Source organism: Coenobita brevimanus, chromosome 8, assembly GCF_032717465.1.
Source record: "Coenobita brevimanus isolate Jiangsu-jjx chromosome 8, ASM3271746v2, whole genome shotgun sequence".
NCBI classification, from domain to species: Eukaryota; Metazoa; Arthropoda; class Malacostraca; order Decapoda; family Coenobitidae; genus Coenobita; species Coenobita brevimanus.
In genome coordinates this window covers 42,858,590-42,930,678 of record NC_136961.1, presented here as the reverse complement: position 1 = coordinate 42,930,678, position 72,089 = coordinate 42,858,590, and the positions used below count along the sequence as shown (strand labels likewise).

Here is a 72,089-nt window from a genome sequence, read left to right as displayed (position 1 = left end):
AGTGTTGGGTACAGGAGGAAGAGAGATGTTGTGGCACTTCATGTAGTGTTGCAAGTTGTCATTGACTTTAGTGATTAGGTAGTGACTACATTTATGTACAATTTGAAAAGTTTGAAATAATTATGTAAACAAAATGCTAAATAGAACTAAAAAAAAAAAAATGACCACAGCCATTGGCAGGGTGGGGCCAATGGACTGCTTTATGAATTGATAATCATATACTTTTCGTAATGCAGTTCCAAACAGCCCATTTGGATTTTTTTTTTTTTTATTAATAATAGTGATTGTGAGAACTCTAGTGCAGTAAAAATCCTGTAATCCGAATGGCAGGGGACTGAGGATCATTCATTCTTGTTTTTTTTTTTTTTTTTTTTATTACAATTGGGAGGGACTGCTTAAAACCATAGAAAACATCATCATCATCATCATCCAGACCTCCTTTCCCACCCTAGGGCAGGGTGAGGTAGCAACGTTCGGAGAACCAAAGTTTGCCCAGTACAGTGGGCCACACTTCCATTCATTCATCAGTCAAGCCCTCAGAATCCTGGCTCCATCAGATAGGCCAAAAGAAAGTTTCACCATGTTCTGTAGCTTGACATATACCTATCTGATAGAGCCAATCCAAATGCTGTCACATTAAAAGGGGTGCCAAATCCCAGGTTATGTGCTTCCCTGCACAAAATTCATCTAGCCAGCTCAGTCTCTTGTCAGTCCCTTAGCCTCACCAACTTCCATACCTCTCTTCCTCACACACTCATCAGCCATATCCCTCCACCTTCTTCTTGGCTTACCATGCCTCCTTCCTCCTTCAGATTCGCTCAGATATACATTTTTCACCACTTTATTGTTATCCATTCTCTCCTTATGACCAAACCATCTTGGTGCACTCTTAAATTCTGGTGTCCAAAGACTTCCTCACTCCACATTTTTCACATCACATTATTCCATATCTTATCCACTCTTATCATATACATTCCTGAGCAGTCCCATCTCCACTGCTCTTACTCTTGACTTTTCATTTGCATGCCACACCATAGTCTCACATCCGTGTGTTAAATTCAGTACTAACACTCCATATAAACCTCGCGCAGCTGCAACACTTAAGAATTGATTGTTAAACACCTGATACGGGTTATTGTTTTACTCACTGGAAATGCATAAAAGTATAGCTGAATAGTTAAAGGCAGGTACATGAAAGTCAAGCTAGATAATTCCTTAGATAAAGCCCAGAGAAATTATAAAAATTGTGCCAAAAAGTTTAGGAGTATTGGGATATTCGGATTATTGGTGGTCGGATTAAAGAACTTTTACCGTACTTCCATTGTAGCTTGAATGGCTATAGTGCTTTTATTTTCCTTGGACAAAGTGGAGTCAGACTGGATGGTCAATTTAACTAGTAACCAAAGAGACTTATTCTTTTCTCACCACCCTGGTCTGGAATGGTTTTGTGAAGAGGTAAAGTGAGGCTGTTGGGAAGAGTCAGCCTCATAAGTCTGTGGGGAGGTCTTGTTTGGGTGTGTTCGTTATTTAGGATGTTTGCATCTTCCTGTTTTTCTTGACAGAGTCCCTAGGTTATCCTGTATCTGTGTGTTTAGACTTGCAGGATCTTTTGCATTGAGAGTACCAGTTTGTTGCATTGGGGATGGTCTGGAGTTGGGAAAGCCGTGAAGTAGATGGTGTGAAGTGCTCATGTAAAGAAATTTTTTTTAGCAGAGAGAACTGTGAGATGAAGTCAGGATTACAGGGGCTAAATGGTCAGTGAGTGAATGTCTGGCACTTTTCAGTGGACATGGCTTTCATAAATCAATGGCATGACATGAAGGTCTCTCTTCAACACCACCGTTGCATATTCACAGCCCACGTATATCCAAAATACTGAACTGCTTCTACAGGCCCATCATACACTCTGATTTTGTGTTAATGCACCACTTCAGTATATCCTGTATACCCATGGGATTAAAATATATTTAAACATTCATTGGAGAATTTTTGGCACGTTTTCCACAGAATTACAAACTGAATATATAATACTGATTATCTTTTGTGTATAATGCAAACAAAATGTAATTCCTTTTTTAATTCTAAGTATTCCCTTACATTGCAGTTAGGTGGAAATTCCTTAAGTAAGGGCTAGGTTCCGGCATGAAGGATTTTTTCTCAAGTATTTAAGGATCATATTGAAGGCTTCAAGTATCAGGATATTGATGCTAAGTGGAAACACAGTTAAAATATGTAATTTTTAGATTCATACAGACATTAGTGTTAGTTGAATTAACCTTGAATCACAGCACGCTTTGCGCTTTGAGATTCATGAAATTTAATTTGTGAAAACTCTGTATTTTGACTTACAGATTGATAGAGAAACTGTGCTTAGTGTAATTTTCATAAATGAAGAATTACTTATATGGGTTTCACCGTGAGTTTTTATTTTTAACTCTAAGAAGCAGTTTCTGCAGATGAAGTTTATTGCTACCTCTTGTAGGCATTATACTACAAACGAAGTGTGTTGTGTCTATTATTGCTTCATATGTCTATAGTTACAGTACGTTTTGCATTAGGCCGCTTCCCTCCCTCCCTCCCTCCTCCTCCTCCCAACCCTCCTCCACCACCATACCACCCATGCAACCTTCCTACCACATTCACCTCAACCACTCGACTTTCATGTCATCTCTGACCTTGCTGTTCCTCTCCCTTCTTTGCCGTGGCCTGCACTTCCATGCATATGGCTACTGTGCTCGTTTCTTCCTCTCTCATCCTGCTCTTTCCAATCTTTCCCCTGTGTTCCCTGCATCTCTTTTCATCTATGTGCCTTTCCTTGCTTCTTCCTGCCTCTCCCTTCCTTTGCATTTTCCTGCCCTTCCTGTCCCTCTCTGCATCTCCCTGTGCTTCCCATACTCCCTAATCCCTTTCCTTCCTCACCATGCATGTCCCTTACTCCCCATTTGTTACTCCTCTCCCCCTTCCCTACTCATCTTCCTCCTCCCCCTCACCTATCCATCTTTTCCCTGCTCAACACAACTTACCTACCTCCATAACCCTCTCCCTTCCCTTTCTCCTACCTTGCCCATTCTTCCCACCCATTTATTACCCTCTGCCATACCCTTCCACCTGCATCCCTCTCATCGATCTCTCTCCTGCCTCCCCTCGACCATTGCCATACCAACTTTCACCTCCATCATCATTCTACCTGCCTCACCCCTCCTGTATGATCATGCAGACCTGCCTCCCACTTTACCACTTCCATACATACCTCCCCCTCCCCTTCACCACCACACTACCAAACCTACCCTCCCCCCCCCCCACCACCTATAACTACCATTCTACCTCCCCTCTTCTGTGACCATATCCCTAACGTCCCCCTGCACCACCAACCAAGGTGCCTTCCCCTGCACCACCAGCCAATGTGCCTCCCCCCACCATCACCACCAACAACAATCTACCTGTGCTTTCACTTAGCCACCGTCAACCAGTATACTGTATATATAACCAATAATTGCAATATATAACCAGTCTTCATACGCTCATGTAAACAAATTATATAGATTAGATTATCTGTGAATGCAATAATTTGTGTAGCTTAAGTTGCATCTGTAGTTTCATAACTCATCCGTCCATCATCTAGTCCTACGTTGCCCCATGAGAAGCGTAGGAGCCCGGGGCTAGGCAAGTTGGTCCTGACATTTAAGATGAGAGTGACCAGCCTCACTCATCCCCGAGTGGCATTACGTGGGGATGAATGAGGCTGGTTCCTCTTATTTTAAATGTCAGGACTAACGCCTAGCTAGCCCCGGGCTCCTACGCTTCGCATGGGGCAACATAGGATTGGGTGATGGGTGGATGGATGAATGATATTATGAAACTGCAGATGCAACTTAAGTTTCCAATTTCTTAAAAATAGGTTTAAAACTTTGGTGAATATTGTACATAAAATCTTAATGTGCCTACTTCCCCCATGTCTTGTGTGTGATTAAATTTAATAAAGTAATTTTTTTTTAGGGTCGTGTTTGATGAACCTTTAAAGGGGACCCCCGCTGCAATTTTGTCAAATTTCCAAGGTGGGATGCACACAGATGTGTGATTTTAGGCAGGGCGAAAATCCATATTTATAAAGATTTTTAGGGTAGATATTTATAAAGATTCTTAAGAATCTTTATTAATATGACTTAGGTCAAATTTATAAATTAACTTAAGTCATACTTATAAAAGATCTTTATAAGTATGATTTAAGTTATTTTATAAATTTGACTTGTCATATTTATAAAGATTCTTAAGAATCTTTATAAATATGTGCCCTAAAAATCTTTATAAATATGGATTTTCGCCCTGCCTAAAATCACACATCCGTGTGCATCCCACCTTGGAAATTTGACAAAATTGCAGCGGGGGTCCCCTTTAAAGGTTCATCAAACACGATCCTAAAAAAAATTACTTTATTAAATTTATTCACACACAAGACATGGGGGAAGTAGGCACATTAAGATTTTGTGCAATATTCACAAAAGTTTTAAACCTGTTTTTAAGAAATTGGAAACTTAAGTTGCATCTGTAGTTTCATAATATCATTCATCCATCCACCCATCACCCAATCCTATGTTGCCCCATGCGAAGCGTAGGAGCCCGGGGCTAGCTAGGCGTTAGTCCTGACATTTAAAATAAGAGGACCAGCCTCATTCATCCCCACGTAATGCCACTCGGGGATGAGTGAGGCTGGTCACTCTCATCTTAAATGTCAGGACCAACTTGCCTAGCCCCGGGCTCCTACGCTTCTCATGGGGCAACGTAGGACTAGATGATGGACGGATGAGTTATGAAACTACAGATGCAACTTAAGCTACACAAATTATTGCATTCACAGATAATCTAACCTATATAATTTGTTTACATGAGTGTATGAAGATGGTTATATAATTTGGCACACAAAAATACTAAAATTTTATTGATCAGCCTTCTTAACCTTTTCAAAGGATATAGGTGAGGGAAGGGGATGTATAGGTGGGGAGGCTCAAAAGTGAGGGGAGGGGACATTTGGGTATAGGATGGGGGTTACTAGGTGGGGGGAGAGGACGTATAGGTGGGGAAGGGGGGTTATAGGAAGGGGATAGGCAGGAGGGGTGAAGGTTATTATAGATTAGACGGGGGAAGGGCGTGGTGATAAGGGAAGAGAAGGGAGGGATGGTTAGGGAGGAGGGAGAGACGGGAGGGGGGATGAGGGTGTATGTGGGAAAGAATGGGTAAAGGTTAGGTGAGAGGGGAGGGTGTGGGTGTTGATGAGGGATAAGGGATGATGTCCGAGGTGTGAGATGGGGGTTTAGGGTGTGGGACAGAGGGTCAGGGATAAGAGGCTGAGGATGAGAGTGGGGAGTAAGGATAAGGGTGGGGAGTAAGGGGGTGAGGATGAGGGTGTTGGATAATGGGGGTGAGGGTGTTGGAAAACTGGTAAGAGGGAAGGGGTGATGTAGGGGATGAATGGGTTGTGGGACAGAGGGTAAGATGTGGGGGAGGAATTGGATAAAAGTGTATGATGAGTGGCAGGCGGGAAAGTGTGGGATAGACGGTGATAGTGGGATGGGGGTAAGGGTTTAACATAGGATGAGGGAGATGGGGGTAAGGGTTTAACATAGGATGAGGGAGATGGGTGTGAGATAGGGGGTGAGGGTGTGACACAGGATGTGGGTTAGGGCAGTGGTTTCCAACCTTTTCAAATTCTCGCCCCCCCCACTGAATGACACGTTCCCTTCCTCAAATACTGTATTTTACTGGCATAGTTAGCACATGTCAATGAATATCATACATTCTTAACCTTTGAAACTGTTTAAATATTCAGATAAACAGATTTCTTATTCATATCCGAAATATTTTCTCCATATTTATAAAACACTGAATTCCATCATAATTCATAGTTTTCAAACATAATTACCCTCTTTATCAAGCCTTCGTGTCCCCCCAGGCAGTCCTTCGTGCCCCCCTAGGGGGGCGCGCCCCACAGGTTGGAAACCGCTGGGTTAGGGGAGGAGAGTGTGGGATAGGGGTGAGGGTGTGGAATGGGGCAAAGGCAGGGGAATGGGCCTAGGTGTGGGATAGGGGATGAGGATGCGGGTGTGGTACAGAGGATGAGGGTGCGGGTGTGGGATAGGGGATGAGGGTGTGGATGTGGGATAGGGGATAAGGGTGTGGGATAGGGGATGAGGGTGTGGGTGTAGGATAGGGGATGAGGGTGTGGGATAGTGGGTGAAGGTGAGAGTGTGGGTATAGGATAGTGGGTGAGGGTGTGGGATAGTCGTTGAGGGTGTGCGACAGGGGATGAGGGTGTAGGACAGGGGTTGAGGGTGTTGAGTATTGGGTGAGAGTGTGGAGTAGTGGGCCTGGGTGTGGAGTAGTGGGTGAGGGTGTGGAGTGGTGGGTGAGGGTGTGGAGTGGTGGGTGAGGGTGTGGAGTGGTGGGTGAGGGTGTGGAGTAGTGGGTGAGGATGTTGAGTAGTGGGCATGGGTGTGGAGTAGTAGGCATGGGTGTGTAGTGGGTGAGGGAGTGGAATAGTGGGTGAGGGTGCAAGATAGGGGATGGGGATGAGACAGCAGGGTGAGGGTACAATGGGGGACAAGTGAAGGAGTGAGTATGGAATGAGGTCTGGAATTTGGGTATGGATGTGAGACTGGGGGTGAGGATGAGGGTGTGGGATTGGGGTGAGGATGAGGGTGTGGGATTGGGAAGAGGATGAGGGGTGTGGGTGAGGATGAGAGTGGGGGATGTGGAATAGGAAAGAGGATGAGGGTGTGGGTGAGGATGAAGGTGGAGGGTGGGTGAGGATGAAGGTGGAGGGTGGGTGAGGATGAAGGTGGAGGGTGTGGGTGAGGATGAAGGTGGAGGGTGTGGGTGAGGATGAGGGTGTGGGGTTTGGGTATAGAATAGTGACTGAGGTTAACGTTCTGGGATAGTGTTGGTGGGTGGGACAGTGGTGGGAGTGTGGGTGAGAGTGAGGGATTTGGGACGAGGTGAGGGGTTTGCGATGAGGTAAGGGGCTTGGGATGAGGATGAGGGTGAGGGACAGGGGGTTAAGGGTTTTGGATACAGGATGAGAGTGAAAGTGTGGGACAGTGGGTGAGGGTATGGGTGGTGAATAGGCGGTAGGGTGAGGTGAGGGTATGGGTGTGAGATAGGGGGTGAGGGGGAGGAGGTAAAAGGAGGGGGAATGAGGATGTGGTGGAGGGGGGAGGAGGAGAAGGACAAAGATGAGGTGACAGATACAGATGGGAGAGACAAATGAGGAGGGAGGGGGAGGGAAAAAGGAGGAAGGAAGGAGACAAGAATGTGGGAGGAAGAGGAGAGTTATGGGAAAAGAAAGTTTGAGAAATAGGGAGGGAAGCAACTGGAAGGGAGAGTGAGTATGGGGGAAGAGGGAGGAGGTAAGAGGAAGACGAAAAAAAAGAAAAAGGAGGGAGGATGTGTGGGTGGAGGAAGGAGGAAGAGAAGGATGGAGGAAGGAGGAAGAGAAGGATGGAGGAAGAGAAGGATGGGGGAAGGAGAAGGAAGGGGGAAGGAAGAGGAAGGGTCAAGGAAGAGGAAGGGTCAAGGAGGAGGAAGGGTCAAGGAGGAGGAAGAATGAGGACAAGGAAGAAGCAGGGAGGATATATGAGGGAATGGGAGTTGGGAAGCTAAGGAATTATTAAGGAGGAAGGATGATATGGTAGGGAGAGGAAATAAAGGATGTGGGATGCAGGTTAAGTGGAGGTAAGGGGAGGTGGGGAGTAGTTAGGTAAATAATAACTCATTTGCAAAGTAGTAATTCAGAGATAACAACAAACTTTGTGTACAGTCTGTCCAAAATGTATCTCAAACATTTCCGTCAGTACATTTTGAAACAATAAAAATTTATTATCAAGTAACTTTACATATATGTTTATAGCTGCTTTTTGGTACATCATAAATAATTAATTTTATATAACATGCAAAAATCCATTCAGAAATATTTGCCTTGATTTGTAAAAATGTGCACTGCAAACAATAATGTTTGTGAAATCATTAAACAATCTGTTGGATGATACTTTTTGGAAAGAGTGTATTGTAATGCATAATGTCAGGTAGTAATATTACTCCACATCTCTAATTACAAACTCTTACCTAATGTTCTGAGGGATTTGTTTGCCTGTAAAAATTGCAATACTGTACTGGGTTTTGAAAGACAATGCTTACTGTGTCATTATCATAAATGACCTGCATTGATGCAAATGTATAATAAAAAGCTAATATTTTTAACAAATCTTAACATGAAGAACTAGATTAAGTAAATGTGTTTTGCCATCATGGAAAGTGTGAACCACGAGGTGATTTAGACCAGTGTGGTACCCATACTCCCCCTCCCATCTACAAATTCACATAATTATATCCTTTCCACCACCCATTTCCATCCATTCTCCCCATATGACCACACCAACTCAGCACACCCTCTTCAACCATATGAACACGCTTCCTTACCGGTACTGCTTTATAGAATCACAGTATTTCTCTCTCCTAGGCATTCAATGAACTCTGCACATATTCCTCTACAGAAGATAGGAAGGGTGTGAGCATGACAGGAAAGGGGGAGGGGGAGGCAGGAAAGCAAGGGGAGCTTGAGTCAAGAAAGTATAAAGGGTTAAGAGAGGTAGCAGGAGGTGAGGCAGGTAGCATGGAGGAAGTAAGGATGGTTGCACAGGTGAGACATGTAGCAGGAAGTAGGTGAGGCAGGTGGTGGGGAAGAGGTGAGGGTGGGAATAGGGGAGGCAAGAATAAAGGTAGGGGGTGAGGCAGGTACACAGGAGGGGTGAGATGAGTAAGGAGAGGAGAAAGAATCAAAAGGAGGAACTGAGGAAGGCAAGGAAGGAAGATATTAAGCAGGAAGGGGTTGAGACAGAAAAAGTGAGGAGGAAGGCATCTGGGAAGGGAGATGCAAGGTATGAAGGAGAGGAGGAAGAAAGGCAGATAGACAGGAAGGGGGTACAGCAGCCAAAAAAGTTTGCAAGGAGGAAGTGGGGCAGGAAGGATGGCATGCATGGAGGGAATGGAGGCAGTCAAGGATGGGAAGGATGGTAAGGACAAAACATTAGGATCATACGAACACCAACAAAATAATACTAATCATCATCATCTCTGTCTCCCACCAAACAACAGCTTGATGAAGAGTCTAGAAAGTAAGGAAACAGAACACATGACTGAGGGTGCACTGATGAACAATATGCCCAGTGAAATGGCCCAATCATTCAAGCACCATTCATACCCCTGCACTCCTGAAAACACGGACCTAGTCAAGTGCACTTTTCTTTTTTCACAGATGTGTTTTATATTACCTGAGATGATAAATCCATTGCCTGTCATTAAAAAAAAAAAAAAAAAAAAAAAAAAAAGGAGGGGGTGGGGAGGATGTCCAAACCCGACACTCCCTCCCATACATAATTCATCTAACAATGTCTAACCCCTGTCAGTTCCCTGGAATCACCTTCTGTAACTTACTTTATTATACACAGAGTGACCACAAACATCCACATTCTTGGTATATCATGCCTCCCCATTTTTTTTAATTCATGCTGAGTTTTGTATGGTTCATCACAGTCATACAAATTTATTATTATTATTATTATTATGATTTTATATATATATAAAGAAAAAAGTTCCAGCTGGGTAGCCAGACATACAGCATCAGAAAAACTTTCGTTCTTTGTCAAGATGGCTTCCATGAAGGTGTTATTCATCCTGCATATCATGAACTGCATTCTTCTTAGTTCTAAAAGAATAGTTTTAAGAGTACTGCTGCTGAGACACTGATCCTAAATTGAGATATTACTCTGCATATTTACGCTTAGTGGTTGATTTCCTTAGCAAAACTCTTGCCTTAATCTGGTACTACAGACAATGGTGGATAGTCAAGCTGGTACTACAGACAGTTATAATCTAATTAACCACTGACAGCATCCCAAAGCATTACGGGATACAGTACTTAGGAATCTCAACAATACGACTTTGCTTTGCCTGCTCCAAGCTGCCACTGGATGCTGACAATAACATACCGGTACTCATTACCAGCTCACACCTCTTGACTCCTCATTTTCAATTGCTCTCCATAAACTGCATACTGAGAGAAAGACAGGCTGACTGTAGATAATGAGCACACTATTACCTTTAAATAGAAGTAATGCAAATAAAGCTCAAAATACAGAAGACACTCAATTTAAAGTACCTTGATAAACTAGATATCAGATTTAACAGATACTATGAAGCCACCAAACTTCTGTCGGCTATAATGAAAAATGGTTGTTAAATTAGGTGCAATGGGTCACATTACATGTGTTCCTTTCCCTTTTTACTCCAACAAGAATGTGAAATAAACTGCAACAGAGTGCAACTATGGGTCAAGTTAATATAACAAGGGTACAGCTTTCCTTTTTTATACAGCACTAACATATGCTACTGTACTCATTTGTATTCAAACATGTGCTTGAAACCCCACCTTGGGGGGGGGGGAACAATCAGATATAATGAATTTTTGGCTTTTTCCCCCAATTACTCTTATAAGAAGGGTCTATGTTTAAAAGCAAGTGAAATGGGTAATCTGTTCACAAAATTTGCCTTCTGATGTTGAACTCAAAACTTTGCCACAGGATAACATGAATCATCCTTTTTACATCACTGGCTGAACTCATTTATAAATATTCAGTGGTTGCTTTTAATGTACAAATATCAATATGACATCATTTCTGCTAAGATACAGCACTGTACAATTCCTATTTGATGAATATTTAAAATGTCCATAGTGGCAGCCTCCAGACTTATGGCAGGATCAGGGCAGGATGGATTGTACGACAGCAACATGGCGTCATTTCCGTTTTGTTTGAAATTGTATGAAGACTTAATGACTCTGGCTGCAGATTTCAAACCAGCTTTGAGTGTTACACTTCAGATGGTATCATATAAAATTGTTTGAAATAATGATCTTGTATGAAATTGTCTGAAATTAAGATTTGGTATGAAACTGTATGACCATGATGTGACAATACAAAACACGGCATCAGTCACATACAGTATACCCCTTTCACCACCCTGTTTATATACTGTGCTGTACATTCTCTCCACATAACCGTACCATCCACGCGCACACACCATTCAGGCTTACTGACTACAGACTTCCTTACTTCAAACCTTTCACGGATCAAATTATAATTTCCTTACTTCATACCTTTCACAAATCAAATTACAGTCATACCCCACTATACAATCCATCGCTATAATATACCCTACCTTAGCGATGTAAAAAAAAAAAAAATTAACACCTCTCCCTGCTTATCGATGGCCAGTCCCCAGTTATCCAGTGGGATATTTTTAACCAATTTTGATATTTTAGACTTAAATTTTGTGTTTAGGTTGATTTATAAACTTTTTTTTTTGACATATTAATGTGTTTTAGTTAGGCGGGGCGAACACTCACAGTTTGACTTTTTTCCAGACATTTTTGATGATTTTCAGATTTTATTTTAGGGTTTGCCTGAGTTTTTAAGCTTAGTTTTTAAGCTTAGTTTAGCTTGCTTTAAAGCTATTTTGGGGTTTAAGTGTTCTAGAAACTTGTTTTAGGACTCATTTGGGTGGGTTTTGGACTTGTTTGGAGGGGAGATCCCAAGGCTCCCAAACACATCCCTATACATTCTATGTTGTAACGTTCTCGTTTCATGACACCCCGGCTCAACGATGGGTTTTCCTAAAAGCATCTCATTGTTATAATATGGACAGCCTGTATTTCTTATCCTATCCATTCTAGAAACTCCACACACGTATTTGTCTCTAACCCCACTTCCACCTCTCTTGCTTCCAACCTTTTGTTCTCATGCCCAACTACACAATAATAATAATAATAATAATAATAATAATAACAGATCATCATCATCATCATCTAGACTTTTTTCCCAGTTAATGATGGGCTGAGCTATGGTTCAGAAACAGGTACCGTATAAAAGCGTGAACAATGTCCAGTATAATAATAATAATGATAATATTAATAATAAATAATAATAATAATAATACAAGTAATAATAATAATGAGGGGAGGAAGTGGACAACTTGAAAGGGCAATCAGAAAAAATTAATATAAGGGGTAGCTAAACCTCAGAACACTAAGTACTGTAGTTTACAGATTTCCCTTATTTTTTCACGGCCGTACAGTCAACCAAAAAAGTATCGCACACTAGGAATCAATTATTATGAAAATGAGTGAGTTTTGCACACACACGAGTCTATTAATATATTGCCTAAAAATATATACCGTACCATCCAATAAGTGACGATTTATGTGTGCTTGTCGTAATACTTAGCAAGAATATTTGCATTTACAATTACATGGTGCCCCATATATCACAACACTTTGTCCATGTTTGAGAATGATATGTGTAATAAGAGGGCCGATACTTTTACTGATTGACTGTACTTACAAGCATACAGTATGAAAATGACACAGAAGTGATGCAGTCCTTTGTCTGGTAGATCAGGTGTTTACTCCATAATTTCCTTTCTTCTCCTCTGCTGACTTCAGCCCACAACCCCAAGCTCGTCATCTGCATTTGAAGCTTGCTTGACACAAGTGATGATGTCCTTTGTCTGGCAGATTAGGTGTTTACTCCATAATTTCCATCCTTCCTTCTTTTTCTCCTCTACTGACTTCAGCCTGCAACTCCAAGCCCGTCATCTACATTTGAAATTTATTTGACACAAGTGATGATGTCCTTTGTCTAGTTGATTAGGTGTTTACTCCATAATTTCCTCCTTCCTTCCTTCTTCTCCTCTACTGACTTCAGCCCGCAACTCCAAGCCCGCCATCTACATTTGAAGTTTACTTAGCCTGTTGGAGAGGGCAGGAAGTGGTGAAAACTTACAAGAACAATTGTTTGAACTTACGTGAAAATTATAAAATACCAAACAGACCTTAAAAGCTTCTATATTCAGCATCTAAACCACACTACCAAGTTTTGTTCCACCTAATGTGGCTGTATCCAGGCATCAGATGTCTGGCAATACATATGGCCATGTTCATGGATGCACAGGAAGCTTTGTAATGCTTTGTAGGGCTTGAAAATATTCCAAAACTCTTCATAAATGCACCTTATTATAAACAAAATCCAGACTTTAACACACAAACCCCTTTAGTCTGATGACAATTTACATTTCAATCTTGCTATTACCTGATTATTTTACTCTGCTCAGGTCAGACCTCTGGCAGTGATGAGCCTAGTGGAGGCTATATCTAACTCCTCCAGCTTTGAAAGTAACCTAAAGCACAATAAAACTGTCTGGCAGCAAAAAAAAAAAAAAAAAAAAAAAAAAAAAAAAGTACAAAACATCACCAGATTGAAAAGTTTAAGCCTACATAACAGCAGCTGGCAGTCTAGTGTGCTCCCAAGTTTGAAGTGTCACCCTACTACCCTTCAAAGAGCCAGCTAAGGCTGGTATTTTAAGTGACATGGGAGGCTTTGTGGCACCTTCAACTTAGTGAATTGTGCAATTTAAATCTTAACATTATTGTGTGTTATTTATATCATTTTAATACTGACGTGTTGCAAGTGACGGGTACCTTCATTTTCATGTGATGGCACTGATATGATCATGTGGTTCCTGTGCCTGGTTATAAAAACATCCCTCAATACCCTCCTTATTATCCAAAAAGGAGGAAGGCTGACTGCAGGAAAAAGGTAATTTCTACCTCAGTTCACTGAGAGGAGCATGTCGAGCTACATGGAGAGACTGACAAATGAGGAAGTGAAGGAGCACTGTTGTGTGGATGTGATAGAAAATGTTAGGAGAAATACATTGAGGTGGTTTGGCCATGTGGAGAGGATGGAGAGTGAAAGACTGATGAGGACAGTGTATGTAAGGTGGAAGGGGGGGAGAGGGAGGGGGAGACCGAGAATGAGATGGAGGGATGGGGTGAAGAGGTATATGAGAGGGGGATGTAAGCTGGGAGGAGGGCATCAAAATGACAGTACATGGAAGCAATCTGTTTGTGGCCACCCCTTATAGGATTAGGGCATCTGGCTATAGACAGATAGATATGGACAGATAATTCACTGTGTTCATATTCAGTTAATCTTGGGGTTGCAACCTAAGGTGCTATTGCTGCTGCTGCCACTACTACAACTATTATTGCTACAGTGACCCCTCCAATTATGCAGGTTCCATTTGCAATTTTCACCATTTACATGGAGAGATAAACCCTACAATGATTCCTGTCATGCAGAAGGTGACAGAAAAGATTCTGGACTCTGCAGGATAATCCAAGAAATAAGTCTCCAAAAAACACAGTCTGTTGGTTACCAGTGGTTGAAAGTCCCACATGGTGACGTGTCAGCATGACCGCCAAGCATGGCTGCTACGCAGGCACACTCTGCGTCCTCTTCCCTCTCTACTCCTCTGTAGAGGGGGAGAGAGATCCTTCAACCTCAGAAACACCCCTCCCTGACACCCATGCACTGCTCGATTCCATGTCATAATAATTGATCACCACTTATTTACCACTTTGTGCACACTTTTTTAAATAACCATTTTTTTTTTTTTTTTTAATGTCCAGTGATGTTTGTAGAGGTTGTACATTTACAACAATAAATATTAGGTATAGAAGGAGGAAGTGTAAAAATTTTTCAAGGCCAAAAGAGGGACTTGGGAAATTTTTTTATTTTTATCTACCGTATTTATAGTCATAAGCAATAATCCCTTAAGGGGTGGCCATTTGTCTTTGAGTTTGTTGTTTTACAGGAAGGGGTATTAACCCTCCACCAACCGGCTTGCTGACATGTAGGGAACACATAAGAGTAAATGGTTTCCTGGCTTAGAGGAAGCCATTAGGCTTGTCACTCAATGTAAAGCCACCTGAAAAGGAAAGAGGAGTAATGAAAAGTGACAGGAAAGATGGGAGAAATAGGAAGAGAGGAGGGCAGACCCAGAAAAAGAATGATTAAGGTGAAGGAAGAAGTGGGCAGTACTACATCAAGTTAGTGGACGATGGTGCCACCACCTACCACCATTTCATTATACCAATTAGCCTTATAACATGGGTTTCTATGGTTCCCATTTGGGTGATTTGATTTCTGCGGAAAAATTCACTAATCCATTAGCCGCATAACTGGAGGGGTCACTTTACTACTGTGTCCGACCAACTCTCTTCCAGCTACTTCCTTTCTTTCTTGTCACTTTTTATTACTGCACTCCTCTTTCCACTTAAGGTGGTTCTGCACCAAATGACAAGCCTGAAGTTTTCCTGCAACCCATTTACAACATTGCGTGATGACCATATAACCAGATAATGGGGAGATGTGGAGCCTGCTATAATGGCCCTACTAACTGGATGGAGAGACACATACGTGGTATCCATCCAGGAACTAGATCTCCATACTTTTCCTGCACTGCACTGTCAACCACAAGGGAAAATCAGTTCACTGCATGTGAAAACCATACAGGGGCAGCTGCTTGCCTACAGTTGATAAGTCTGCTCAGCCAGACAGACCAGAGTTGATTAACAGCAACTACTACGACTACTACCATCACCTTTAAATCAAAATCATACAAGAAGACACTAGGTGTAATGTGCAGAATACATCACTAAGAAAGAGACATTATGAAATCTCCAAAGCCACTCAGAATACAACCCTAAGCCTCAACCCCACCAATCCTGCTTCATATCTACTCATAAACCTTTTACCCTGCACAGTCAAGCTGATGTGAAAATGCTATGCCATTCTGAGTGTTCTGGGTGTGACTCGAAAGAGATTTTGTGCGGTTCACAAGGAGGCCATTGCATCCCCCTCACTGAAGAGTTTCTTGCATTACGTAGTTGCACTTGTCATTTGTGGATGATTATGACCAGCCAGTCATTAAGGTAATAAGCAGTTCTATCTCTTACTGGATGAGTTTGTCTTCGACAATTATTGTCAGTTTCACGAAGATTCTGTAGGTGACGGTGAGGCCAAATGACATTACAGTGAACTGGTACTTGTCACTCCCCACTGCAGACTCCATGTACTTCTGAGAGCCTGACTGTGGACTGAAGAAGCACCCTTCAGGTGTACCTCTGTGCAGAACTGCATGAGGATATCTCAAATTCCGAGTAGCTACTTGATGGATACCAAGGGGGTGGCGGCAGGCTCAAGCACTTCCTGGCAGACACTATTATGTCTCTTTAAAACAGAATCAACAGATAGTAGGGGGACATCCAGGGATCACACACTGAATGACTTGTGTTTTGATGCAGTCCTGGAGGAGTGGTGCTGGTGGCTGCGAATTAAGGCATGATTGACAGGGTGGGATGCTATACTTCCTCCACATCATGCCACATTTTAGCAGTATGAACACCCATTTGTCTCTCTAGTGGTGATGTCACCCCAGAAGCCATTCCAGTTGCTTGTCACACAGAGGCTAACTTTCCTTCTTTGTAGCTGGGGTTGACTTTGCAACATCTGGCGTACCACGAGGACACAGCCTCATTTTAACTTAATCATTTAGATGTGTAGAGATTCTTTTTGGCTGGATGTAACAGTCTGTTGGTGGTCAGAACATAACACTCCAAAATGCAAGCAAGGATTATAAGGATGGCTTTTAAGTCTGTAGCCCCACTGGGATTCCCTCAACTTATCAATGGCTCCCTAAAATAAAAGAGTGAAGTTAAATGCGGCAGATGAATGATCAAACATAGGCTATTACTGAGCAGACAACACTGCAAAACAGATGGAGTGTTTTTACATGTGAAGCTTGGTATGATGTTGGCAATTCCCTCTCATTTTTAAGAGTACAAGTTGTATGCGTGTGGAGGTTCCCCACATACAGCTCTTTTCATGAAGGTGGAGTCAAAGGTTTTTCATATCATTAACTCTCCTCTTACTGGCTCCCTTCAATCTCTGTCTCTTCGTCGCATTGTTGGATCTTTATCCTTTATCTATCGCTGCTTCAATGGTCACTGCTCCTCTGAACTGTTTGCTTGCATCCCTCCACTACAGCAGCCACGTAGCACCCGCCTAGCAACAAACTCTCATCCCTTGTCTGTCCAACTCTCTAATGCAAGAGTTAACCAATACTCCCTGTCTTCCTCTGTCTGTATTGTCTACCTGTGTCATAGGCAGAAGACAATCATAGGCCCTATGATCTTCAGTCTTTCAAACACACTGTGTCCAGGCATCTAGAAAGGAATGGATCTTGAATTTGGCTCTCTGTTTTATTGTTTTTGCTTTTCCTTGGAGGTTCCTGGCCTTTGGTTCCTTCTTCATTGCATTAAAAAAATAAATAAATAAATAAATGAATAGCTGTAATGAAATAATGGTTTAACTACTTAACACAGATGAAATCTAAACCCCATTATTACCCTTGCGCCATACTGTAGATTATCCTTGTCTATATCAATGTTTTCACAGTACTGTAACTTATTACCTGCATATGTATGGCTTGCTTCCATTCTTCTTATTTTCCCCTCTTTTTTTCTCTTCAGCTCTCTTCTCTTCTCCCTCAGATATTCACTTCCCCCTCTCTTTTCTTCTTTTCTCTTTTCTCCATCCCTCCCAACTCCCCCTTTTTCCTTCAAATTTCTTCTGTTCTCCATTCCTCTAAAATGCATAGCTAAACAAGTTAGGCAGACATGTTAAGATTACAGTACCTGCATTTTGATGGCTGAAAAGGTTTTGGGTTATGTGCTACGCATTCCAAGGAGGCGTGCGTTGACATGTAGGTGTCGGAGCTCCTGATAGTAAACAATTTAGGTGACAATGGTGAAGTTTCTGTACATCATATTGGAGCTTGCTTGTTGCAAGTGCAGCAGTCCTAACAGAACAATCCTTTGTTTTTAACCTGAAACAAAAACAAAATATAAAATAAGTAAATACAAAATAAATAAAAAACTGTCAACCTGTAGATTGTAATGGTTTTCCTTATTTCTACATTTAACTAGCCTCAAATTTTCCCTAATCTGAAAACCTCTACAATTTTCTTATTTCAAAATGTTATTAACCTCATATTTTCCTTCATCTTCAAAGACATTAACACTTTCCTAATTCTGAAATGTTAATACCCTCACACTTTCCCCAATCTTAGTGCTACACACTTTTGTTTGGGTTTAAGAATCTATAGAAAATGGGGGTATGAGATGCTTTACCCTCATCTTAAAACTAACTAAATAAATAAATAAAAAATAAATCAATAAAAATAATGACTGCAGTACCATAATGTTGAAAAATAGTGGTACTATACATTCCCCAAATAATCACATGCATGACAAGAATGAAGAGAAATTTGCTACACCACCGTTGTAAGGAGGTAAAACAGTAACTGTCAATCCCATTATGCCTCCTTTGAAGCTGAGAAGAATGAGACTATGCAACCAGTCCTGAACATTTAAGGGTACAAGACCAACTCCCAAGGTTGATGGAAAGCTGATGACAGGGAGAACTGGAGCTCCAGTCTGACAAGCCGTCAGGTCTAGCTTCTGACCATCCCCGTTTGCTAAGCCTTTTCAGTGTTCCAGCTGCATAGAGAGTGGGGCAGCATGCTCTCCAATACAAGCTCCTCTAACTATCAACACTAAACTACATGCACATGACACATTACACTTCCTTTTAAAAATTTAAACAAAAATGGCATCTCAACATCATGCCTCAGTCAGGGGGAGGGGGGGGGGACGGGACCATCAGAGCCCCCACCATCCCCTCCTCTCCCAGTGACAACTTAGTGAGATGCCTGGAACCACAACTCACTTCTTCATTTCTTCAAAATTTGCAGCCTTTTCTCTAACTCTCTCTGATGAGCACCACCTCTCCTCCTCAAAACCTCACCTTCTCTTTCTCACAAAAACTCAATTGTCTGAGGCAACTGATTGCAAACTTTTCTCTGTATCCTCCTACTTTCTTTAAACTCAATTCAAAGCCAAAGGTGGTTGTTGTGTCTATGCACGCAACAACATACCTTCTCTCGAATTCCTGAACTTTAATCTTCTGAATTCTCTTCTCAATGGCTTTGACTATCCAATTATTCTCGGACTAAATACTATACATCTGTGCTGTTTACTTATCCCTTAATTCTACTGATTATGAAATATTTTTCGATTATATACAGTACCTCATTTCTAAGATGGAACACATCACTTTCTCCTTTCCCTGGAATCACAATTCTATGTGATTTCAATGTTTACCACCAACTTTGGCTCTCTTCTCATTTCATTGATCCACCTGGTGAACAAGCCTACATCCTTTCTATCCTTAATGACATAGTACAGCTCGTACAACACCCTACCTGTATCCCTGACCTCCTTGGAGAGATTCCAACACACCTGACCTCTTCCTTACAACCAATCCTCCTGCTTACACTGTTAATCTTTTCTCTCTGTTAAGCCCCTCTAATCACAACCTTATCACCTTAACCTGTTCTATCACTCCAGTTCTGCCTGTGGACCCTTCCATGATGCAGTGGCTGTCACTTTGGAGGCCCTCAGGCAGTACTTTGATTTTTCCTGAAATGATTATTGTTTCTATGACCGAGGGCCAGCAGAGTGCACCTTGCAAATTATGATGTTATTCTCTCAGGGATGGAAACATACATTCCTATCTCTTCTCCTGTGACTTAAAAAAAAAAAAAAAAAAAAAAAAACTTGGTTTAATCACACCTGTTCTAATGCTGTCCACAAGGAGAGGGCCTACAAAAGACACTGGAGCCAACCCACTCCTGAATCTTATCTCTTTTATGTTTCTGCCTGGAACTGTGCTAGGTCTGTTCTTTGCTCTGCAAAAAATATTTTCATTTGTATTAAATGCTCCGAACTCTCCAACTCAAGTCTTCCAGTTCCTTCTGGCACCTTGCCAAAAACCTTTCTAGCAACTTTACCTTATCATCCTTCCGATGGCTCTGTGGCTATTTCTTCTACTGATAGAGAAGAGCTCTTCACTCAGACTTTTTCTTCCAACTCCACCTCAGATGATTCCGGTACTGTTCCTCCATCACCTTCCCCCTCTAACTTCCTCATGGCTGAGTTTAGTATGTCTTCAACCGATGTATTTCCTGCCATCACTGGCCTCAATACTAGCAAGGCATATAGGCCTGATGAGGTTCCCCCTGCTGTCCTCAAGACCTGTGCTTCTTTGCTTATGCCCTGCCTAGGTAAACTCTTTCACCTGTGCCTGTCAACTTATATCTTTTCATCTTGCTGGAAGTTTGCTCTCATTCAGCCTGTCCAAAAGAAGGTGACCATTCCCAGCCCTTTACTACTGCCCAACTGCTTTGATATCCTGTATTTCAAAAGTTTTTGAATTCACTTGAGGGAGAAAAAAAAAAAAAAAAAAAAAAAAAAATCCAATAATAAACCTTTCCGATTGTCAGTATGAGTTCCAGCAGGGTCATTCCACTAGTGATCTTCTCACCTACCATTTATCCTCCTGGTCCTCCACCTTTTTGGGATATTGGGACATTGGCAAAAGCTTTGCCACTGCACTTGGCATCTCAAAGACTTTCAATTAAGTCTGGCACAAATCTTTAACTTGCAAACTGTCCTCTTAATGATTTCAATTGAGTCTGGCACGAATCTTTAACTTGCAAACTGCCCTCTTACAGTTTCTAACCTTCTATCTGTGCCTCATCTATAGCTTCCTTTCTGGTCATTCCATTGCTGCTGTTGTAAACAGCCACTGTTCTTCTCCAAGAGCGATTAATGGTGATGTTCCTCAGGGCTCTGTCCTATCACCAACTCTCTTTCTTTAATTCATCAATAACCTAAGCTGTACATTTAACTCGTACATTTAACTCTATCCACTCATACACTGATGTCTCCACTCTTCACCTTTCTAACTGCTTCTCACAGTGTCCACATTAGCAGTTACTTCAACAAACATGCAATGAGGCTATGGCATACCTAATGTCTGACTTAGCTCATTTCTTTGAATGGGGTAAAAATAATCTTGCTTTTAATGCATCAGAAACTCAGTTCTTAAATCTTTCAACCCATCAAAATCTGCCCCAGGAGTACCCTTGAATTTTAACAATATCCAACTCAATCCTGCATTATCTTCAAACATACTTAGGGTTCCATTCTGGAAATAATCAACAATACAGCATAAGTATAAAACGTTTCCAACTCACCTAAACAAGTATGGTACTGAATTCACTTTATATCTCAAAACGTACTGCCAATACCTGTAATTATGTTGTCACCCTTGAGTTATGGAAGCAAAAATTTGATACTATTGACTGGACTTGGGTATAAAAAAAATTGGAATCATTAAAGTGAAATACAGTACTGTTAACTGGAACATTCTGTGAGAGAGACCATTACTTTTGTCTGTCCACATATGCAGGCACATTTTTGTTGCCTGACCACACTTGTTGATCTGATGATGGAGACAGGTTAGAATTGGGTTGTTGCTGTTGTGCTACGGTTTGAGACTTACAGGCAGAAACAAACCTTGATTCATGACTGACCTCTAAATTATCATTTGCTTATACAGTCTTAGACGAAATTCAATTGTTTTATATGTATGGGACTATTTTCACTTCTAATGACTGTTACAATCCCATTTTTTTTCAAGTAGTCACCAATTATCCTTATAAGATTGCCATGATTTCCTATGAAGTCTCAGCAGTCTCCAATGCAAGCCTACTGTTATTTGCCTATTCCAAGATGGCCTCTGAACTTAGTCACTCTATGGTGTGTCAGAATCATTGATTGAATAGTACTGTAGTATGGTGTTGGAGTAAGCATTAATTGAAATCCAGGGAAGTGAAATAATTACTGTACATCAAACACACAACACACATATTCATTATTTAAAAAAAAAAAAAAAAAAAAAAAAAAAAAAAAAAAATCTTTCCTCAAACAATAAAAAGAAAAAAAAAAAAAAAAATCTCTTTCCTATCTACAGTATTAATGGAAAAACTGAAAAAGACAAACTTCAAAAATGCAGCTGAAGGACCAAAGCTACAGGTAGTGACAGAGAAAAGTATGCTATCAGGCTGCCAAGCAGGGATGCAAAGAGAAAAGGCCATGACACAGATGGAGTACGGCAGGGAAGGAGGCAAGGAGACAGGAAGGCTGGCAGCACTCAAGTATGGAGGAAAGGAGGAGGGGAGAGAGGCAGCTACCAGGGAGGAAATGAGGTTGGCAAAGACAGCTATGAAGGGGTGAGGCAGGAGGGAGGCAAGTATGGAGGGAGAGTTAAGAATATGCCAATAGGCAGGAATAAAGTGAGGCTGGGAGCGAAGGAGTGAGGCCAGAAGTTGCTAGAGATATAGGTGTGGCAAGCAAAAGTGAGTGATGGGTGAGAAAGATTCAAAATGGAGGGTTAAGTTGATAAATGATATGTGGAAGATGTGACTAACCTTTTCCTTGGATGTCCAGATCATAAGAATAAATCTCTGGAGGTGTTCAGACTACTACACAGGATGTCTTGCTTTGATGTCTTTGGTACATGATACAGTATCAAGTTACCCTGTAGAACAAAGGAAAGTGGCATATGGATTAGATCTTATTCATAAGCTGGTGATGGTAGGTGGTGGTGGTGGTGAAAAGAAATTTGTGGTGGCTGAAAAGCCATCCATATGAATGGGAGATGATGTGCAGAGAGACAGCATCTCAATATGAATAAACTGAATGACAGAGATGATGGATGGGTTTATGAATGAATGGATTCATTACTAGATATAACGTGTTGCAGGTTAAACAGTTTTATTAAATTGTACAGGTTGAGAGGCCGATGACACTAAGTGCATGGACTGGAGATGAATAGGTGATATGAAAGAAGAATGAACGGGAAGAAAGTGTTGCTCTGTTCCTGTACAAGAGAATGAAAAGTGCTAAAGCACCACATTTAAATAAGTGTGTTGACCCAAGGCTTCTGTAGTGTGAGTGTAGGATAGGTATAGATACTTGTTTTCTTATGTGGGTATATTCACCTATAAACAAAGATGCAGGGGAAAGGGATGGAAGCAGACAAGGTTTTTAGCAACTAGCTACATTCTTTGATCACAACATAATTCACCTGGAACTGAAGGGATGATGAAAATGAATAGAAAGCAATAAACTGAAATGGCAAATTAAAGGCTCCGCAAAAGTTCTATCTATCTACCTATTGCCAGAAGCCTTAATCCCGTAAGGGGTGGCGACAAACAAATCGCCTCCATGTAGCCCTGTCTACCGCCATTTCACTAACCTGCTCCCAACTCACACACTCCTCTCTCAGATACCTCTCCACTCCAACCCTCCATCTCATCCTGGGCCTCCCCTTCCCCCCCCCTCCACCTCGCTTACATACACTTGCCTCATTGGTCTCGCTCTCCATCCTCTCCACATGGCCAAACCACCTCAATGTGTTTCTCCTAACACTTTCTATCACATCCACACCACAACGCTCCTTCACTTCCTAATTTGTCAGTTTGTCTCTCCAAGTAACTCCACATGCTCCTCTCAAATATGCAAAATCAGTTAATGGATTATTAGTAGCTTCACACTACTTCACAGTACTGTATTAACAAAAAATCTAAATTAAACTGAAAGTGTATACACGATGGGCGGAATCAGTTTTGGAAGAGAAAAAACTTACAGAACCTGAAGAAAACTAAGAAACTGCTGAAAGTTATTGGTTTAAGATACTGTATCATAAACAGAAGATACCAGTACAGTAATCCGAATGTGAAAGTAAGTGGAGGAAGGATCATACAGAGGAACTTTGGAATGACTTCAAAATGGAAAATAACAAAAGCAGTTGAAGCATTACGGTGGTTAAAAAGAGGTAATGCAAGGTTTAACAATGATACAGATATAGTTTTGAAAGAAAAAGTAGACACATGGAGTGTACGATGTTTCAGAGAAATGTACCGAGACACAAGAGAGAGAAGGAAGGAGAAATATTGGAGCCTGAAAAAGTGGCCATGAAGTGATGGTTGATGAATATGGTGGAAAAATATGTGATCAGTTTAGGAATGGTAAATACTGTAATATGAGGCAGTGAAGGAAGCCTGAGATTAAAAGTTAAGAAAAAGGTGGGAGTTCAGAGGGTGGAATTCAGTGTGTCAAAGGAGATGTGGCTGAAAGGAAAGTATGTCTTGGCTCTCTGACAGCAACATTCATGAAGAAAAGGCAACATCTACTTGTTAAGGCATGAGCAGGGGTGGTGGTAGACCAAAGGAGGAGAAGCACAGCAATTAATAAACTGAAGTTGCATACGGTAACTGGTGTGGATGTCATTTGTGGAGAAATGTTGATGCATGAGGTGATGAGGCAGACACCATATTGAAGTGTGTGCTGACTGGAAAGGGATATAGGAAGAGTTCAAGAATAATGGATAAACTCAGTTATTGTTCCATGGAAGAGTGTGAAGAATCACAAAGAAATTAGTTTATTAAGCAAACAAGGAAAGGTGTATGGTATGTTACCTAAGAGAGGGTGTATGCCATAACTGAAGAAAATCTGTAAAGAAGAGGTTGGTCTGAGAGAAGGTAGGGAGTGTTGTGCACAGATCAGATATTTACAAGAAAGACATTAGCTGAAACTATATTGCAAATAATAAGTTGTATGCTGTATTCAAGGATTTGAAAAAAGACTTCTGACAGGGTGGATCTGAAGGATTTATGGCGTGTTTTTGGCAAATGTATACATTGGAGTTTGGTGAAGCCTCTTGGTATGAGGGTTGTCCCGATTTCATAACGATTCCTTTTATGTTCCTTATATGGAAAAAAGTCATTAATTCATTAGCACATGATGTTCCAAACTGCAATGAGAATTTGAAGCTGGTTTGGTGAACTGCTCAGGGGATAGTTCGCGTTGAGGGTGATGGTTCAGCTGCGGGGAATGTAGCGGGGTTACAGGGTACATCCAAAACCCGGCTATATACTGTAGATGCCGACAAAGTTGCCCGATCGAGGATTCGTTGATAAGGTTTTGAGATTTCATTTCATTGTAAAGACTCTCAATTCCACTTTAATTGCTTATAAGTGAGTCCTCGGATGAATCATATTAAGAGACTTATGACAATTTTAACTGGGTTCGTACGCCGACTATTTGCCACATAAATGGTAACAGCAAATTTCAACACAAAACAGAAGCATACCCACACCTACAATACAATAATAGAAAATGACCTAGAAATTACATCCATCTACAATATAATAAAGGAAATGCCACAAACAATGAATCTGTGACCACCAACAGCCTCACTAGTCCTCGGCCGTGATTTAAACCGCCTTTTTCTGAAAACATAATCATTTAGAAAACAGTAATAGCTTTTAACAAAGCAGTCATGCGATAAATGGAACCGAAAATAACAACACAGCACAAACTTGAGCTTAAACATGAGCAAAAATAGGCTTACCTCCCCCGCTGTCGCCCACATCACACTCCCTCTTCCGTGGCCAGAGAGTCTCTGAGGTGACGTGGAGGGAAAACGGATTCAGATGCTTCGAAAACTGACGAACTCCGCTCTCGCATTTTCGTACAGTCCGATATTCCCCACTGTTATAGTTTGAACCCATTGGTTCATATAATCGCCTTGCTTGGCTGATTTTCGAAACACTTCGGTGGAAGTTATATAGACATTAAGAACCGTTATCGAAAGCTTCTTGAGTTTTTTTAACCCTAAAAAAAAAAAAAAAAAAGTACGTAAATAGAGCAATAAGAGAAACCAGTTCCTTAACCCCGTCAATACGATGGTAAGTCTAGCATATTTTTGTTATCGCCAATTTCTCAGCTTTAAGGAGACACCTGACGTGAACTCATCATCCGGACCTCCATTCCCACCCTAGGGCAGGGTGATACATAAAAAATACTTATCCCCTCGACTAATAAAGATTTACTTTAATACACGTACTCCTCTCCACTCACCTCTGTATCTGTAGCTACAGCTTAATCCTGGAGGGAGTGGTCACCTCTCTCTCTTCCATGTTCCCTCTCCCATCATCATCATCATCATCCGGACCTCCTTTCCCACCCTAGTGCAGGGTGAGATACAGCAACGTCCAGACAGCCCAAGTTTGCCCAGTCCAATGGGCCACACTTCCATTCACTCATCATTCAAGCCCCCAGATTCCTGGCTCTAATATGCCCAAAAACTTTCACCACATTCTGTAGCTTCACATAAACGTATCAGAAAGTCAACCTCACACCACTCAAATCACCAGCCTTCTTCATCCCGTCTTCCTCACCCCCTCTTTCCCTCCACTTCACTCCTCTCTCTCTCCATTTACTCCACCTGGCCTAAGCTTCTCAGGGTACTTGTGACACTATTTAACACATCCATATTATGTACCAGCCACAAAACACAATTCTAAAGTATTCAAAATCATTCACCCAGTCAACTTGACCTGGATTTGCATCTCTACCCAGTCAACAGCAGCACCATAGTAGGCTCCACATCTCCCCATTATTTGGTTACCACCCAGCATTGTAAATGGTTTCCTGGGTTACAGGTAACCATTAGGCTTGTCACTTTGTGTAGAGTCACCTTTGAAAGTAGCCAACACTACACCAAGTGAGTGGATGATGGTCGCCACCACCTACCACTGATGAACACGTTATTTCTGTAAACAGTAAAAACATTAACACCCAATTCCACTTTACCCCTTCAAGATGTAGGACCAAAGGCTAGGATATTGAAGTCACAAATTTCTATCTATCTATTGCCAGACGCCATAATCCCTTAAGGGGTGGTCATTTGACTGGGTTATTTGTTTTACGGGAAGGGGCACTAACCCTCCACCAACCCATTTGTTATCACGTGGGGAGCATGTATGATCTGGTTATATGATTACTACCCAGCGTTGTTAATGGTTTCTTGGCTTACAGGAAACCATTTGGCTTGTAACTCAATGTAAAGCCACCTGCAAAGGAAAGAAAAGCAATAAAAGGAGACAGGAAAGATGGGAGAAATAGGAAGAGAGGAGGGCTGGCAAGAAAAAGAATGATAAGGGCTAAGGGAAAAGTAGGCAGCACTACATCGAATGAGTGGATGATGGTCGCCACCACCTACCACACACTTAAGGGCATATAATCAACCTACTCCCTTGGGCAATTTATGCTGTTTAAAGGCTCCTCTCTAGGGGATCACATCTGTAGAAGGCCATCATTCGGGCAGACATTCTGGCCCCAAAACAAGATGTGTAAATGACAATAATGCTCCCAGTTGGTTAGGCTTTATTAGCGGACTTACTCTGTACAGTACTGGACATAAGGACAACACAGATCCCTGATAAAGGTGTGAGTGGAGGAACTTACATTAGCTTATTAGAATATCGTCCCACACTGCCCTCTTTAACCAAATTCAAAGCACAGTGAGTCTTACACCAAATGAATTACTGAATCTAGCAGTACATAAGATAATTACTGGGTGACTAACGATTATTTACTACACACAAATATCACTCCACTTACACCTTATTAACTATGTCCATTATAAAGAAAAAAAATCCTACTCCCATAATTGTACAAATGGAGACACTCATCAAATCTGTGATCCATGAAAACTTAAGACAGTGGGTTCAGGGAATTCTATACATTACATACAAATAGAAAACTCCATACATATTAAATAACATAAATAAACTTAACTGTAGGGAATTCAGTGATGGACTTACAAAAACTTCTGAAATATCCATATGATATCAACATGTATATAATTTGTGTACTGCATAGATAAAAATAATAGATGATATCTTTTGGGGAAGAGACAGTTATGATAAAGAGTATGTTTCATTAGGGTGGCTCAGAAATGTTAAACATTATAATATAAATCGGTGCAAAAAGGACAGCGAGGACTAGACACTTCTCAAGCAATTCTGAGGTAATTCATTTATAAACTCAATTGTATTCTGTATATTTATTTAAATTTATAAGCAACTGCAATGAAAAACTTTAGCCTGACACCTAATTTATCAAAATCTTCATTATTCACAAGACCATTTACAGTTTACTTATATGGTGACATGTGAGGTACTTAGACATTTGTAAATCTGAGCTACACTAATGTCCCACGAGTAATACTGAAGACAAACTAGAATGTGTCACATGAAATCTGTACAAGACACTATATTCAGTATGTGAGTCTGGATGAATCATTTGAGAGATGTGGAGAGGAAGATGGAAACTGAAACACTGAACATTTCATGATAGACTGTGAGTTCTGTCTAAAACAAGTGAGTCAGAAAGAATAATTTATTGGCCTCACAATCCACCATGCACAGCTCAATATTCAGCTCTTGGTGCACAGCCTTCTGATACAGATATATTTAACTCATTAGGTACCAAAGTGTTCACATGAAATTCCAAGGGTATCGAGGTGTCAGCCTGGTACAATCAGGGAATAAACTGCCTTCCTACTTTTGTCTGAAAATTAATTAAAACTAGCCAAACCTAACCAAGTCTTAACTGGGCTAATACATGTCTAAAATGTTTAAACTTTTCTGCGGTGTATTCACCAAACTTCAGAAGATAATAAATTCCCAGACTATACCCATAGCTACTTGGTATCTACTGGGTTAAGAGATCTCAGCTCAGAGCTCATGGCTTATTCAGCCTTCCACACTGCTTGGTAGTCATATGGACTTGTGGTCAACAGCACTGGCAGAAAAAATCTATGGTGTGGAACAACCTTCCTTAGGCACGCCCATTTCAGGTACAATTTGTTGAGCATTCAGTTCAGCTTACTTGTTCCTCCATGTTCAAAATGCTCTTTGGAGGGCCTTACTGCTCACCATTTCCACCTGACATGAGCCTCAGTTGATAATATAAGATTTGTTTTTTCATAAGCAATCTGGTGGGAACTAAGTAAACACTCGAGTCAGTGAAAAAAAAAAAATTATAAAGAATCATTCTTTACTAAAACCTACTTTTGGCCTAAACCAAATTATAAATTTCACAATTCAGGATATTTTATTCATATTCTCAAATTCAATAAAAGTATAAAACAAACAAAAATTATCTGCAATAAATAACAATAATCAACAACACTTAACACAAAAGAAAATGGTTTTACAAAAATATACTGCACAACATCAGTCTTATATAAATAGCCTACTTAACTGGTAAGTTTAGAGATTGTTAACACTGGACCTCTTGTTTGGATCATAGTCTTCAAATGAGTGAAGGGGAGCAGAGACCTCTAAAATATCATAAATCAAAACTGCTAAGTTAGCCTGTCCTTCTCTGCCTGCCATCCTTCCTCCCAGACACTACAGGACGGACAAGTTGGGTTAGAAGGTTTCACAGGCAACTTTCCTCCAGCGTAATTAACTCAGTCATTCAGCAGAAAATATATGTATCCATACTGAAAACTGCTGATCACAAATCACCCAGAACACCATGTGGAAAGATCTATGACAGGTAAGCTCCAAGTGAGAATGTCAGAGTGATAAGATTTTGTGGCAGTTGAGATTATCACAAGATAAAAACACTCACTTCTTGTGGCAGTGATGTGAAACTATTTTTTTTTTTTTTTTTTTTTTTTTATGTACACACACCTGTAAGACTACAACTAGGGCCAGTCCATTCAGCTGGTAACTTGGAAGGAGAACATAATGCGTAGGCAAGGCTAATAAATTAAGACTGGGTAGTACCATCAACCACACGCAATATCTACTACCCCAACTACAGCTAAGTTAACGCTGGCTGCTCACCAATCTTGGCAATCACTATGTTATGCGAGGGGAAAAAAAAAAAAAAAAAAAAATCCTGAAACTCAAAGCCCATCAGACTGAAACAGTTCTATTCTTTTCCATATCACACTATACATATGCATACAACAATGCATTTGCCCATAATCCTTGAGTTTTATGAGATCATTATGCCTGGCAGAGTGGCAGCTACAGTTTCTTAAACTTAGCGATATATTCTCTTTCAAATCACTCATGTGTCCAGGCAGCATTTTCATAATGCCCATTTTCACTGCAATAACTTCCATGCTTGTTTGTAATAATGCGGCCACCATGACTATGCCAAGTCATTACATAAAAGGCCTCTGGAAGGTGCCTGGCAGTGTTGGTAAACTTATACATAACTTAGGCTACTTGCAATGAATCAGTCACTGTAAATCACTGCAATTCACTAACGCACTGTCTCTTGGTAAACGTGACACTTCCGGAGTAATTCACTTGTATATTACGGTACATGTGGCTAGAAACCGCCCCACGTCAAAATGAACACAATGGGGTGACCACTAGAGCGGAGTTAGGTCATGTAAGGGGAGTTGGTGTTGTGGAGGTAGGTGGTGGCGTTGGTACTTGCCCCGGTAAAGACTGCCCTTGAACCTGCAAAACCAAAATTGGTATGAGAATATCACAGGTCACACAACACAACACCACACACAAAAATGACATCATGCTTCCTCTTAAGGAATACCTATGATGAGGTTTGCCATGGTACAGCTATGTTTTCTATGGGTTGGAAGCTTAGCCTAGTGACAAAACCAGCTAATTACTTCAACAGCTGCTGGAAGCTGAATAGAAGTAAATAAGAGCCTCAGTTTTGACGTTACTGTTCACATCTGGCTCAGTTTCCTAATTTATGAGTAATAATTGCATAACTAGTCATCAATTACGCTTATATCTTCCCACCATACGTGACCTCTCATACACAAGGTTCAGGCAAAGTTGAGCATACTAACCGAATGGAGGACAAAGTTATCATAAACCTGGCAGAGGTCATTCAGATGGTACTCCTCCAAGACAACAAAACCCTCAAGGCGCGGTGCCTGGCGACGGGCACAGTCCACACAGTGGACTACATGCCTTCGCTCCTGCTCCTTGACAAACAGCATGTTGAACACCTGCAAAGTATAAGAAAATAATATACATCTACACTGTCAACTTCATCAATCAATTTTCTGTCTTAACATTATGGTTAAAAAAAGAAGTAACATTTAAATCTGCATCAGTTTCAATCTAACACTACTGCAGTAAAGTTGTTTACATAATTTATAATATTTACAATTGACTATTATCTAGATCATGCTTTATCTGCAAGTTTCTCTTCCCCATTAGCTCCAGACCTCCCAGGACCTCACTCTCATCTTAAATGTTAGGACCAACTTGCCTAGCCCCAGGTTCCTACGCTCCTCATGGGGCGATATAGGATTGGATGATGAATGGATGGAACTAATATCTATAGGTAAAGACACGAAAAGAAACTTTTTTTTTCTTTTTTTTTTTTAAATAACAGAACGGAGGAAGGAAAAACAAATGGAGAAAAAAAATAATCCATACACCAGATTACTGGTGTCCTCTGTTCATAAAATGTCTGTAACAGTTAGACTTGAACAGTTGTAGGTTCAAATTTGGAGGAAAACAACTCTGGGGAAGCGAGTTCCAGAGAGATGCAGTTCGGGGAATGAAAGAATTCTGATAGGCAGAAGTTCTGCAATATGGTTGAGTGACATTCCAGTCATGAGCGCTACCAGATGCCCGTGTAGCACGAGGGAAGGCATGGAGAGGTGGCACCATGGACGCAACTTCATCTGAGCATTTGCCAAAAAAATATCTGTAAAATAATGCAAGGGAGGCAACATTCCTTCTTACTTGCAGGGGAGGTAGTTTATATGTAATGGCAGGGTTGTTAATGATTCTAACAGCTTTATTCTGAATTTTGTCTAGTTGTCTTAATGCAACCTCTCCACAACCATTCCACAAGGGTGAGCAATATTCAAGCTGAGAGCGCACATGACTCTTATAAACTATAGCTAACTGCTCATCGGCGAAGAAGTTACGGACTCTGTACAATAATCCAAGTTTCTTTGAGGCGGTTTTAGCAAGTGATCTGACATGAGAGGTCCAGCTGAGGGCACTGTTAAGTGAGACACCAAGAATTTCAATACTTTTGGAGATGGGAACATTAGTAGCACTGAAGGTAATGTACGAATCTGGCAATATCTGTCTATTAGTAAACTGTATATATTTAGTTTTACTAGCATTAAAAGAGACAAGGTTGTTTTGTCCCCATTCACTGATTGTAGATAGATCTTGATTTATGGAGATGGCTGTATTGAGCTGAGAGGTAGAGATATTAGACTTTGTAAATGGATGTCTGAGTGTGAATGAACTATGTAGTGTTGAGTCATCTGCATATGAGTGAATGGGATTGTGAGTGACAGATAAGAGATCATTAATATGAACCAGAAATAGGGTTGGCGCCAGAACTGATCCCTGCGGCACGCCGGCGTTAATTGAGTGGAAATTCGAATATACATCATCTACTTTTACTCTTATTTTCCTGTCACTAAGATAAGAAGAAATCAAAGGAACAAAAGACGTTAGTCCATGGCAAGGGAGTTTGGACAGCAGGGAACGGTGCCATACTCTGTCGAAAGCTTTAGAGATATCAAGAGCTACTGCATGAGTTTCTCCAAAAAGATCAATTGATTGATGGATGGTATGAGTTAAGAGATTGAGTATGTCAATGGTGGATCTTTCGTGGCGAAAACCGTATTGTCTATCATTAATTAAGTTGTTGGATTCAAGATGTTTAACAATATGCTTATTAATTAAAGTTTCAAATACCTTACCAAGAGAAGATGTGATAGCTATTGGTCTGTAATTGGAGGGGTCAGACGAACTTCCTTTCTTCGGAACTGGGTGGATATTGGCTTCTTTCCATGAATTTGGGAATAAAGAAGCACGTATGCATAGTCTAAATAATTTAGCTAGGACAGAGGCAAGTTCAGGGGAACACTTTTTCAAAACAATTGGCGGAATTCCATCTGGACCTGGAGCTTTGTTGGTAGGTAAATTGTCTAGGATGGATTTTACAAATCTTGTCTGCAAGATAAATCAATAAAATGCAGTTCTGTAGAAGGCGACTGCTGTAAGGTATATTCAGTCTACTTTATTTTTATACCTTTAGTAGATATCTCAGTTCATGAAGACTGAATCTAACCCCTTCAGTAGAAAAGGTCTCCCCTATGGTAAAATTATCTTGAGGTAGGACAAACAATGTTCTCTGAGTGAAGGGTTTAAGGTTTGTGGATTGACACCGTCCATGAACTTATGGAAAACTTACGGCAATCAAGCAGCCAAACAGTTAATATGCCACTGTACCCAGAAACACATTTAAGCATGCATGTTTTATGAATGAATCCCTATGATTTGTACTGCAGTTTACTGGAGACACGGCACTAGTGATCGACTGGCAAAAATCTGTATAAAGAAGCTTCCTTACATTAAAACTGGTTTTGATCACTCACATAATGAGGATTCACTGTACTTTGTACGGTATTGTAAGATCTTCAAAATTTAAAAGATACAACCATTCTTCAGCTTACCTCAATTTCACAAACACCACAATAATGTGATGCATCTGTTCTAGTGCGCCCATGGAACTTTGTCTCTAATCCACACATCTTGACAAAATCTAGCGACAAGCAGGCTTGCCGTAGAGAACGCATCAGGCAGCCCCTGAAAATGAAGTACAGCATTTAGATAGTCTTACAAAAGTAGTTAAACATCATTTATCCCCCTTTGCTGATAAATGTGTACCATAATACTGTATTAATTCAGTGGACTGACATACAGTAGTTGGTTGTTACTAAAAACCATTCACTGTAGCCATATTATATATATATATATATATATATATATATATATATACAGTATATATATATATATATATATATATATACAGTATATATATATATCAGCCGTGGCTCAGTGGGTTAGAGCGCTCCACTCTGACCGAAGGGTCGGAGGATCGAATCCACTCAAGGGTCATTGGTAGACATCAGGAAGGGCATCCGGTCATAAAATGCTACACGCCCCAGTCCAAAAGTCCTCTACCCAGAGGCAATGCCTTAGCCCTTCAGGGATACCTGGCGTAAAACCAAATTATTCATATATATATATATATATATATATATATATATATATATATATATATATATATATTTATACAGTATATAATTTTTTTTTTTAATACAAATAATTCTGGCCCAGTCTCGCCTTCCCATTTCTTATTAAAACTCTTCCTTTAATAAACATTTAACATACACAGTATGTTTAAATATTTAGTCAACTTTACACATCAGCTAGCCTGACTAAGTCACAGCATAATACAGAATAAAAGCAACATGTGATAATAGTAATAAAGCGTATTTCCCCCTCAACAAAGTCTGATAAGCACTTAAAAAATGTTCTTTGTAATGTATTTACACTGGTATTCAGCCGAATTAATCAGAGTAAAATAATCTGCAACTTATACGGCATGTGGTAGGTGAGGGCAATCACCATCTGCTCACTCAATATATAATGCTGCTCTCAGGTTACTGCCCTGTCCTCCCTTCCTCTTCTGTCTTTCTTTCATTTCTCTTCCTTCTGTCTATGGGTGACTCTACACTGACTGATAAGCCAAATGGTTTCCTGAACAATAGGAAACCATTTACTATGCCAGGTGGTAACCATAAAACCAAACTAGGGCACCCGGTGATTTAATGGGTAATTAGGGCGCTCCGGCTGGACTGTAAGCTGTATAGGTTTATATCCAAGGGGTGGCTGGGGTTTACTGCTCACGTAATGCCACTCAGGGATGAGTGAAGCTGGTCACCCATCTTATGTAGGACCAACTTGCCTAGCCCCAGGCTCCTATGCTCCTCATGGGATAACACAGGATTAGATGATGTAAATATTTAACTCAACGAGTTTCTTTTGCAAAGCTACTCATGCAGGCATTTTCCAGCTGTAGCTGTGATACAATAACCTTGGGAGAGATTGACAACTTGTATCATACTTTTAACAATAGATATCATGCATGAAAATTTCTGTGGGGAATATTTTGTTGCTGTCACAGCACACTTCCTTGGTTATCCTTATATCAGAGATCAGGAAGACTTGTAATGCCAGTCTTTTACTGTGCCTGACACTAAATACTGTATTCAGTACTGGCTTATGAACCATGTGTGCCATCAAGGACTTAGCAGGAATAAAAACTATTAATTTCATACATACTTGATTGATTCAAAGAGCTTAGGATCCGACACTTTGATGTTCCTTGCTAAATTCCATGACAAGTGGACAAGGGGAACAATGGACTTGAAGCTGTGTAACTTGTTCCATTCGTATCGCTCCAGAGCGAGGTTGTATTGTCGTGCTGTCAGTGGTCCCACATTCCAGGCAATGTTGTTGCACCAACCCACAGCTTGAACCCAGTGAACACAACCTGTTAAAAGACAACCATTAATGTCAAGCTACATTATACAGAATCGTTCGTTTAGGCTCCAACATGCTTGCATGCATTGACCCTGGTCACCTACTGACAGCTCTCCATGCTGTTTTATCTCTGAAAGCCTCCCTACTCAGTCCCTTATCCCTGAGGTCATGCTTATAACCTCGTCCCAGGTCCTCTTCAGTCTACCTCTAACAACCCTACCCTAACATTAACAATTCTCACTTTCTGTACCCAACTGTTATCTTCCATCCTCTCCACATGCCCAAACCATCTCAATCTATCGCTCCTCATCACAACACCAATACACAACAGTCCATAAACCAGAAAGTTTACACCAGTCATACTAAAGTAACCTTCAGTCATACAGCCAACAGAGATACACTAATCGCAAACAGCACTCGCACTGCTTAACTACCCTTAGACATTCTGGATGGTAGTACACTAGCCTCAGGTCCCTACACCACATAATGAGAACAAAAGACTGTTACAATTTCCCTTATACTCAGCAAACTATACATATAACTAAATAAATCCAGTGCATCTCCATGACTGATGACAGATTTCAGGTAAGTCATGACTATTAAGCACACAGTCAAGCCACTAGTCTAACAGCTATATAAGTAACCAAAATGTCATACTTGTTGGAAAATAACCTATTATTATCAATCCTTGGGGTTAAGGAGGATTAAGGCACTCCAACTCCTTATGACCTATACAGGTTTAATCCCTTCAATCGGGTTATGTATTTGTATTTTATTTTTGCTCATTCCAGATTTTATTAAGCTTGACTTTTCACTCTGGAGGGGAGATTCATATACAGCCCAATTTAATCCTTTCAATACAAAACACTTAAGTTGAATAATATCATCTTAACGTAGCAAGAATCAGATGGTTGGAGTTTAATGTTAACAATGCCACTCATAGGAGAAATTGGTTATTTTTGCTTCAACCACTTTGGCTTTGGAATGCAAACTTTGATATTTACTATCATCTACAATTTATTTCAGCTTTGAAGAGTAAGGTGAACTGACTGATGTTGCCTCAACATTTTGCACAAAAATTAAGAACTCTGCATCTTATTCCAGCTTCTGTAAAAACAACTTTATTCAGTTCCAAGACATCCACTGCAGCCAAAGGCTTTCATCATCACCATCATCCAGACCTACTTTCCCACCCCAGGGCAGGGCAAGGAGTAGCAACATCCAGACAGCCTAAGTTCCCCCAATCCAATGGGCCATGCTTCCATTCACTTATCATTCAAGCCCCTACAATCCTGGCTCTATCTGATACGCCAAAAAATTTTCACCACATTCCGTAGCTTCACAAACGTATCAAACAGTCAATCTGAACGCTGTCACGTTAAAAAGGGATGCTGAATCCCCAATCATACACTTCTCAACATTCATCCACCCAGAGCCATCTCTCGTCAGTTCCCTAGCCAAAGGCTTTAATGTCTGGAAAAACAGTCCACCCCTAGATCGCTACATTCCTGATGGGGTAACACAGGATTGGATGGATGGATATATCGATTAAATATATATTTGGAACATGAATAATTAAACTCACTCTCATCTTAAATGTCAGGACCAACTTGTCTAGCCCCGGGCTCCTAAGCCCCTCATGGAGAAGCGTAGGACTGGATGAATGGATGGATGGATGAATAATGAAACAGGAAGCCATACTAAATAACAAACAATAAATCAATAAATAATGAGTCTCACCTGAGTTGACCCACACCATGTCACCTGGCTTCTGGTGAAAACGATAAACAGGCACATTTTCGTCATATAGTTCTTGTAAATCTGGCCACCATGACCCATGAAGATAATTTGTCCTGTTTCTGTTAATACGAATAAAAAATATATTAGGACATAATTAAACATTATACATACAGTACAGAAAAAACAGCCACTTGGAAATGATTACTGGAGACAACAGTTTTGGTCTAAATCTGACTGGCTTCCAATGGTTCACAGGGTGTAAGTCAAGCCAAAATGGTTGTAGCTTCCCTATAATCAACATTTCTTAATTGGTTCATAATTCTTTCATTTGGTTAACTCACAGTAAGTACTGTGATAATACCAAAAACTGGGGTGGGTCAACACATTTTTGAGGTTTTCTCAATCTGAAAGTTCTTGTTCGAAGCCTTCAGTCAGAGCTCAGTATCCATAGGATGCAGAGAATACTGTATTCAGTTTACATGTTATCAAAAATCCATACAACTTTTCATGTGTAGTTTTAATGGTGTCCAAAGCCACCCCAGATGTGAGGAGACTTCAGACTGCCACATTTTCAAAATGGTGGTGCACACTGGAGCCTGCATATCTCTGTGTGTGTGTGTGTGTGTGTGTGTGTGTGTGTGTGTGTGTGTGTGTGTGTGTAATTCACTGGGTCGGTCAGGATCACCTGATGGTCGTGATCGTCAGCTTTTACCCTCCCGGAAGGGAGCTGAGAGCTCATATAGTCCGATCTAAGGGCAAGGCTGTGACCTTCACACACGCACACACCCGTCCCCTTGCTCAAGGGGGACAGTAACCACCCACTTCGTCAGTGAAACTTTTCGCAACCTGAGCGAGGCGCGAACTCCCGTCTACCAGATGGCAAGCGAGAACGTTACCACTGCACCAGCGAGCGGTGTGTGTGTGTGTGTGTGTGTGTGTGTGTGTGTGTGTGTGTGTGTGTGTGTGTGTGTGTAGGGGGGGGGAGACATCTGAAGCAATCATGGTACACATACCAAGCTGATTAAGTGTGGCATTAAACTTTCATAAATTTTTGCATGATTTAAGATAGGAAATTAGTTCAGTTTTTTATCTTATGAGGTTCACTCTATACATTACAGCTTAGGAAACAAGTAAAAATAAAATTACAAGGATTAGTTAATAAAACTTATGCTCTAATGCAGATTCCAAACTCACCAATTTTTGAGCAAAATTTTCATGCATCAGTTTAAGTCACATTTTCATCTGTTATAAATATGCTTAGCAACCCAATTTGCTTTTTCAACTTTCTTGATAGATATGTTCCTAATTACTTTCACTAGTTTTGGTGATCTGTTATGGAACACTCATGCCAGAGCTTTTTAAGGTATGAAACTTTAGGTGAATGAGTTCATCCCCGTTTTTAATTACCTAAATCATGAATTAAAAAATATTACCCACAAACCAAAGTCACCTATGCTGACATACTGTATCTCAAAGTAAATAATCACACACACAATTTAACACAAATAAATGTGATAAAAAAACAAATCTGGTAATCTAAACAACTTGCCTTTCACACATGTTAGCAATAACTCCCCAGTAAGCATCTGGTACTCCGAACCACTCGCAGTCTCCTGGTCCGATATTGATATTTATGGAACAAAAGTTATTATTTTCTTGGTGACCAGGTGTTCTCGATCCTGGAACCTGAAATATTATGGTGATGTAAATTAATGCATTGGAACAATGATGAATATTCTGCACAACTAATGTAAATATCAACTAAGAGAACTTTGTAAATTAATGTACCAGTACTTTTCCTTTATACAAAAGTATGATGCACTAAGTTTTCTTACTTTCATATACAGCTGAACAGTGTTCATGCCAAGGATAGGGTGACCAACATGAGAGAGCATGTTTCCTGCAGACACAACTCTTGCAAATGCTGGCAGCTTCATAAGTTCTTGAAGTTGTGGTCGCCATTTCTTCTCGTCAGATAAATCCACATTTGTGCCAAATTTTATCATCTTTGGTGCCTTTTTCTTTTTAGAATCATCAGTTTTTGGAGCTCCAGCAGCAATTCGGTCCTGCTCTTCTTTTAAGCTCTCCTGGAAACTTGATGCTTGATACTGTGCATATTTGGCTATTGTGGTATGAGATCGATGACTTGCACAAGGCCAGCTTTTAGTTTCCGTTGCTGGATCAATATTTTCATCAGCCTCTTGTTTCATTTGAGTTCGAACTTCAACTGTGTGCTCTGGATTTGCTTCTACCAAAGTTTTTGTGGAGAATAATCCCAAATCTAGCTTCAGTGCAGAAGCTAATCCTCTAACAACAGCAATAGGATGCTGAAGACAGAATTCCTGCAACTGAGGTGAAAATGCTAATTTTTTGTTATCTAATAGTACTGATGGTGTATTGGGAAGAAGCTGTTCTTTAGTTAACTTAACTTTTGGAGGCTCTGGAGGAGATGGTGGGAACTGCTTATCCGAAATCATACTGGTGTTGCGTGCACTGGCTCCTCTGTTTTTGCAGCCTGCCAAAATGTCTCCACTGTTCATGGTAATAGAGAAAACGGGTTCTATTGTTGGTTCAACCTTGATGTCACACAGTCTCATGTTACCTAAACGAGGCTTAGCCTCTATTACATTTTGTGATGATGGCTTAGTGTCAGGTACTTCTTGCTTGATATATGGTACTCCTGTCTGCACTGCTGCTGATGTAGACACAGTGACTGGGGCTGATGTTGTTGAAGGAGAGGTTGCAGTTGTGGAGAAATGGGTGTTGGGGAGGGCCACTTCAGGACCTACATCTCCTGCCTTAGCTAACTCATCTATAACATCCTCTCCCTGAGCTAGCCTGTTCAATAAGTCTTCTGCTAGAGAAGTAGTGAATTCTTTTTGGCTGATGAGTTCTTTGAGTTCCTGAAGTTCCTGATCACTTACTGTTGTTTCAGGAGTAATGCCACTAAGATCTTTGGGTAATGCCTCACTTATATTACTATTATTGTAGCCATTGTTATAACCATAATTGGCTGATGTAGTTGGTACTCCTCCATTGGTGTAAGACTGACTTTGTGTGATATACCCTCCAGTTGAAGAAGGCTGTGAATATGCCTGGTTGGTTGGGTTGTAGTTAGTTGTTGGTGTTTGAGGTCTCTGCGGAATGTATCCCCTATTAAGACCGTTTGTTGCTGGTGGTGTGTAACTGGAAACACCGGCTGGCTGCGCTTGTCTAGCCATGGGTCCACCTGGGGTATATGAAGGTGGCTGACCTAGACTTGGTGAAACTTGAGGACCCTGTACTCCTGCTTGCTGCTGCTGTTGCTGTTGTAATTGCTGCTGATGTTGCATTTTCATCTGATGTTGCTGCATAAGGCGGTAGTTATGCTGTAACTGTTGAAGCTGTTGCTGTTGCTGAGGAGTCAAGTTTGCTTGGTTTTGTTGTTGGTACTGCAGCATCTGCATCTGCTGTTGGTTGAGGTAGAAGTGCGGCCGCTGCTGGTCTCCGGCTAAATCTGGTTTGAAGCGTTTGGCATCATTTCCAGCAGCAGGGTAGGGAGGTGGTGGAGCAGCGGAGGAGGCAGTAGGGCCATACTGAGGACCATATTTTTGGAAGTTGGTGGCACCAGCAGTTACTGATCGCTGCTGCCCAGCCACCTGCTGGTTCTGATTCTGCTGCTGCCTGTTGGACATGTCTGTGGTTACAGGTAAATTCCAGGCCTCCTCAATACTCAGCAGCTGCCGAGGCTTGTTGATTGCACTAGGCATGGGAGCATTCGCCAGTTGCTGCTGGAGGAACTTGATGCGTGGTGCAAGATTGGGATTTACTGGCTTGTTGCTACCACGAGTTGCATTCATATAACAAGCAAGAGCATCTCGAGGCTGGTTGCATGTTTCATATAATATCCCTAAATTTGTCCAGGCTGCAGTATGCCCTTTGTCATATTGAACTGCACATATATAAGCTTGCAGGGCATCAATTGGTTGATTCTGTTGCTGGTAGAGAACTCTGCAAAATGAAATCCAAATCAATCATCACAAACAACACTTGGAGGTCAATGATCATATAAGATACTGTACAACACTGACAATTATATACTAAAATAACAATTATATACTAAAATAATTATATACTAAAACAATCCTTTAAGGCACAAGTGACTAGTGGCTAACTGATGTAACTGGCAATTTATAAACTATCATGATAAAAATGAAAGAAAAAAATATTGTGTGAACTTAAAACTAGGTCATTTAAGCTCCCAAAACGTCTTTATGTATCCATTAGGTACTGCTTCAGTGTGCCTGAGCATATGCAGTACACCACCTTCAGTATCATTAAATACAGTACTCTATAATATTCTGATCTCAGACACTGCCATCAAGAACAACAACAAACAGGCACAAACTCGTCTCATTCAAATTACCAGTAAAAATTTGAATAAGTAAAAACCTTGTGAGGTAGTTAACAGAGCTTTGCGAGCTTAACAGCCAGGAGGAAGAAGGTATTTAACACCCACCCTATAGAACACCAGGTGTCTGCATTACCCTCGCACTTGTCAACAGAGTTTCTGTAGGCAATAAATGCATCATGCACCTTCCCAAGGGCTGAATAACAACGCCCAAGAAGATACAAGCTCTGACCACTCTTCGGGTCAGCCTCAATGGATTTTTGCAAATACTGAACAGCAGTATGCTCCCTATATGCTTTATCTCCTAAACTTTCAACAGTGTGGTGCATCCATCCTAGCTGGCGCTGGATATCAGCACGCAGGTGGTTGGGAAGATCAACTTCCTTCAGTAAATTTTCGTATGCTTCTCGTGCAGCTCTGTGCTTATTCTGCAGCTCATACAAGTGAGCCACGTGAAACCGAACTGAAATAGAAAAAAATAAGTATTAGCATTAACTATGTATAATATGGTCAAGCAAACAATACTGTACTGTAGAAGTTATGCACACTTCAAGCCATTTTTGAGAGCTTTCAACCCGTGACAAACCATGGCCCTCACTCCAACTGGTGTACAACACTGAACTCTACCATCAGATCACTAATGTTAAACAGCTGGACGATATCCAACAGCTCTATATGACTCATGTCTGGTATTCTAATGACAAAAGTCTCAGGAGTGACTACCATGTCTTTTGTGCAAATGTTTAGATCTCATATTGGTGACTAGAGGTTTCTTTATCATGTATCACCAGTGGTGTATAACAGTCTCATACACTTGCACAGTACACTCTTGATCTGTGTGGGTTCCATTTGCACCAAACACCTACACAGCAGTATCAACTTCATCCCCAAACTGTTCTGCACTGTGACCAACAAGTTAAAGCAAAATAGATGAAAGACATTCAATTCTTCCTTACCAACATTCAAAATACCAGCCTTTGACAATTTCAGGCAGTTACAGGGCTTCTGAGGCCTAGCCTCAGCCGTCAAAGAATTAGAGGAGAGCTAAAACTTATCTGATCTAAAATTCTGGCTACTGACCACTTCTTCCCATTCCCATTATAATGTTCATTTACAACTTCTTATGTCTAATAATAATCACTTTTTAAGCATGTCTTTGGTGGAAGGTACATTTTTCAAGAGGACCAAAAGGTGGACTTTTTTTCATTTAAAAAAAAAAAAGAAAAAAAAAAATCCACACAGTAAGTTTTCATGATGCTATGATTATGCAAAATGACAGTGTGCTGTATACTGTTGTGACATTTTTACAAGGTACAACAGATCAGCATCTGCAGTGCTGTCACTACTCTTTCCCCCAACACTTACTTCACTGATACAGAATTTGCTCTTCAAACATCTTAATACTTTGGTGTTATTAATTAACTGCTGTAATTTAGATAGACTGTATACTAAATACCTGCAACTTGAAATTTTTAAAAATGAGGGTCACTAAATTAGACAACATAACTATCAAATGATTTATCGCATCAAATTATTTATAGCATCACAATTGCAAGATTAGAAACCATCCATTATCCCCTTCAATGGAATGACATTTTTTACTTTATTCTTACTACAGCATGAAAACTTTATTCAGACTAGGAGACAGCTTCAGTCATTTGTGTTTTATGAGCCAAAGTTATCTATCTTAATAGGCTGGATTTGGTAGTGTAACAAACACCATGCATACACGACAGTGGGCCAAGCTCAGGTGTTGTACCTACTCCCCCCCCCCTTTTTTTTTTTTTTTTACTACAGATCAACACAAGCCTACTTCAGATATAAAACAGTCCTATCTGCAATAGTTTCAACATGACTGCTTTCAATACTGTATATGATTACTAGGTCTGTAGAATGAATGTTTCAGGTTACCAGTATCACCCAACAGTTCTATGTTTGATGCCTTTTTCTGCGTACAAAAACAGGACATGGAAATTTATCAAGAACATAAGGTTAAAAAAAAAAGGGGGGGGGGGGGGGGGGGGCCCCCGAAGTGCAAGATTAAATGGCCCAAGAAGGGAATGTCAAGATATTCTAGTATACTGGCAATGTAATCAAGCTGGTAGCATGGAATGTGAAGTCAATGAAAGTAGTCTTTGACAGGAATGTATGTGCTTGTGTGAAATATGTAAGGGATGGGAGTGTATGAATAGCAATTACTGTACTTTTGAATTATTTGAAGACTGACAAGGAAGGCATGCCATGATATACACTGATGAATAATGAAGGGTGTCATGACAAGCCTGGTATCACTTTTCAAACAGTAAACCACCTCTTTAATGAGCAAAAATTCTGGGGGAAAAAAAAAAAAAAAAAAAAAAAACTATCCCACCATTAACTAGCACTTGGTGTATCACATGCATGAATGCACGATGGTAAATTCTGATTTTGTGATCGTGACCACTGCACTGAGTTTACTTCTGCATTTATGCATTTACTTCCACAAGAAAATATTAAAATTTTCTATCATGTAGTGAAGCTCTCCTTGCATGCACAAGTGCACATATTACTGAAACAAGGAGTAACTCAATCCACTGGTCCATTTTTAATGACAAGGAAAACTAAGTATGTATATTAGCAAAACATAAACAAGGATGTTTGTAAGTGGTACTTACTTTCGAGTTTTGAGAATGACGCTGGTCCAGCATCAATAAGAGCTGACTGAAAGTGCTTCAGTGAGGATTCATAGTCACTCTGGACTTTAAACATCAACCCCAAGCGGAGATGGACTTCATTGGCTCGGCTGAAACCGGGGTCGATATACAGAACTTGCTGAAATGCCTTGATGGCCCTGCAAAGGAAAACACTAGTGTTACAAAAAATATCCAACAGAAAACATTACTTATGTTAAATATGAACATATAAATACGACCATATGCTTATTTTGTCTTAAATCATGTTATCTTACAACTACATTACACATTATACAGCTAATTCAACAGACACAAATCACCCTGACACCATATAGCATGAACAACTTGCTGAAACAAAAAAAGACACGCAAAATAAACTGCACTGTCACGACAAAGCGGGTTGGTGTTGGCGGTAGTGAGGTGCCAAAGTGAGTGAGGGTGCGTAGGCACCTGAACACTGCAGGATGGTGAGTGAAACTGGCCTCGCTGAGTCTCACTACCCGGTATGAAGCCAACTGACTCACTACTGAGTTCCGGTCATGTCACAACACCTACATCCACCCACGCTTCATTCCTCTTACTCTTAATTTTCACTAATCTAACGGGATGCCAGTTAATGTAAACAAAAATACTGTAGGCTACTGTAATTTAGAGTGTGGATAACAAAAACGTATCTTCCATGGGGGTAAAATATCACCGAGTTCTTCGGCCCTTCACTACTGTACAATGACGATTTTCAAGGACAACTGGTGGGAAAGGAGTTACAAATTCCCATGATCTGTCTGCCGCGCCTCCCCGCTAACCAAATATAATCGCCTGGCAGTTGAATTTATTTGGATCCGTGTCCAAACTGTGAAGGGCATAAACGACGATGTTAGAACTGGCAGTGAATCAGCAGTGGAGAAACAAAAAAAAAAAAAAAAAAAAAAAAAAACTGGTTCGACGAGTGGCCTAAACCTGAACAACGTTTCTGCAACTTTCTAATGTATGATAATCCCGTTTATAGTATCCTAAAAACTCCAAAACCACATATTAATATACCGTATACTCTATTCCCGGCATATCAATGGGTGAAACTTGTTTAAGAATTTTAAACAATTTTGAAAAAAAAAAAAAAAAGTACAGACCCGCTGTCCTACACATTCTGAATCAAGGCGAGGATATCTGAAGTACTGAACTATATCAATTTCAACAACCGCATACTGTACTAGTAAAAGTAAAATTACAGTATCATCCTCAATTTTACTTCATTCAGATCTACCACACACCAAGGGTATCGCTCGCTTAGATTCATTTTCACTGAACGGAGCGGTCTTCATACTTTTTTGTCTAATGTACTTCCTCTAAAAAAAAAAAAAAAAAAAAAAAAAATATGATACACAGGATATGAGTAATCAAGGGGTCTTTCTAGGGCTTCCCCCTTTTGCATATTAATATACCTTAATATGTACTATTTTTGTTGGCTACTTGTAACTGGTTAACTGCTACGGTACAATGACGTCTGTACCAGTCTCTCTCTCTTTCTCTCTCTCATATAATGCGTCAGGTGTTAAAGTAACGAACATGACGTGGGTGTGGAGCAAACACAATGTAATATTATAACCTAAGTCTACTTGTACAAGTCTGATATAGTCCATTCACCTCTCTTGCCTCAATTTCAAGACTTCCCTCTATATTACCATTCGTCAGTGGGTGACAATATGAAATCTTTGTCCACCACATTTAATCCATGCCTCTAAATACAGCCATGAAATTGAGGCAGGAGTGGCGAACGGAATTTTTTGTCTGTACCTGCCACCTACCCCTGTAAATACACACCGTTATTTAGAACCCCTGCAATATACATAAAAACCCATTCCCTGAGCATTTTGTGTGTGTGTGTGTGTGTGTGTGTGTGTGTGTGTGTGTGTGTGTGTTCTCTTGATCTATTTTCATCTTTTTACTTTAGTTTTGGTGCAGACTTTATATATAGCCTACATTAACACCTTCACTCCAAGAGATCCTGGATAACATTATGTATGGTTGAGAGAGAGAGAGAGAGAGAGAGAGAGAGAGAGAGTCAAGTGCTATCAATGTCTTATCCCTGGTGCTTCTATACGGTGAACAAAATCTCCCATAGTTACTACTACTACTACTACTACTAATAATAATAATAATAATAATAATAACAACAATAATAATAAACATAATGATAATAATAATCGCAGTGGAAAAGATATTTTTGCCCCGGGATGGCGTAGCGTCTGATAGTATGCAGTTGGAAAATAAAACTTTTTAGTCTGAACATCGCAGTGTAAGAGTGGATGCTTGATCATCAGTCAGGCAAACTGCTACCAAGTTTTACACACACACACACACACACACACACACACACACACACACACACACACACAGGAAACTGGGAAAACACAAATGGAGATTCTCCGTATAAGGCTACATTTATGACAACTCCTTCACTACGGGGCCACTCCCAAGACAAATATAATCGTCTAATAAGAACAAACTACTGGAAGGCGTCAGTGTAGAAAAGAGTTATAACACTGCATCCACCCCCCTTCAGGACCACATGCCTTCCCTAAACTGCAATTACCTGGGGGGAGCAAGAATAATAGGTGAACTTTTGTCTCGGACTGCATGATGGTAATAGACAGGGATGAAGGGAGGCTTATGAAAGACCTGAGGGAATGGCATATGAGCAAGACTTAGGGAAAGGTAGAATGTGGAAAGGAAAAATGTGGAAGACTTGGGGGAAGAAAAAATGTGGAAAACTTAGGGGAAAGGCAGAATGTGGAAAACAAGGAATGGCAGAATGAGGATGACAAGGAAAGGCAGAGTGAGGAAGACTGCTATAGGGCTGACCACTTGCGTACCCAAATATGAAGGACTAGGAAGGAGTTAAATTCATGGGAAAGTGGGCAACAAAAACATTAAACACCTATCAAATGGGGGGCGGGGTAATGACTAAACCCATTAAAGAGTGCAACAGTAAAAATAAATCAGCTAAAGAGGGCAACAGTAACATTAAACCTTTTACAAAACAGGTAATACTATGATTAGATTTACTAGAAAGGGGGCATCACTAGAATTATACTGATACCGTACCTTTTATAATATAACACTAATATTACACCATTCAAAAGAGAAACTTCGAGTTAAATAACCTAGTTGTGTTGTGAATACGAACCGGGATGAGGTTAACTGAATGAAAAAACTCAAAACTACACCGATAATTTATTACCCGAGGGCGCCTGGTATACTGATATCAGCATATATCAACATCCAGCCTTGGACTATGCCAACATATATCGGCAGCACAAATACTGGGGCAAGGTCAGGAAACAAAACAAGAGAGTACAGATATCCGTGAAACTATTGGAAATTCATAGAGCTTTGTGTACATGCAAAGGAAAACTACTCTCTCGTACCGGTATAAAATTACAGCTGCTTATACTTGTCTCACAATTTAGTCACACCTACATGTTATTGTGGATAAAATAAAGAGAGGACACACCTCTCTACCTCTCACATGGCAAGACCTCTGAATATTAAAGGATTACATACTAAACTTTATTCTCCAATCGTTTGATGTACAATAAGCTAGTGGGAAAAATTATAAAACTGGGATTAATAAACTTTGATCTCTATTCTTTTAAATTTCAACAAGTGGGCTACATTTCCTTCACGGCGGTGGTGGTAAGGGGAAGCAGTGGTGGAGGAAGTGGTAAAACTGGTAGTGGAGAATGTACTGTATAGTGGTGGTGGAGGGAGGATGGTAGTGGTAGTGGAAGGGTGGAAAGCAGTGGTAGTGGTGGAGGGTGGAGGTCGTGGTGGTAGTGGTGGTGGCTGCGAACTCTACAAGGTCGCCCAGGCACACACTTGCCAACTGTTTGTCTCTCCCTTGTCAAACTATTTATACAAGCCATTCCTCAGGCAACTCATAAAGCCACCCTTGTTATCACACCCGCACTAAATATTCAAAAACAAATACTCCCATCTGGATTATGACCGATTTACTTTAAGATTGGTTTGAATATCAGTTGCTAGGATAGAGTTGTGGTTGGTGGCGAGATGTGGCAACCGGTTAAAGCGTCCGCGTACGAGATTTCCAACTTCCTATATTTACAAACCTTCTCGTGCTTCCGCTGTGTGAGGTTTTGTTTATATAATTATCTTAACTCTTAAGTTACCAAATACTTCACAAACATACTTGATTTGATACTAATGTGCAAAATACGCAAAATAAAATGATTTCTGATAACACCAAATTTCTGGGGAAACATATTTATCTTAAGACCTGGTGAAGATGCTTGATAAATACACAGCCAGGATATTGTGTAGCTTGTCGTACTCTAGCCTGCCACATCTTCCTCGCTATCTTCCTCTTTAGCGCCCTTCACAACACTCCCTTCGTTTTTAGCCTACTCTTGCTACATACAGACAAAAGATACCCCTCGCATCACAGACAAAATCTACCTCACCTCCATCTCAATCTTCCTCTTTAAACCCCTTCTTTGTATACCTTTTGCTACTACATATTAAGCAGCCTAGGAGACACTGACGCTTCTAGTAGCAAGGGTTAGAAAGTTGTCTCCAGAACCCCTTCACTCCGATGGGCTGGGGCTCTCCTACGCTGCATATAATTGGGTGGTAACAAGACTACGCATTTTTATCTAACCAGCTGAACAGAGGAAGGAAAAACAAATAAATAAAATGGTAAAAAGCAAAATATAGTTACAGGACCACAACTGCAGTCAACATAATCTCTGTACATTGGAGTTTGCCTACATCTTAAAATCTGTATGGATTTTTTTTTTTTCTAGTCTATGACACCCATCTATATCATACTGTACAGGTAAGGGCAATACCCAAGAATACCTTCCTTTACTAAGTGGCATTTACTAACGGGTATTACTCAACTGGGCTGGATCCATGCTTTACTACTTTGAAACCCCAGACGTGTAAAAACATTTCTGACTTCCCTAACAATACCCAAAAAGAAACCAACTCTCAGACGTTCACATGACTAAAACTGTCTGGCGTTAAGCAACTGAAACAGAACACTACAATTTCCCGGCCATGTGAAGGTTAATGGGGACAGTATTCATTAACACCAGGAAGCTCCCCTAGTAGCGAACAGGGTTAATGAGGGCTATTGTGTATCAAACTTCCCCAATTTAACAAATCCCGTCTAAACTGAATAAGTGTCTGGAAACAAGATTAGAGAAAAACGCGTCACTGGACTGAAGGGGTAAAACCACTTCACTGACACTGATTATTATAGCCTATTTTAGTTTATCATTTTACTTTTTTAAGCACTGGGTAATTCCTATTAGTCACAAGGGTCGATGACTTGTAGTGGTAGGGTACTCATTTTCCCATGAATAACAGAAACAATTTCAGTATGAAGGCTGGTTCTGCCGCCCCATTATATAAGGCCCTACTACCTCCTTACCCCCCAAAGGCCGGATGGTGGATTGCAGGAAAAGGATAACGTCAGACTATGTCCACCTAGTCCACAATCAAATGAACACAGGGTTACTACTACCTTCTACTGCTACTACTATTAAGCTACTACCACTACTACTACCGTACTACTTAATAATGGGGGAACAATTCTTACAATCCTCAAATGTACTGACCACTTTGCTACAGAAATATGAACCAAAGTATATCTGCACATAAAAAATTACTTAGGTACGAGGGTATATAATTCCTCCACTACACTGTATTGATTCCCACTTCACAGCAAAGCCGGGATACCTGACCTCCTCCAGTCCTATTTCGTTGCCCGAGGTCAGGGTCACTGCCACTCCCCCTAAATCTACAGAACAGTCCTTGATCCTGAATGAAGTTTTAATGAATATATACAGATTGTGATTACAGTGTCGTGAACTGAAGAAAAATCCTGTACACTCAATCTTGAAAGAAATTTGAATGAACACACATTGCTCTTAATTCCCCTGAGTCCAGAATTCCTTGGATGACAGAAAATAAAGCCACAGACTGAGTTTGTCTTTGTTGTACAGATGCAACAGTTTCGGCAACACCTGGACCCTCCCTTCAAGTACCGGTATCCAAACCTTCATATATCTATATCTTTCATCTACATCCATCCAGTCATCCATCGATAAACCTATCTTTATATATCTTTCATATACCTACGTCCATCTATCCATCTAACTATATTTATCTACCTATGATTTTGATAATTGTTCTTAAATTTCAACATACGAACATTCAGACTGACCGACTTTTCTGGGAAACTTATAGGCTACATCCACACTGACAATTTGGTGGATGGGATTAACGATGCATCTTCGTACCTGTGTGTGTATATATATATATATATATATATATATATATATATATATATATATATATATATATATGTATGTATGTATGTACAGTATGTACGTATGTATGCAGCGGTACCGGGTGTGTATGTGTGTATGATGCTGGAAACTAGTCCGCACAATGACCATCAGCCTCGCATCATTTTTTTTTTCTAACTGTGCGTCGATTTTAAACTCATTCTAAATATATAAAATATCAACCGTAAGTAAATACACAACTTCCTGCCACCACTGTTACATAATTATACGTCTTCAGCGCTGTGAATTATTTGTGAACTGTACCATACTTACTTATTCATACTGTTTACTGTGAAGACATATACTATGCTCAGAGTAACCTCCTCACGTATGAAACAAAAACAGTTTGTTATATTTTTAAGATTCATCGTTTGGCGGCACACACACACACACGGCATCGTACTGAAAAGGCTAAGTACGGTAGTCTAGACGTGGAATGAAGCTGACTGGTAGCCTTGACCCAGAATCACATGCGTACAATCAATTACCTTTCGCAAGTAAGATGTCTTTTTACAGAGAGAGTTCGTGATGAAACTTCTGCACTTTTCTGATCCTGCCCAGTGAGAGAGAGAGAAACGATAAATGTGTCTGTGCATCTTGCTTACGAGAGAACTGATCGTACAGCAAGTGTTTGTGATTCCTACTTATGAGAAGAAATTGACCTGAAATTGATCCTGACCTGTGTTTATGGACTCCAGTTACGAAAGGAAAATGATTATGACATGCTTTTATGAACATTAATTACGGCAGGGAGATAAATTTTGTTTTATGTGCCTTATTAAGATAGGGATTCGGCCGTAATTTTCTTGGGTGGGAAGAGGTCACGATGATGATGGTGATGATGATGATGAGGATTTGCAGAATTTGATCATCTTGATGAATCTAATTGAGTTGCGATAGGAAAGTAATTGTTACGTGTTTATGAATCTTACCTATGACTGGGTACGAATCATAAGGCATAAATTTTGTTCACGAATATTTATAAGGACAGAAAATCGGTATTATGTGTTTCTTAAAATTAGGATCGAGTGCTTAAACTTCAAATCGGAAAGTGGAATGAAACCCTTAATTTACCAACGATAATTCCTGATGCACATGAGACTACAATGGAACACGTTTGGCATTCCTAGTTGCTAAAGGCACCCTGTACTGTGGGATGCAGGCTAACGATACCTCATAACTGCTGACGTTCGATAAATGACTCAAAAATTGAGGGTTTGGATTCTACTTTGCGATTTACGTTGAAACACGACCCTTAATTAGAACAAGACTGTGGATGTACTATGGTAATCTTTGCAGGTGTTTTTCAATCTTGCAGTAGGACAGCGATCGATCAAGTGTGTTTACGAGTGTCAGCCCCCAACCTGCACCTGTGGGAACACGGGAGCGCCACGTGTCCACCTGCATGTGTGAGTGTTTAGCGTTCTCTGGGGAGCAGCGGGGGACTCCAGCACTTGCCCCCGGAAATAGCGGTACAGCGGGAGGGGGACGTTCATGTCATCAACCTGGAAACGGTCCCGCCTCACTACCACCGCAAGGGAAGGAACGTCAACCCCACCTCAGCAGTCACTTATTATTATTATTATTATTATTAGTAGTAGTAGTAGTAGTAGTAGCAGTACCCGGAATATAATGGCGGAGACAGGACCACAAATCTCAAGTAAACATTTACAAGCATTTTTCCTCTATATAACGATTATTTGAGCCTGCAGTCAATTTTTTTACCTGTACACCGGTAAGATCGGGGGGAAGGTACTTGTTCAGCTATTGTTTGTGATCAGAAACGAGACGGACAAGACCCAAATGCAGACAAATATAAATAATGACAGAAATGGTCACAAAAATCAAGACATGTAGATTAAACATAACTGTACATTTGTCTGCTTTGTTAACTGATAGTAGCAATATATTACACGCCGGGTTCTCGATACCTTTGTCAAATTTCGGATGTAACAGAGAAACCGACAAATATACAATGTCTCGCTCCAGCCACGCAGCTCATAAAAGCAAAGTAGTAACAATTAGCCCTGCATTTAACGCTGAGTACTGTATTCACTATTCAACTGCGATTAATACAAACACCGAAGTAATAATAAAACAGATCCACGAGTAATGATAATGAGGAAAAAGTTGATATATAACTAGATGGGAGATGTCTCTGCCCCCCCCTCACACACACACACACACACACACACACACACACACACACACACACACACCAGAACCTTGAAATCAGTAGTTGACCTTTCTCGGCAATCTTATCTTCACATACACACTGGTGGCTACTGGGTTACTGATAAACTTGGGCCATGAAGCAAGCAGACAGATAAACAGATAAGAAACAGTAACAAGACTAACTCAAAATACCTTACTGATTTTTAGGTGATGAAACAGAAAAGATTGTGATGAAAATACAGGTACATTGAGAGAGAGAGAGAGAGAGAGAGAGAGAGAGAGAGAGAGAATCGGCACACATCTAACCCTGCATATCGATTTTTTTTTCCACACATATTCCGCGGCTACTAACCCAGTCACTAAAAATGTAGTACGCTGTTTTCAACCACGTACGATAATTTCATAAAGTTACGATCAATTTCCAGTCATAACTAAGACCTGTTTTATACGAGGAAGAGGAATGGTCTACCCCTTCAGCACGACAACACCACCACTCTATTTTTCATTTACTTTTACCACCAAGTGATTTATTTTTTCACCTTACTGTCCTGTGTTATATAAATCATTCCAATGTCGCCCTACTCTGCATAAAATAACATACAAAAGGACATTACCCAGCCACATTCAGAAATAAATCGATGAGGAAGAGGTGTTAGGAAGCTTCCTTAAATGATGAGAATACGAGCTCTGGATACCTGTGTTAAAACCTGTATCATTTACCTCATTAGGGCCAGGACAATTACCTTATTTTATTTACAACTGACACCAGACGATTTCACTTAACTGAGTCACATGTGTCTGTTAATTAGTGTCTGGTAACCCAAGTACAACACATTAGTCATATTGACGATCGAAACCTGCATATAATAATGAAACAGATCGATAAGGAATGATGACTGACAGAAATAAGAAAAAGGTAAATAGCCTATAGAGCTAAATAGATGGGCGATGCCCTTGTACTCCCTCTCTCTCTCTCTCTCACACACACACACGCACACCAGAAAAGCAGAAGCAGCACCTTGCAACCTGAAGTCACCTGCCCCATAATCACTACCACCACCAACTGATAAAACACTAGTGATAAAAACAGGCGTCTGGCAGCAAGGTACAGATAATCCCTAATCACCACCAACACCAGCCTTTAAATAAGTGTGATGTTACCCCTCTCACAGACGGGACGATTTTAGTATACCATTTTAACTCAAGGCCAGACGAAGTTTTTAAGCTGTTTGAACCCCAGGCGCATGACTGTTATTACCGCCATTTGCTCAAGGTCGAGGCAAGTTTAGTACGGAATTCTACTAAGTTATGATTTTAAAACAGCTGAGAGTTCCAGGATCTTCTGTCGCAGATAAAGCCACACGATTATAAACAGCTGATTGAGTTACAGGATCCTATAGTACTAAATAACGCTAGACGATTATAAACAGTTGGTTGGGTCACAGGATCCTTTACGTTCCACCTAAAGCCACGAGATTTTCATCCGAGTATAAGTCAACAGGAGGGAGCGTGTTACGAGACGTCTGGCAGCGGCGTAGCGGTACATTACAGCATATCGGCGGTGGCACCTTAACCCGTCTGGCAGGGTGGCGTGGCGTAGTGCTGATATTTTACAATGACCAGCATGACAATTCCGCTCAAGGCCACACCACTTCATTTGTATCCCCCACCCACACCCTTCATTCCCCTGCCTCCTAGCGTGACAGTTACCCCAGGTCATGGTTGGAATTTGATAACCTGTTCTACTGTATAATTCTCGTTGCACCTCTTCTTTTGCGACATTCTTAACATTACACTTTTTAATCACTTCATTTGTATCCCCTACCCACACCTTTCCCCCGTGAGTTACCGCGGGTCGTGGGTGGAATGTGATAATAGATAAGGTAGCTACCTGTTTTAGGGCCTAATTATACGTGGCATGAGAGTCGTCGTAACAAATCTTCCTTGGCTACTCATTTTTACACGTTACGGGGCATTATTATTACGGGCCCTTCAAGATATACCGTATCTCTCCAGTGGTATGACAGTATACTGGATAATAAGTCGTATCTAAGTGGTTTTGAAAGCTGTGTTGCACCTCATCTTTGGCGATTTATTATGCATATTATTTAACTTTCTCTTTGATGTTAAGTTATGGTTTTCACAGAAACACGGTTCGCATCAGAAACATACAGATATAAAGACATGGCTAATATGTAAAATAAATCGCCAAGAAAGAGGTTACAAAATCTATACCACTTAAATTACGACTCAAATCACCAAAGATGTCTTCCATTGTAAAAATATACTGGCCACAATTAGCCACTTCACCCCGAGTACGTCTCTAGATATATATTCCTGGAATGTGCTTTAGTAATGAGTGTTCGTGAAGGCAGCATCCAACCACTTCAGTTACACAGCTCTCAGAAAAAGTCGTCTGGGTATTTTAAGAATAGCCGAGAAAAACAAACGTCACTGAGTGCAAGTTTAGACGGATGAAAATGGTGTATAATATATTAGTCTTATCATCAAAAAATATATAAGATTAAAGTATACAGTAGTCTTAAAAAAAAAAAAAATCTACCAACAATATATACAGTACCAGCATTTATATATATCGAGTACATACGACTACATACAACTTTGGGTCAGCTTTACAACAGAGGTTAACTATCTCGTGTTTTGGTATGAATGTATATATTACAGCCTAATGCGAAGACCGTGACGTGTTCAGAATTAACAACTTGGACTCCAACATCACTTAAAAGCGTGGGGCAAATTATGGCTCTCCTAACTTGTTTTACGTCACCACAGAGGGTGCAAAGATATAAATACAAGAGTGACGTAGGAGGTTTTGTGTGTTCTGTGTGTGTGTGTGTGAAATACAACAGGGACGTGGGAGTTGTGTGTGTGTGTGTGTGTGTGTGTGTGTGTGTGTGTGTGTGTGTGTGATAAATACAACAGGGAAGTGTGTGTGTGTGTGTGTGTGTGTGTGTGTGTGTGTGTGTGTGTGTGATAAATACAACAGGGAAGTGTGTGTGTGTGTGTGTGTGTGTGTGTGTGTGTGTGTGTGTGTGTGTGTGTGTGGAGTGCGTGCGTTTGTTAGTGGGCGAGAAGGGAGAGAGGGAGGAAGGGAGGGCAAAGAGTCAGTGACCTACAGTTCTCGCTGACGGCAGCTTGTTCGCACACCACTCGCATCTTCACTCTCATCCATCCTATAAATAAACCACCGTGCACAGGAAAAAAAAAAAAAAAAATCTTAGATATATGGAAGAATTATGTCCGATTCACTTCACTTATGAGACTATTGTGGCTCAATTTTTCACTCGCATCTTTGCTATTTACATATCATCGTGTACAAAGGAGGAAAAATAAAAAAAAAAGAAAAGATCTAGTGATACCTGCAGGCGTTACGTCGGATTCACACCACTTACAAGACAATCATAACTTCACTCTCACGGTTCTTAGATATAAAATTAATATCAGTGTTTATACAAGCGAAAATAAAAAGTTTCAACAGGAAAATTACATCGACTTCACACCATTTATACGAGTGCTGAAGGGATTAATGAAGACCATAAGTATCTCACCCTTTCAGTAAGAGTTTTCAGAATAAAATCGTCGGGAGATTGCAAGACAAAAGAAAAAAAAAAAGGAAAAAAGGACTGACGAGTGAATTCAGGGAGGGGCTTCACAATACCACAGCTTTCCCCACACAATTGGCAATGCATATACCGTAAATCAAGGGACAATGGCATATCAACATTACTGGAAAGTGTAACGGAACTTTAACCCTTAATTTTCTGTAATTGCCTATGCGGACGCTATTAAACTGTTCTCTAATCCCACCAGCTCCAAGTCTCTCTCATGGTGAATAAAATCGTCTGGTGAAAGCATGAAAATACCTGCACAAAAGCGTGTCATCGGACTGAATGGGTATAACAAAAGCTTTCTGTAAAATCCAGTACTAGATGTTTCCAAAGTTGAATAAAATCACATGGTAGCGGCTTGAAATAAAATAAAAAGGTTCTTCGGCTGAAAAGGTAACCAGGGTGTATATAAAAAAGTTATCGAAATCCATTAACAAAAATTCTAGTCGACGAAGGCCTTCACGTGGCCACCGGTACCTGGCTGACTCATTCACACGTTTTTTCCCCACGGTAAAACATGGGGCCATCAGCAAAACAATGACCCAGCTGTTACAAAAGAAAAAAAAAAAATCGAAACCACCACGTGGCCTCTCCAACCGTCAAAGAAAAAAAAGAAAAAGAAAAAGGCCAAATTAATTTCCATCATGACAGTGCGTTTCTCTCAAAATTCCTAAAACCACCTCACTATCTACCTGGTAACTAAATAAATTACAGGTAGTAACGTATAAAAACTGACCATTTTGTACACACAAACACACACACAATCATAAAAAAAGATAAGAGTACCCAACTAAACAAATAATTACATAAACAAACTGCCCTGTAGGATGCTACTGTTCGTTCATTATTACGTTCAGACCGAGGACATCTTTGCTACTTCCAGGTGAAATTCATAAGAGTACAAGAGGATTTTCAAACTGGGGGAGTTAGACATGGCTTTAAATAATTCCTTCAATATCAGCTTAAGTTCCTCAATATTAAAGATATTCCCAAGCTAAGTAAAATCTGATAATAGCCTACCAAGAATATTATGAGATTAATACCAAGAACATAATAATATGTCACTGATAATACCAATATGACGCCACTGGTAATAACAAGAATATAATAAGGCGTCACTGATACCTATCTATCTATCTATCTATTGCCAGACGCCACAATCCCGCAAGGGGTGGCCAATTGACTTTGAGTTATTTGTTTTACAGGGAGGGGCCAAGAATATATTAAGACGTCACATACCATAAATATAATGAGAACTGAAAATACCAAGGATATAATAAGACGTTAATACCAAGAATGAGACGCTATTACCAAGAATATAAAAATACGTCATCCACTGTAAAAGTAAATGGAAGCCACACCATATAATGATTAAGGAGGGTTCAGAGTGTACCCAACGTTCCCAGGCTCTCTCCCCATTGTCAGGGACACACAATAACAAGCGAGGGAGGCACAATGCTCCAGCTTGTCCATAAACGCACCAGGTTTATGTGTACAAAAAACTAAGAAAAAAAAAATCAGGCAAGTTAAACGTTGCTACGTTATATAAAAATCTATGGGGCTTACAAATGTAAAACAAAATGCCTGTTTAACGTCTGATATCTACAAATGTAGGAAATGCATAAAAAAAAAAAAAAAAAAAAGCTAAGCACTGGTACTGTACATCATTAAAAGCATGATGTTTTCGCGTGGGCTATGAAAAAAAAAAAAAATGTAGCTGTTTGTGGAGTTTAACATTCCATTACAAACGCGTGAAGTTTTCGTTATTGGCAAAAGCACGTCGAACATTACTACCATAACACTATTGGCTATACACGCATGCAGGAAAAAAAAAAAAAAAAACAGAAGCATGATATCCACTACTGTCTTATACACAAGCAGTGATTACATTTAGGCAAAACCAATTTAGTCACTGAAATTTTTAAATTATACCCAAATAATGAAATAACCAAATTAAGGCCAATGTTGATGAAACCATGCTATAATAAAGTTCAAGTACCAGATGAATGGGTATAACACTTGCCTGAACCCACGGCACTGCTAAACAAGTCATATTATAGAAACGTCATAAGGGGCCTTTGTCTACACACTGAATAATAAATGTAGTGATGGATAAGCGGAGAAAAGAGCTACAACTGCTGTCACACCGGCATGCATCAGTCTGCAATCATAATCAATACAGAACGTCCGTCGTAACTAATTTACCACATTCCAATTCTGACGATAAACATTTCCTATGTCAGAGGTTTTATTTACAGATATAAACTTTTGTCATATAACTGATGCTATTCGCTCAAGTTCGGAAGCTTTATAGTTCGGACACACGCACGCACAAACGACCTCACTTCATAATTAACTTCATCTCCAGATATATGGAAATAAAATTTGTGGCTTGAATATAGAAGGGTAAGTTACAGTCACAACAAATGCATAAGGATCTTGAATGTAACTTTAGCCCCATATATAAGAATGGGTGAACAAATTAAGTTGCTTGGATTTAGACGCATACATTTCGGCACAACCCTGGTAGGTCATTGGCTCCACCTGCCCTAGATGAAAACTTCCCGGAAGTCTTAACATCAGCCTCAATGAACTTTGTCTTTTAGATACTATTAGTGTAGTCTCCAATAAGACGGTGGCTACAGTTAAGACAACCATATAATACAATGCACTGTTGTAGATTCGCAACTTTTAACCCCTTCAGTCCAACGTCATATTGTTTATTCTGTTCTTGCTGTAGCCTATACGCAATGCTAAATTTTTATGAAGTCTTGAATAACAGATGAATCCAACCCCTCATTTTCGAAAAACCTCTTCTTTGCTTAATACAATCGTCTGGAGATGGCATGGATAAATCATTCGTAATGAAAATGGGTTAAAACAACAGATACATGAAGAGTAAAGTGCTTTCTCTCGAGTTCCTGGGGCGAGGAAAGGTGGGTAGCCGGGTGGTAAGACAAGCGACGCCTGGAGTGGGCCCCCTGTAGGCCTACCCATCTACCCTCCAGGCAAACTCAAAACGGCCGTTAGACATAGCTCCATGCGTTTCCGGAATGCAGTAATGCACTTCAAAAACTCGATGTCAGAAACATTCACCTCGTCTGTAAATTGCTGCTGTCCAGGACATAATGACGTTCGCAATACAATGACTTAGTAATACATGATGTTTGCCGAGTTATGTGAAGAATCAGTGGCAGCTTATCCAGGAAGCGTCCCTTCTTACATAAGCTTATCAAGCCATTTAATTAAATGCCTGTCCATGAATGAAAACTTAAACGTACCCATTTTTACAAAACACTGTCTTGCCTAACTTGTATGCGTGATATTCATCATATCAACTTGCCAAACTTTAAACTCCGACTTAATTTTTGCAAGCTCTAAGGGCAGAATATGGGCTTGTGTATGGAAGGCGGTGTTGCCGAGTAGCATCTCCGAAGATGCTCACACAGGCTATACTGCCTCCACGAGGAAGAAGCACATTGCTGTACACAACTTAACATAGCCAAATCATGTTAGAGTAATACCTGACGTATTATGAGTGACTGGGATGGGAGTAAATATGTATACTGTGTAGCATAAATGATACAAGGCTGTATGTGAGATGCGACGCTGCCAAGTATCCCCCACGCAGTTACCCGGGAGCGATTAGTCTCGCCAGGCCGGCCCGCCAGCGTCTCCCTCCTGTTCAGTATCACGTACACCAGTATGCAAACACTACATACACTGCCACACTCACTGGAATAAAGTACTCCCATACCCTCAAGCTATCATAAAGGAGTTTCACATTGTCACACTCATCACAAACCTCAAACTGTATTTAAACACATCAACTTACCCACTGAAAGATACTGATGAATACTTTTGGCCACTTGAAATGGTTTGAACAGAAAGCTGGTGGCAGTATTTCCCTGAAGACGTTTATAACACTGGCAGTGATGTTGAAATAGGCTTCGTTTACGTAATACTAAAAGCTACACATTCGCAACTTGAGCATCAACAAGAGATCATTGATAGACGTCGGCAGTGATGGGATACGAAGTGCTTGTTGGACTAGACACTTCCATTTGCAGTTGATGAGTTGCAGTCACACACACGGGGGTCGTTCATACACACAGACACATACGCGGGCTGGCGGAGGCTTACGGATTCATCACGACAAAGTTCGTGTACAGTGTTCGGTCTTTGTCCTGTAACGGGGCCGAGGCGAACACCGCACGGTCACTCAACTCACCAATAGTCTCTCCTCTTCCTTCACTCACTAATTATTTTCAGTCACCACTTTCACTCCTTAGGACACACGAGGGTGGGCTAAGCACTCGCAGTTATGGCAGTAATGCACGCGCTGGCACACGTGCAAGGAAAAAAAAGGGGTCCTTGTCCCGTCCTCGCGGTCCGAACCGACCCAAGCCTCCCTTCTCCAGCCCTGCCTCCAGCCACACTGAGCTCCCACAATCACACGCTGCCGCAATATTCACAACTTCGTACCCCCCAACACCACATATATCTCTCCACCACTATCTCACTTTACTCTCCCATTACACCTTCTGATCACCATAATTTCTCCTTTCAAGTGCACCCGTAGTCACTAGGTAGTCTCAGCTACGTGTATGAGGTAAGATCAGGGAAGGAGGGATGTTCCGTTGCGCGTCTGGCAGTGTGGTAGTCGGGCGTATTGATCCCCAGGTGAGGAGGTGTGGGGGGTGGGGTGGGGGGCTATGGGTACAACTCCCGCTCCCCCACGCCACATCTGTACCAAGGGGCATCTACCACAAACACGCTTACCGAACGCCACCACTAAAAAACACCTGATAAAATTGCACAATGCACCACTGTAAACTCTACTGCTAACACCCGCCGAGCTTGACCGCAGGCAGGCAAGCACAGTCACGCCACTTAGCATCTTTACTGGGATGACGTGCTATTTTCAGTGTACATTTTTGCTACGTAAACAATTTTAGCTCAATTTTGGAGAGCTGTTAACCCATTATATCCCAACTTTTTTTAATGAAGATTTTTCGGGCATTTTCATGAAATTCTTATTGTATAGAATGAATTAAGATAAGACATGCTTGTTACAGTACTTTATTTCCTTCAGTAAGCTTAGAATAAGCTGTCCTCAAAAGAGGACACTGGGACAATATAATATAATCTTCTAATAATAAGCTGTCCTCAAATGAGGACAGTGGGACAAAGTAATACATACTCTCTCTAAATAACAGAAACATAAAAACCCTTGGATAAGACTAAAATTTGGATGAAACTAAATAAAATGCAATCTCCAAAGACAAGTAAACTAAAAAAGGAACAGCTCGCTTCTGTGTATTTACATAAAAATGCATGTATAAGAATGTAATTGTGCTGAAACTAAATAACATGCTATCTCCAAAAGACAAGTAAACTGAGAAAAAAGAATAGCTGGTTTCTGTATATTTACTTTTTGTGATACTGAGCAAAACATTCTACGCAGAGTCTTACATTGCATTTGACACAGTAAGTTCTTGGTTCTTTGAACATGGTTTTCTTTGGCAACGTCTTTGCTGTTGGCGCTTTGCAATAACATGGTCCATTCCGTCATACCGAACATCAGCTAGTTTTGTAGACAGACCAGGGGTATTGCTTTTTCTTCCTATTTTCCCACCTGCATCACCAAGCTTCAGATATGGCACACATATTGCTCTTTTGAAGCTCACTAAATCAAGCTGTTCCTTTCCTTCATACAGGAATTTGTGGATAATCCAAGCATTTACAACCTTCATTTCTAACAAACGTATGAAGAGAGGCCAGTACCACTTCTTTCCCCGCAGAGAGGTTGCATATTTTCCAGCCAACCAGTCATGGTGATCTACACCTCCCATATAGGCATTGTAATTGTTCACAGATGCTCACAGATGCAGGGAGTTAGCAACTTCTAAAACAGTTCAAGTGATGATAAATTCTCTAGGCTTTCTTTCATTTTCTGCAAGCAGTCACTATGATGTTGAGAACGCTCTTTGACCTTGGTATACTGGGGATCTTTGTGTTTCCAAATGGGTTCAGAGGCACAATTTTTTTTTTTTTTTTTTTTTTTTTTTTTTGTCGGGGGGCGCGGTAGCACAGTGGTAGCGCGCTGGACTTGTAATCGGGGGATTGCAAGTTCGAGCCTCGCCCGGGCTGCCGTTCCGGGAGGGGTAGCTCCCTCCTGTAACCCTAGCGGGGCTATATAGTCCAATACAGGGCTTAGCTCGGGGGAACTCCATTTCTCCCATTTTTTTTCTCTTTTTTTGTCTGAATGATGTACCTGAACCAGGTTTGTTTGTGGCATGTTCTTCAGCTGGCACTTGTTCAATATGAACTTCTAAGGAACCTGGCACATCTTGAACAGACATCTCACCAATAACATCTTCGCTGACATCCTCTTCATCAGTCAGTTCATCTACATCTGGTGGAACAATAACCACATCAGCTTTTTCATAATTAGCTTCCTCGTCATCCTGTTGATTCAAAATTTCAAGTGCTTGTTCCAGTGTAATTGCAGATAGTCTTGCTTTCGCCATCTGTATCAAAGTAAAGTAATAAATCAAAAAATAGAAGTACTGAAATGTATTGACCACCAAATACTTATATGTGCATAGGTTCATAAAAGCATATTACACCTAAACCATACTACCATCATTCTTTACTAACCTTGAGAGATGGCAAATGTGCTGTCTATGACGATCTATGCAGAAATGAAGCGTCGTTGGATGCTGCAGGCTGGGACATGTAAGAACACGTAATATTACTATATTATCCCAGTGTCCTCATTTGAGGACAAGCATTTTCTAACATGGTTGTGCTCTTGTGTACTGAAAAAAATGAATTCAGTTATGATGCATATGGTAGGCCATCCACTTAACAACATGCGACAGGATGAACATAGATGATTTGGGCTTTGTAGTATTCAGTATGCTTCTTAGTATGCAAACATTTTTGAAGCACCATTTTCAACCAACTTTAGATACCAAGAAATCGCTTAAGAATATGTCAATGAAACTTAATTTTTGCTTGATGTTGGTGAAAACCCACTGAAATATTACTTTTGTTTGCTTTTTTGTCAGTGTTTTCATTAATTGAGTAATAAAATAATATTTTATCAGGTGTCCTCAAATGAGGACACTGGGATATAATGGGTTAATAAGGCTGCCACTTCCAGACGATTTTATTTAGCCTACGAAATTTCTGATCAGCGCTCACTGTCACTCCACATAATTCCTCCAACATTTATTTTTGTTTTTGCTTTCTGACGATTTCACTCAGCTTATTGAAACTTTTCGAACTGGAGGCGATAGATTTAGTTTTTATTTGCCGTTTCGCCCCAACCACTCCCCTACGATGACGTATTAATCTTATTCTTGCTTCAATCAGACGGACTTAGAGAGATTTTGGAAAACTTCTTGTAATGAAGGGATTAATGAGGCTGTTCTGTCTTCCTTCACAACCTGAACCTAAGTAAAATGGCTCGACGGTACCAATAATAACTGGAAACGTCTAAAACGTAGAACTATCTACTAAATGGCTAAAATCGTCTAAAAATAACCACCTACAATAATTACAACCATTGAAGTATACCTAAAACCATCTAAAAATAATTAAAACCGTCTAAAGAAAAACTAAAACCATCGGAAAAATAACTAAAATAATCTAAAGTATAACAAAAACCATCTAAAAATAACAAAAACTCTCTAAAAATAACAAAAACCATCCAAAAAGTAAAATCATCTAACTAAAACCATCTGAATATAACTAAAACCATCTAAAGAATAAGCACAGCCTTTTAAATAGTAAAGAGGACAGTATTTCACATCACGTAAGACGATAAGTAGCGTAAATAAACAAAGCTAACAGATAACACTTTAACAAACATAACTAAAGTATTATGAGTTATGGATGAACAGACTGACACTCCCACCCCCCACTTTTTTTTTAACCTAAACGACAGAAAAGTGCAAAGTCAAATAATATTACACCCCAAACTTAAAAATAAAAATCTGAATGGACTAACCTTCCCTGGAACAAAGTATTATAGACTGGATTACTAGTATTTTATTTTGAATTAGTAGTAGTAAAAGTATCATTATTATTAACCTAGACTTTCACGCCACAAACCTCCCCAAACACAGAATAAAAACAACTGACAGTGCCTTCACATTCATTGACGATACTTTCACGTTCCTTGCTATAACAGAGAACCAACACCATGATAACCAACACTACACCTCAAACAGTTAACGTCAAGCAGCTATAAATGAACAAACTCATACCACTTTACTACAATGACCTGGGAACACTACTACCACATCAATAACTAACAAACTTCAATAACCAGCACTACAACATATACAGAAAACGTTAAACAAGTTCCGTATAAACAGACACGCCATTTACGTACACTGTATCGGCATGTAAACAAAAACATCACATTAACTATACGGCTAAATAATAACCAACATAAAAAGCACCATTACAACCCAAATGATAGCGTCTTTGTGGCCCTAGGTCCATCTGAATGTGAACCCAGTGGACTGCAGGCTGAAGTTACCCTTCTTCAGGCAACAGGAAATATAATGAAGTTAATAATGAACAGACTCACCCCACTAACTTCTAAAGCAAAATGAAAATAATACCTGCATAAAAAACTAACACACACACACACACACACACACACACACACACACACACAAATGACATACACTACAAACGAGACGAAGCAGTTTTAAGGGAAGAAATTAGTACGGTATTACCCCCTCCAAAAGTAAAATATATATATATATATATATATATATATATATATATATATATATATATATATATATATATATATATATATATATATATATTAATAAAAACATCTGAACTCTAAGCACTACAATAACACACACTGCAACCCACACGAACATATATGAAGTCAGGAATCAGCACCCCTCTCATGGAAGCGGTATCTGAATATTAACTAACATAACTGTACTCTCTCTTTATTCTAACTTGGCCTAAAAACTGTCATCCCTCCACCTTGAATGCTGAGTTGTAACAAGAGATTAACGTTAGAAAATGATGCTAGTCACGAAGAAGTGGTATGGAGAGATGTGGAGCCACGGCACTGTCTTTTACTGTCAGAGCTACGAGATACATTAAAAGGAAGAAAATCTGGGCCAAGTTAAGATGAAGTAACTATTAAATATAACATCCTGGGCTATAATCTAAGTGATACAGGTATAACAGTTATGAATGAACAAACTATCAGGCATCTTGCGTACCCGAAACCGGAATTATATCAACTAAATAATGATCACTATAATAACCAGCACAAAGCAGTTATAACAGAACACCGTCAGACCAATTAATTATACAACACAGAAACATAAACAGTACTCCTCATACCAACTAACAAAACTACAAATAAATAAATAAATAAATACATTCAGAATCATCACCCCGACTCACACAATAAAGCGTACGAAAGCGTTATAAATGAACACTCTACGGTGCAATGGAAGCAATACCATCACACCAACTGAATTACAAAATGACCTTCACTACAACCAAAACAAAAGTAACAATGAGGTATGAGTGAACAGGTTGCCAGAACACATACGCATCCTATAGTGATGAAGAAACAGCAGGCTATCTTCGTAATAAACACACACACACACACACACACACACACACACACACACACACACACAGAACACTAGCCACCATTTAGCCCAACACAAACGTAAAAATGAGTTACTGGCAAACAGATTATAACATTATCCCCTCTCTCCTATCTACCTATCTCTCTATCTACATATCTATCCATCTATCTAAAGGCAAAACGGCAACAGTACCTTCAAATCTACAACTAACACACACAACAATCGCAACAATAATCGTAAAAAAACAACCCATGAATGAATCCTATAACGAGGTCCCCCACTCCCCTCCACACCTCTAGCCTCAGTACGGACGCCGGGCTACTCTCGCCCTCTCTCTCAATTGCAGTGTTGCATATGAGGGGCGGAAAAAGCGATCCCTTGCCGGCAGTAAACAGCGTATTCATTAGCACACCTTTAACCTGGCCTACCTACCAACCTGGGTCACTGTACTGCACTTAGAGCTGACACAATTGTACTTCATTTTGATATTTGCCTGCCTCTCTCTCTCTCTCTCTCTCTCTCTCTCTCTCTCTCTAAATATACTCTCTTCCTGCATCCGAGAATAACCTCTTCAATCAGGGGAAGATTTATAATACATTCTCGCTTCCTCCAGACGATTTTATTCTGCTTCTCAAACTAGAGGGGTTAAATACAGCCTTCATTAGTCCCCTCAATACTAAAAATCAGAATAAAGTTGAATGAAAGTCTAAAAATACCAAAAATAAAGTAGGAAACAAGCCATCGGCTTTCCTAGGATTTCTCTCAGCTGAAGAAAACCGCTGAGTTAAAAATAATCAATTGAGTGCTGGGATTACAATCAGCTGAACAAAATCGCCCCAAGAGTAAATCTAAACCCTTATTAACACTCTGGTTGCTACGATTTCTCTCAGGTAAGCAAAATCGTCCAGTGGCAGCCAGGATGAAGGCTCCCCACACCGTCCTCAGCTGCAAAATGGCCAAATCCGCGGGGCATATAGTGAACATCCAGTCGTTCTCATGTTACGCACTATGGCTAATATGATCTACTGCACACACGCACTCGCCTCCTACACACACCCCATATTCATACACACGCACGGCACGGACACGCACATAGTCACAGCATACCACACGGACACGCACAGTCATAATATACCCAAAGGACACGCACAGTTATAATATACCTTATGGACATGCACACATAGAGTCCAGACTCACTGTACCACACAGATACGCACCTACACACACACACACCTCAACACTCGTACTTTCCCTGCCCCCCCTGCCGTGCCCTCACACACCTGCCCTTCTCAGGTACCTTGACTGATCGCTCCCATTCCACTCAGTACGGCCGGTCTCCCATTCTCCGTGTATTTAGGTTGTTTTATTTATACCTGTAGTAAAGAGGGGCAGTGTGTGTGTGTGTGTGTGTGTGTGTGTGTGTGTGTGTGTGTGTGTGTGTGTGTGTGTGTGTGTGTGTGTGTGTGTGTGTGTGTGTGTGTGTGTGTGTGTGTGTGTGTGTGTGTGTGTGCTTACTGATGTTTAACAACGTATGTGCGCATTGTATGACTGTGTGTGTATGTGTATGAAAGTATATGTGTTATGTGTATTGACCAACTGCGCTCGTGTTGTTGTGTGTGTTTTTGCCTGTGTGATGAGTTGTGCGTGTCTGAGTGGTATGTTTTGACCCAGTGTGTGTGTGTGTGTGTGTGTGTGTGTGTGTGTGTGTGTGTGTGTGTGTGTGTGTGTGTGTGTGTGTGTGTGTGTGTGTGTGTGTGTGTGTGTGTGTGTGTGTGTGTGTGTGTGCGCGTGTGTGTGTGTGCGCGCGCGCTTATTGATGTAACAACGTATGTGCGGATAATATGACTGTGTGTGTATGTGTACGAAGGCATATGTGTAGGTATGTGTTATGTGTATTGACCAAATGCGCTCGTATTTTTGTGTGTGTTTTTGCCTGTGATAAGTTGTGCGTGTCTGAGTGGTATGTTTTGACTGTGTGTGTGTGTGTGTGTGTGTGTGTGTGTGTGTGTGTGTGTGTGTGTGTGTGTGTGTGTGTGTGTGTGTGTGTGTGTGTGTGTGTGTGTAGAGGGGGGGGTTTAGCGAGAGGGGTGAAAGAGGTAGAACGGTGGAAGGTCACAAGGTGCATGAAGAGAGGCAAAAGCGGAGGGGGAAAAAAGAAAGAAAAGGAAAGAATGACAGGGGGGGGGGAGAAGGGAAGAGATACAATGCGGGGAGAGAAGGGAGGAGGGAAGGAAGGAAAAAAAAAGGGAGGAGGGATGGAAGGAAAAGAAAGGGAGGAGGGAAGGAAAAGAAAGGGAGGAGGGAGGGAAAGATGAAAGAGGGGTGGTAAGGAGACAAACACATGCACAGAGAGAGAAGGGAATGAAAGAGAGGAGGTGGCATAATGAGGGAAAGACAGAAAAAAACAGAAAATGAGAGAAAATGATGGAACGAGTATGAAAAATGGAAGATGGAAAGAATAAGAAGAGAGGAAGATGGAAAGGGTAGGAAAAAGAGGATGGAAAGAGTACGAAAATGGAAGATAGAAAGAATGAGAAAAGAAGAAAAGGAAAGTGAGAACGGAAGGCGGAAGGAGTAAGGAAAATGGAAGACGGAAAGAGAGAAAAAAAAATGAGATGGTGAGGAAGATGTAAGAAGAGAGGAACAGAGAAAAATTATGAATACGAAAAGAATGGGGGAGGAAAGGAAAGAGGATATAAGAAAGCTGGAAGAGGATGTTATAATGAGGATGAACAAAGAAAGGGCTGGGCAAGAATGAAGTAAAGAGTGATTTGGAAGAAGGAGGAGCGGAAGAAAGAGCGAAAGAAGGGAGAACAGTGTGTGGAAGAAAGGTGGAAGAGTGAGAGGACGGGTTGGGAAGGAAGAAGTGAGAGGGAAGAAAGAAAAGGTGAATGGAGGAAAAAGGTAGAAGAAAGAAAAGCTTAAGGAAAAACGAGGCACGGAAGAAGAATAGGAGGAAGAGAGAAATATGAGGAAGTAAAAGTTGGGCGGAATGAGTGAGAAAGAAATAAATAAATTACAAAAGAAGGAACGATGAAAGAAAGAGTCATGGAAAGAGAATAGGAGGAAGAGAGATATGTGAGGATGTGTAGGATGGATGGAATGAGAGAGAAAAAGGTAAGAAAGAATGAAGAAATGGAGAAAGAATGAACATGGTCTGGAAGGGAGGAGGTTCCAGGAGAGGCGGAAGTGCTGGAATGCTGTGACTTGGCCAGAAGGTGTGGGGGTGGGGGAGGGGGAGGGTATGGGAGGCAGAGGTAAGGCAAAGGCAGGGGTGAGGGGAGGGGTTGAGGAGGGGGAGCAGGGGTAGGGTAAAGATAGGGGTTAGGGAGGGATGTTGGAGGAAGAGAAAGGGAAAGGGGAGGGTTGGGGGTGAAGAGGTAGGGGGAAAGGAGGAGAAAGAATGGGGAGTGGAAAAGAAGGAAGAGTGTGGGTACGTGAGAGGGGAGGAACGTGGACAAGGTGGCTGGAAGGAGGGTGGAGACAGAAGAGGGGTAGGGAGGAAGGAGAAAAGGAGGGAGGGACAGGGAGGAAAGAGAGAAGGATAGGAGTACAACAGGGAGGGGAAGGGTAGCAGCCTAGGAGAACCACAGGGAGTTGAATGCCCGAGGGAGGAAAATGGTAGGGAGCTGGGGGAGAGGGAGGGATGTAAGAGGGAGTGGCAGAAGAGCAGTGGGCAGGATAAAAAAAAAAAAAATCGGAGTTAAAGCCTGAAGGAAGAGAAGAGAGAGAGAAAGAGGGAGAAGAGAGAAGAGGGAAAGTTGGGAGACTGAAACGGATAAGAGAAAGAAGAGGGAGATGGGGAAGAGAAAGAAAATGGGGAGGAAAAAGAAGAGGGTGAAAGGAGCACAATAGGAAAGGAAAAAAAGGTAGGCAGTTAAAAGTTGCAGAGAGGGAGAGGGAGGAGAAGGAGAGCAAAGATAGGAAAAAGCAGAGGTGGTGAGGAAGAGGCAGAGAGAAAGAGAGAAGGAGAGGGAGGTGTAGGGGCAGGAGAAAAATGGAGTTAAATGCTGGAGGGAGGGAGACAGAGAGGGAGGGAGGGATGAAGGACGTGGAGAAGGGATGCCACTTTGGTCATTTCCTCCACCACAGTGATCCACCTGCTCATCCCAAGGTAGGTGAAGTTGAGGTCAATAGTTCATTTACAACCTATCGACAACAGGTCAAAAACTACTGCGATCGAGCCAATAATAAATGATAAAGAAGGGAAAAGGGTGGTGGTGGTGGTGGTGGTGGTGGTAATATCCCCCTAACATTTATTGCAGACATGATACCTAAACAGTACTCACCTTCACACACACACACACACACACACACACACACACAAGTACTGACATACATACATACAGTCATCTTATTAGTGGAATGTACAAAACACTACAGACGATTTCAGTTTACCCCATGAAATGCTGAGAATCACAAATCCATTTAACATGAAAACTCTCCCCACCCCCTGGCAGATGAGGCGAGGGAGTGGTCATGGAAAGGGGGAGGGGGAGAGGGGCGATAGGAAGGAGGAGGGGGCAAGGGAGGGACATGGAGGAGAGGGATGGGAGGGGGGGATCATGGGGAGGGGAAGGATGTTAGGATGAGGGGAGATGGAGGAGGAGTTATGGAAAAGATATGAGGGAAGGAGTCATGGGAAGGGGGACAGCCATGCAGAGAGGGGGGGGATGGAGAGAGGGAGCAGGGGGTGGGGGAAGTGCTCATGGGAAACGAAGACAGGGGAAACGGGACTGGGGAGGGGTCGAAGTGGTCCTGGGAAAGGGGGAGAGGGTAGGGAGGAGGGATGGGAGAAGAGGGAAAGGAGAGGGGAGGTGAAAGAGGGAAGGGAGAGGAAGAGGAGGGGGGAGGAGAGGAGAGAGGGAGCAGTGGCCACCTGCCAGGCGCCGCGTGCATCACACAGGTGAGCAAAAAGGTGGTCAGCTGAGCGGCCAGGTAATATGGCTCACCTGCCCTACCACTCGCATCCTCCTTCCCTCCTCCTCCTTCTCTCAACTTACTCAACCCCTCCACACCCTCCAGTTTTCTCAGCTGAACCCTCTTATCTTCTCTCCCTCGGTCTTCCTCTTCCCCTCTCAACTGAACCCCTCCATACCTTCTCTCCCTTAATGTTCCCTCCCCCTCGTCCCCGCTATATCCCTCTTCATACACCCCAGACTTCTCCACACCTTCCTCTCTTCTCTCCCTCTCTCCTCCCCTCGTTCTATTTTCAACCCTCAACTACCCCAAAGGAGAACGTGGAAAATATTTTTCTTCCAAACCCCTCCTGCCCTCCCTCCCAATCTTCTTTCCTTCTCTCCCTGCATTTCAGTCTCACTAAACTCCTTCACTTTCATCTTTTCTGCTCTGAAAACCACATCTCTCACTTTTCCTCTCTCAATCGGCATTTAACTCTTCCATACTTAACCTCCCTCCTTCAATAACCATCTGTCCTTCCACTCATCCATCAACATAAAATTCTCTCAGTTTTATCCCTTCTATTTCCACATCAACTGCAAACCCTTCTCAAGCACTATCTATCCTCATTAATTCTCACATATTCATCACCTATTTCCTTTCCATCTATCGACACCAAAGTCCCCGATAAAACCCATACACAAGAATAGTGGAATAGCACAAAACTATGACTGATTTACCTGAGAGAAAACGACTACCTCCCTCTATGAAATGCTTGCTATGAAGAAATATTAAGGAGCTGATGTATGGAGGTAGCATTATTTTATTCTGCCATTACATACTAGGCACAAAGTTAAAGGGGAACGCTAATCTACGTCAGGTAAGATCAGACTGACTATGCGACACTCAAGAGCGTCCAGCAAACATGGCCCACAGTTCCATTCACTCATCAGACAAGCCTTAAAAATCTGGGGGGAAAAAAGAAAAAAAAAGTCATCTCCATTCAAAGGCTTACACGTTTGAGGGTAAAGAAACTGGGATGAAGAACCATTTTTTCATTTACCCATCATCTACACGTAAAAAAATACGGGAGAAACTGGAAGAAGAAATTGCGTGGTGAGGAAAGGAAGGAAGAGTGACACAATCTTAGGTGAGGAAGCTGGGAAGAGGGACACCACCTCCACAAAATAATCATTCAAGCCACCGAAACTCAAGAAAAAACTACAACTATAAATGCTGTGGCGGGGGAAGGAAGGCAACTATGGATGAAGTTGAGAAAGTGAGGGGAGCGTGAATGCAGGGTTGGAAGTTGTGTGCGTGCATCTGACCACAAGAGTTCCCCCTGTAAATGGCTCAAGTGTGGCCATTGCAATCTCACTCTGATATGTCTCTACTATAACTGATACTGGAAGCTGTAGTGTCAT

The 72,089-nt window shown here is 40.9% G+C and overlaps 1 protein-coding gene across 1 annotated transcript; it reads right to left on the bottom strand.

Annotated features, from left to right (window-relative positions):
* Window positions 1-27,137: 27,137 nt before the first annotated feature.
* Utx (Utx histone demethylase) lies at window positions 27,138-60,449 on the bottom strand. The gene is made up of 10 exons (XM_080276973.1): window positions 59,949-60,449; window positions 43,921-44,096; window positions 41,375-41,729; window positions 38,712-40,866; window positions 38,426-38,562; window positions 36,877-36,995; window positions 34,936-35,146; window positions 33,261-33,393; window positions 30,612-30,773; window positions 27,138-30,255 (listed from the first exon to the last, which is right to left on the bottom strand). Exons 2-10 carry the CDS (start codon window positions 44,012-44,014, stop codon window positions 30,181-30,183), a joined length of 3,441 nt encoding a protein of 1,146 aa, XP_080133099.1. The 5' UTR covers window positions 44,015-44,096; window positions 59,949-60,449; the 3' UTR covers window positions 27,138-30,180.
* Window positions 60,450-72,089: the final 11,640 nt, after the last annotated feature.

What these genes read in the sequence shown, in the direction of transcription:
- Utx (XM_080276973.1), bottom strand. Translation starts at nt 44,014, where the DNA reads ATGTTTAAAGTCCAGAGTGACTATGAATCCTCACTGAAGCACTTTCAG. An exon ending in GACACCTGGTGTTCTATAGG is followed by an intron (nt 40,867 to 41,374) that starts GTGGGTGTTAAA and finishes TTCATTTTGCAG; the next exon opens with AGTTCTCTACCAGCAACAGA. An exon ending in ATTGCTAACATGTGTGAAAG is followed by an intron (nt 36,996 to 38,425) that starts GCAAGTTGTTTA and finishes TCGTATTAACAG; the next exon opens with AAACAGGACAAATTATCTTC.